The 68,212-nt window shown below is 45.0% G+C and overlaps 2 protein-coding genes and 1 non-coding gene across 10 annotated transcripts; all 3 read left to right on the forward strand.

Annotated features, from left to right (window-relative positions):
- Nucleotides 1–1,575: 1,575 nt before the first annotated feature.
- On the forward strand, nt 1,576–4,426 carry LOC136472925 (probable RNA methyltransferase At5g51130). The gene is made up of 8 exons (XM_066470626.1): nt 1,576–1,981; nt 2,499–2,613; nt 2,770–2,817; nt 2,923–3,163; nt 3,270–3,357; nt 3,448–3,513; nt 3,853–3,921; nt 4,009–4,426. Exons 1-8 carry the CDS (start codon nt 1,679–1,681, stop codon nt 4,096–4,098), a joined length of 1,020 nt encoding a protein of 339 aa, XP_066326723.1. The 5' UTR covers nt 1,576–1,678; the 3' UTR covers nt 4,099–4,426.
- Nucleotides 4,427–4,927: 501 nt separating this feature from the next.
- LOC136476968 (uncharacterized) lies at nt 4,928–46,734 on the forward strand. 8 transcript variants are annotated; one of them, XM_066474947.1, is made up of 7 exons: nt 4,928–8,331; nt 8,707–9,352; nt 9,446–10,444; nt 10,756–10,876; nt 11,026–11,235; nt 35,051–35,502; nt 45,910–46,734. In XM_066474947.1, exons 2-4 carry the CDS (start codon nt 9,008–9,010, stop codon nt 10,858–10,860), a joined length of 1,449 nt encoding a protein of 482 aa, XP_066331044.1. In that variant the 5' UTR covers nt 4,928–8,331; nt 8,707–9,007; the 3' UTR covers nt 10,861–10,876; nt 11,026–11,235; nt 35,051–35,502; nt 45,910–46,734. The 8 variants fall into 8 exon arrangements, with proteins under 8 accessions (XP_066331044.1, XP_066331051.1, XP_066331047.1 ...); XM_066474954.1 differs by lacking the exon at nt 35,051–35,502 and having other exon boundaries at nt 9,446–9,618; nt 9,697–10,444; XM_066474950.1 differs by lacking the exon at nt 35,051–35,502 and having other exon boundaries at nt 4,928–6,967; nt 7,362–8,331.
- Nucleotides 46,735–67,867: 21,133 nt separating this feature from the next.
- TRNAT-UGU (transfer RNA threonine (anticodon UGU)) lies at nt 67,868–67,939 on the forward strand. Its single transcript has one exon. It is a non-coding gene; the product is annotated as a tRNA-Thr (tRNA).
- Nucleotides 67,940–68,212: the final 273 nt, after the last annotated feature.

Consider the following 68,212-nt stretch of genomic DNA (forward strand, 5'->3'; position numbering starts at 1 on the left):
TTGGACATTTGGGACTTGGTTCAGGAAACATTACTCCTGCTAGAGGTTGAGGATGTTCATAAGTGGAAATTGGACATTTCAGGGCAATTCTCTACTAAGTCAGCATATGAGGCTTTGTTCCTTGGAGCAGTCCAATTTGAGCCGAGCACTCTAATTTGGAAGAATTGGGGTCCCAGGAAGTGCAAATTCTTCTTTTGGTTAGTTGCACATAATCGATGTTGGATAGCTGATAGACTTGCTAGAAGAGGTCTTCCTCATCCTGAGCACTGCCCCTTCTGTGACCAAGAGGATGAAACCATTCAGCACCTCCTCTGTTCCTGTGTCTTCTCTCAGCAATTCTGGTTTCAATTATTTCGCACCTTTGCACTCCCGGATATTGCACCTCAGCCATCTGCCACTGGGTTCTTTGACTGGTGGCAACAAGCCGGTAGCACTCTTGACAAAAGAACCAAGAGAGGATTCAATTCATTGGTCATGCTAGGAGCCTGGATGCTTTGGAAGGAGAGAAATGATATTGTGTTCAATAGTGCCTCGCCTAGGATAGAGCGGGTGCTTCTCCTTACACAAGAAGAAGCCGCTCTCTGGAGGTTGGCAGGCGCTAAAGGCATTAGTGAACTGGTCGCTGCTCGACCTGGGGTTTAGTAGTGCCTGTTGAGGGAGGTCGTCTTTTTACAGTTTTAACAAGCGCGTATGTAATCTAGAGACGGTGTGTGTGTGCTGTTGTATGGCTATATAAGCCTTTTATCCCATTTCTTAATGCAATGATACGCAGCTCTCCTACGTATTCCAGAACTGCATGAGGATGAGATGGAACTTACAGCACCACAGGTACCACAGTAAAAAAACTTTCTGTTCCGATTAAGCCGCTGACCATTGCCAATTTGCTCCCACCATGTCAATCTGCTGTAGATGCCTTGGTCATCAGCAGCAAAAGGGGTTTCTTTCTTCCAATGGAAGAAGTGGTAAGTGATCTGAAAATAGAACATTTCAAGTGTGTCAACTGAAATTCAACAGGCAAGGAACATGAATAGCAAGGAGTTGAGTTCTTTCACTTAAGTCCTACCCATTCACAACCCATGTGTTTCTTAACTGTGTGTAGCTTAGGAACGAGTCCAGGAACGACTCCTGTTTGGACTGGTTCACTAATCATATCATATTAAGGTCATGTTCGCTTCTCTTATAATCCATCTTTTTCAGCTTGTTTTTTTCAGTCAGAACAGTGTTTTTCTCTCAGGTGCTATCTAGTTTATATAATGTTGATAAGATAGAATAGTTTCTACCTCTGTTCCAAGCTAACCGAAAGGACCCTATCAGTTTTTTTAACTAAAAAAAATCAAACTTTCATAAAAATCACATCTAACCTGGATATAGAGGTAATTTAATCGATTTTGGGAGCTGAAGGTTAAAATGTCAAATTTTAAAGTTCAAAGAGGAACAATTCATGAGGAAGATAAAAATAGTATTTCGATGTCGGCCAGGCCCGCCACGACCCAAACCACCCTGCACCGCCATTGACCTGGCTCCTGGCCCAACCTGGCGCCGCAACGCAAAACCCCGCGAGGGTTTCCACCGCCGTCGCGCCGCTCCCCAACAGAGCAAAACCCCTTTGCAGTCGCGAAACTCTCGCAACCGGCCAGAGCGCGGGTGCGGCGGCGAGGGAACACATCCCTTCTGGAGCATGGCCACCTCTACGGAGCCGGGGACTAAAGGAGAGGCCAATAGGAAGCGGAGCAGCGAACAGGGAGAGGGAGGCCAGGGAGGCGCTGGTAGCAACATCCCTTCTCGGAGCATGGCCACCTCTACGGAGCCGGAGGGCGCGCCGCCTGCGGCTAAGGGGACTAAAGGAGAGGCCAATAGGAAGCGGAGCAGCGAACAGGGAGAGGGAGGCCAGGGAGGCGCAGGTAGCAGCGGCGGCGGCTGGCAGAAGCGGAAGAAGGAGGTCTTCATCTACGGCAACTACAAGAACTACTACGGCTACCGGGTGAGCGCGAAACCGCTTCCGTTTATGCTTTTCCCTCGAACTGCTACTCTCCAATCAGTGTTCACGCGCGGTCGCCAGCTGTTCGACGATATGCCTCACAGTAGGTTCAGGTGTTCGTGGGGTTTGGGTATTTCGGTTCAATTGGGTTGTTTTGGATTGACCCATGACCCAGAGAAAGTTAAACTTACATCCCTAAGTGCGTGACTAGAGATGGTTCACGGGGATGAAAGCACTGGTACTGGCCTGTGGACTGAGTGTTGTTGGCCGGACTGAGTAGATGAGCTCTTTTACATGTACCTCCTGACCTCAGATTTTCCAATATTTATTCCGTATAATAGCATTAGCATGCCTAATGACTAGTGGGCAGGGATGAGTAGATGGAGCTCTTTTACATGTAACTCCTAACCTCGGATTTTCCAATATTTTATTCCGTAATAGCATGCCTAAATGCTATTAGGGTGGGAGGGGATTTAACATTTTCCAGCTGATATAAATTATAACTTCAATAATTCTACAGATTGACCGTAATGTTGGTGAAGATCCTCGCCTCGAGGCGTTCAAGAAGCAGTGGTTTGAAAACAAGGATTGTCTCGATATTGGATGCAACCAGGGTTTGGTAACGATTGGCTTAGGTAACCTTTTGATTTTGGGGTATAAACTCTTGATTTCATTCGCTACATTCTTATATAGCATGCTTATAGGTGCTATGTAGTTCTTGTAGACAAATGTCTCAATCCCCAAGATGAGGTCATTAGGCTTCTCACGTTTGTTTTCTTAATCTTGTGCAGCCATGAAATTTAATTGTCGAAGCATTCTTGGAGTTGATATTGATTCAGGTTTTTAATCCCCCCTAATAAACTCCTGTTGCGTGTCGAATCTCCTCTCATGTTCTGTCGTTGAATATTACTTGAATCGAATTCATTTTTATCTTTCCCTGTTAGGTTTGATCGAGACTGCTAAGTGGAACCTACGAAGGATAATGCGGCAGGATAAGGTGGCTACAAAAAACGTGAAAGCTCAGGAATTGTCAGGTTCTCCTTCTCAGAGCTCTCCAGGAGAAGTGGCATCTGAGTTATCAAATGGGAACAGGCACCAAGATCTTTTTAAAATTGTCTCTTTTCGACGTGAAAATTTTGTAGAGAGTATGGATGGATGTTCAGAACAGTATGACACCATACTCTGGTAAGTTACAGATTAACGATAGCGATCTCTCAAGAATTGAAGTTTTCTTTGTACTGTTCTTTCCCACAGTGCCACTAGCTTATTTTTTAATTTTTTTATGATGTAGTTTGAGTGTGACAAAATGGATCCACCTGAACTGGGGTGATGATGGCCTAGTTACTTTGTTTGTGAAGATCTGGAGGCTTCTTAGACCGGTATCTATGCCTCTCTATTTGCTGGTCTTCTAAATTGCACATAGACGGTAAGAGGAAAATTACATATTTTTCCCATATGTAATTTTGCAGGGAGGTGTTTTTATCATGGAGCCTCAACCATGGAGTTCATATAAGAATAACAGATTAGTTTCAGAGGTTGGTTCTTTTTGTTCAGATTATGTGACCAGCTAACCCTTCTTGATATTTTTCTTTACACTGCCTTGAAATGGGTAATGTTAGTTGTTTCTTAGAAGGAAGTTGTTTGTGAAAATCTTGCTGCACTTTCCATTAATTAGGCTAAATGTGACTCTTGACAAGCCTATGTTCTTAGCTGCTGCACTCTTGATCCTAAGCTCAAGTGAACATACCATAAATGATCAAAATCCTCTGCCAAATTTAATACAAATTCTTGATTCTTTCATGTTGTAGACCTTTAAATTTCCCTGAGCGTGATAAACCTGCAATTCTTACTACCTTTTCCCCACCTGTTTTCAGGTTGCCAAAGAGAACTTCAACACCATCTGTATATACCCAGAGACATTTCGGGAGATTCTTCTAGACAAGGTATTTTATTTTGGCTGCCAACTCAAAGTTTTGCTCTTGACCCTTTCAGCAGAATTTCAGTAAACAGTGTGGTGTTTGTGCTGCCAGATTGGATTTAGGTCGGTAGAGTTGATTGCAGACAGATTGGTGGGTACCGTCAGTGGTTTCAACCGCCCAATAGAAGTTTACCACAAATGATGAAACTGGGTCAAGGATTGTGGCATCCCTGCCCAAGAGCACACTCCCTGACCAAATGATCGTGTCGAGCTTTGAAATGCTCGCTGACGGACTGGGTGCAAGTACAACAATGAAGGCCTTGCATGGTTCTGGACTTGCATTTGCAAAAGAGAGTATCAGATGGATCGGAAGTGTGGTGGTAGGATGTTTTCTTCTCTAGATGAAGTGTTGGGAAATTTGTATGGTTTTGTGCTTGTATAAAATGGATGATGGACACAGGATACCTTACCCTGAAAGGGAAAAAAGAGGCTTCCACTAATATCAATTTTGTCTGCTATGAACATCATGATTTCTCATGCTTATTGTTTAATTTAGAATGGTGGAACAGAGCGAGTAATGAGAAATCTGTATCAAAGCGTGTGTCCCTAATTTTAGAATGAGATCATCCCACCTCTGGGTCTATCCAAATTTCGAATTTCCTGTTGACAATTTTTGCTACAGGACCTATCGAGAGAAGACAGGACACCGTCGAGATAAGATTCAGTGTTATCGGCACCGTCGAGGTATCAGATGACTTGTCCTATGAGTTGAGTGGAGTATTTGCTATGCCTATTCCTAGATCTTGGTTTCGAAATGGATAAGGTTGTATTTTCAGGCAGCCGTTTGAAAAAAAGGGCCCAATTCACATTCCTACCAAATGGACATACAAAGAACAGTGACGAGAAGCCCGACCCAGGCCCGTTTGCCTTCCTTGTAGGAAGACAGCTGGAAATGAAATACTACCCATCAGCAACTCTTTTTAAAAGACGAAATCTGCACCAATGAATCTGGCGTATTATTTTGCCACGTGTCCTGCAACAAAAAACGCTCGTCCCCTCCGCCTCCTCCGCCGACCCCACCCCCCGCTGGCCCGCTCTCCGCTCCACCCTCCGCTTGCTGGGCCACCGGAGCGGGCTTGAATCACGGTCGCCACTGAGCTGGCGCGGCGCACTGGCACGACGATGAGCTGGCCCCTCGCGACAGGCTGGCGAGGCAGGGATCTGGCGGCGGCTCCCGGCCCGTGGGTGCGGTTGGCCGCGCGTCGCCGGCGCAAGCCACCGGCGCGGGTCCCTGCCATCGACGAGCTGGCGAGGCAGCGGGCTCCAGACGCCGCGGGGGCTCCAGGCGCGGCGAGACCGAGCTCGCGACGGCAGAGTCACGTGCGTCCGGGGGCCGGCCGCGCACGCGCCGTGGAACCGGCCGCATCCTGCGTCGAGGAGCCGACCGCGCCCGCGCTGGGGAGCAGCCGCGTCGGTGCCACCTCGCCTCCGTGCTGGTGGCTGAGGCCGCCTCTCCCTGACAGCCTGACATGTGCAGCCTTGGGCAGCAGCTGCGGCCTGCAGGAATCCATGTGTAGCGGCGGTACCTCCCCTCGTCCTCAGCCCTCTACACAGCACCAGGCAGCAGCCACGAGCGCCCTGCCGCGCGCGCGTGTGCACTGTTCGACGGAATGCCGCAACAGCCTAAGCACAGTCCAGGCCCCGACGAGGAACTGCTGTCGTAGTGGTAGAGTCTGCTACTTCAACCTCCTGCGGCAAGCTGCCTGAGCAGTCAGCAAGGAGCCAAAAACACGTTCATACCAAAAAGGTAAATGTTTTCAACCTTCGTATTTTTTTTTCAAGTCATAGACCCAGCGTCGAAGGCTCCCACATGAGTGGGGTCTGGGCAAGAGAAAAACCGAGACAAGTCTCTCCGCAAAATCTACGGAGAGGCGGCTTTGAACCCGTGACCTGATGACTCTGTGAGACAGCTCTCACCAGTCACCACTGCACCAAGCCTGCCCTTCTTTCCAAGTCCTACTTGGCGTACCCAGTGCAGAGAGCTCCCGCTCTGTGCGGGGTATGGGGAATGGTGTCAGTGGCAAGCCTTACCCTCGCCTGTGCAATGCGAGGAGACCACGACTCGAACCCGGAACCTTCCGGTCACAGGCGGTAAGACTCTACCGCTTCCAAGTCCTACTTGACTGAACAGAATACATTTCAATCCACTTTTTTTAGATAACGATGCAACTTAATTGCAAGCTTTGTGATGAAACGGCCCATGCTCCTCAACTAGAAAACTCTTGGTGTGGTACTAGAAAACTCTTGGTGTGGTTTTGCTGGGCCTTTGTATAGTTTTCAGTGACCTTGAGCTTGGCTTTCAGAGAGCATTTGGAACTTTGGAGATGTGTCATGTCATGAGGCCATGATAGAATATTGGAGGGAAGATTTGTTAACTAAAACGGAGCTATCAAATGTTACCAAGTATATATATTTTTTAATCTTCTTCTTAATGAAAAGGAAAACCACCATAGTTGTCTGGGTTAAGTAGAGTATAACCAACTAACTCATGTCGACTGAATCCTGAATAATATTATATCATGTAACTTCCTCAGGGTATGAGCTTGTTGTGAAGTATCAGCAAGTTTAGAATCAAAATTAAATTTAAAAGAATACTTGCACCTTCCCACGAAAGGGCTCCAAACTTTTACAACAGCATGGATACACGCCGACTTGAGCATTATGTTTTCGACATTGGAGTTCACGAACTTGTCTCTTCATCATTCTACTACGGGGTGCTTGTCGCCTTGTCTTAAAACAGATAGTAGTACATGTAGATTAACATTTTAAAGTGGATTATCTTACACAGCTTCATTTGATTTAGACATCTGGAATGGTGGGGCCAGTGCCACCTCGCCCCACTGCGCCCTGCCATTGCTGCCTCGCATCTGTGCGCGTCTGAGACAGCCCTGGCCAGTGGCCGCACCAGGCGCGAGGCGCCGCAGGCTGCCCTGCCTCTCGCCCGCACGGCTCCCACGTGCTTGCAACTGCCACCTCCTGCTTCCAGTGATCTTACGGCTGTAAATCTTGCAGTTAAGGATAAAAATTCTGTTCCTATCTTATGCTTCTGAGGATCATACAGCACGCTATATATCCATTACTAAGAACCTTACTATTCCCTTTTCTTTGTGTGCTGTAATCTAATATAGTCAGCACACAAAGATGAGATGCACTAGCTAATTTTCACTCGTTGTACAAGTAGACTTTCTTCCTGCTGAATTTATCCTATTTTTTAGCAGGCTAGAAATTGTACAGTCAAATTGTTTTCATATTACAAATTCAAAGAGCTGTACAAGTACAGAGAATCAAATTGTTTCATGTACTATTAAACGAACTAATAATTTACTGCATTTTTACATTCTTACGTCTCCGATTACTATATTTCATCCTGCAAAAAATGTTGATTAGTCATACGTTTGTTTCCAGATAGCTTACGAGTCATGACAGACTTTTTTAGTCCAAAATAGTTCCATATCTCTTTAGGTGCAAGCTACTGTCGAAGTTAAGGCATCAGATACCATTCACTTCACCTCTCCTGGACGACCTACAAGATAAGATAAGAAATATATATATCCATGCCTGTGTTTCTCTGTTATTGTAATCAATACTGTATAGCTCCAATGATGTTAGAATCAAAGCTACCATACCTGTTGTTATAGTTATGTATGCATACCTATTTGGTAAGCTTACAATGGCTCACAATTTATGTAATGACTATAAATTTTAATTGAGCTATGACATTTGAGAATATGTAGTGATGATTATCATGCATTGTCTATTTTTTTCCGAATTAATGTATATGTGAATATGCAATGATGATCATCACTCCTTTATGATCCTTCTATTGTACTTTTTTTTTGAATTGAGGCATTTGGCACATGCAGTGATGAGAATTATTAGATGTATATGGTCATTTTTTCTATTCTTAATGAATTGAGACCATTTGGCATATGCAATAATAACCATTGCACTTCCGTTGTTACTTTTATATGTAAGTTTCATTTAAAATAGTTATTAATTACTAAATCTATTTCAAATTATAAGACGTTTTGGCTTTTCTAGATATATTGCTTTTTACTATGTATCTAGATATAATGTATATCTATGTGCATAACAAATACAACGTATCTAGAAAAGACAAAACGTCTTATAATTTGGAATGGATGGAGTACGTTGGATATTAACAACATCACTATGGCTAACGTTGTAAACAACATACTCATAGACATATTCATTCAATTTATTTTTTTTGGTTGCTATTTCAGCTCAGAATTATAAAGTGCCGCTGCCTCGATTCAGTTTGAAGGAAGGAGGGAAGTGCTTATTCAGAAATACACATGATCCTTATCTCCCGTAGTGATCTGTGTTCCTGTAGCTATTTTTTTTTGCAAGATCGGTGCGTATTTCAGCAACTCATCTAATTCAAAATAGAAAATATCAATTCAGATTGTGCCCTGACCTGAGCAGATCACTTATTAGCCATTATCAATTCCAGTTCAACAAGTAATCTGAAAAAGAACAAAACCACATGAATAAGTACATTCTAGGTGCAAGCGTTAACATATTCACTAAAAGTTCTTTTTTTTTTTTAAAAACTCACTAAGGGCACGTTCGGTTTTCACGTAATCAAGCCCCGGAACAGATCCGGCCAGGAATACTACTGTATTTTATATGGTCATGCATCGCCGAGATACGTTCCGGCCAGAAATGGCCCCAACCCAATGGGCCCTAAAAGTTCTTTGGTAAACAGGAACTATTGATCTCTTTGCAGCGTGATCGGCGATCCGCCCTTTCAATCGGCATTTACCTCCTGAACGGCGATCTATCAACCGCAGATAAGGCCACCACCAATAATTCCTATTTTCCACCACGATACATCCACCGCCATTACTGCTCGTAGGTTCTCTACTGCAACAGCCCTAGCTGGCGCGGCCCATGGTTTTCTAGCCGAAGTCGAACCCACCGCCGCTCTTCGTCGTCTTCCCCGAGCGGACCAAACCGAATCAACAGCAGGTCGGCGGTTGACCGGCGTCAGCGGCAACCAAATTGCCCGCTCGATTTCGGTTTTTGCAATGGGGGTGGAGGAGGAGCAGGACCCGCGCGAAGTTCGCGATCTTGTCCTCTTACATCTGCCCGCAGGACCAGACACGACCAAGAACTTCTTCCGCCGCGCCGCTGCGGCCGCTTCTTCACCTTCCTGCGGCTCCGTGGGCTCCGTACCAAGCGCGGAAACCTTCCTTCCAGGCTACGTCTCCTCTTCGGGCTCCGTACCAAGCGCGGAAACCCTCCTTCGAGGCTACGTATCCTCTTCGGCACCCTCCGTCTCGTCGGGCTCGGGACGGGTTCCCACCGGCACCGACATCGACTGCTCTACTTCTCCCCTCGACGCGGACGCGGACGAGGACACGTGGGATGAGGTTCGCTCCCCTTCGAATACGGTGGTACTTCATGCTTTCATCCCACTGACGCCTGCTTCAGCTCTCTCCTCTATCTTCCCCGGTGCTCGACAGATCCTTCACGGCGACATCTCTCGCGGCGCCACTGGTGTCGTCTCCGAGGGGGATGCCGGGTCCACTGTCACCGTCAGCGGAGCCTACGCGTTGGGGCCGGCCTGCGTCTCTGTCGCTCTCTCTTCAGACGCTGCAGCTGCGGAATCGAGCGGCATGGCTTTTGCTGAATTCAGGTCACGGGAGCCCAAAGCTCTGCCCGAAGAGGCTATTTCTCTGGTTTTCAGGCACTTACCTTTCAGGGATATTTTCAGACTGGGTTACTTGTTCTCGAGGAGGTGGCTGGAAATCTGCCAAGGAATACCTCTTGTAGTGCATGATGTGCAACTGGGATCTGACAATGATAGAGAAATTATGCAGACTGGAGAGAGGATCACCATGAATTTGGCAGAGAAAATTTCAAGAGTTCTCTATCTTCACCCTGGGCCAGTTGAAGTCTTCCGTGTTGATTCCAGTTCATGGAAAGAGGTGAATAGCCTTCAGTGGCGTGTATGGATTCATAAGCTGATCAGCAAGAATACAAAAGAAATCATCATCTGTGGGAGATGGCCCAGGTCACTGATGGAATTCTTGCCTAATAACCTAGCTCACTGCAGATCACTTCAGAAAATTCACCTATGCTTCTTCTCAGTTCCAAGAATCACAGATAACCTTGCATTCCCACATCTGAGAGAGCTGGGGCTGTCCCATTGCGTGTTTGAGAATTCTGATCTAGATTCTATACTATGCAACTGCAAGCTATTGACGCTGACCCTTGGATGTGTTAACCTTGCTATTCTGAGTATTCGGTCAGAGACCTTAAGAAATTTGACTATGTGGAATTGCAGCTTTGACATCCTTTGTCTGAGTGGGATGCCAAATCTATTATTCTTTGTCCAAGAACCTGGCAGGAATTTCGACCACAGATCCCTCCTTCAACTTCGTGGGATTCCAGAGCTGCGGGTGATTAGTACAATATTTCTGAACCAGCAGACGGTTGAACTCTGTGGATTTCGTATTAAGGTATTGATAATATCATGCCCTAAAGACTTCCATCCTGTTGTCCTTTCTATGTGCTGACTTAATGTAGCAACTTATTGCACCATAGTGGGCATTAAATCAGAAAACTGGTGGAAACCAAGGGCTTTTATTTGCCTAGAGATTGAAAATGTAGGTCTGGGATAGCTTTCGCAATAGTTTAGGGGATAAAATTAAGATGGATCTTTTTCTTTTAATATGAAAACTTCAGGGTTTTTTCTCTGAAATTTATGAAAACTTGGAGCTACAGTAGCATAATATACAAATTATTTAATAATACTGGATATTTTTTGTAGGCTGATATGCTTGACTATCCCTTGTGTTGGAGCGTTACTAGACTTGAGCTGGTTGTCACATTTTGCACTGATCCCTTCCCTTCTGAATTGTTTCCCCAAGCTTGAAAACCTGAAGATATCTGTAAGATTTCTTGCCCAATAGATTATAGAACCTCTGGTCACATTTACTTGACATTTAGACATAAGTTTTGACATTAAACATGAGAGGAAGTTTATTTCTTGATTAATTACGTTCATAAAAAAACATAATGGTTTTCTTTTTGCTTTCAGCGGTTGGATTCCCATGAGAGCTATACAGGTCCCCCTATTGATTGGCAGAGAATGCTTTCAACACTTCCATGCATCAAAACAAGTCTTATTAAGTTTGCGCTATGCAATTGTCATGGTGATGATGTTGAGAATGACTTGGCTAATGTTGTTTTAGCATGTGCAACGAAGCTCAAGGATTTCCAGATCGAGCTCCGCCCTGCATTATTGTAGGTATGAAGTATGAAATTGAACTTTGTTGTTCTTCTTTTTTGGGTGTTGTTCAATCCTTTTACCTAGATTTGAAAAGCTATATGGATTCGTGGATAAGGATCATAAAATTGATTACAGGATATGATTGAATATTATTCAGTTCAGTTAGTATACAAGATCTCTTCCCTACCAGTTTTATTATTCTTTGGAAGATTAGGTTTGTTTGATAATTTTTTCAGCAGATAGAACTAGTTGCTTGATATGAGTATCTAAAGCGTGTGTCCTATATGTGAGGTCTTATTATTTTGTACAATTGACCCTACCGTCTCATTTTGCTTTCTCTATATTCCATCTAGGGATGAAAACGGTACGGATATTTTTTGACCGTATTCGAAACCGAATCCGTTTAGAGGGGTTGAGATCTGTCCGTATCCGAGTCCAGATATCCAACATCCGATACCGTATCCGTATCCGAATACTCAAATCGCATATTTATGATGTCGATATCCAATCGTATCCTATCCGACATAGTTGACACTATCCGTATTCGAATCCGAATCCGGACAGAAATATGAAAACAAATGTAATATCGGTGATATCCGTCCGTATCCGATCCGTTTTCATCCCTCCATCCAATCATTTCGGGTATGTCCAATTTTTATAGTTATTTTGATCATGTTAGTAACTACTATATAGGAGCCAATTCTACCAGTGCGGTCATTTTAAGCCTCTATTTTATGTAGTAGAACTGTGGATATGGTTCGCATTTGACGTGCTGTTCAGTTTTCTAAAAAAGTGATGACAAGAAACCTACTGAAACATAATGGAGAGGCTAAGCTCAGATGTTGGATGGGTAGTTACTCCCTATTGGATAGTCCTTTTGAGGCCTAGCTTAAGCAATCCTCAGTTTGCATGTTATCTTTCTATATAAGTTAGTTGTGGGGTTCAGTGTTTGTACATTAGAGTCAGGGCAGATTTCGGGTGATTAATGTGAATGCCATGAGTTTAAGTCCCCTAGGAAAGTTTCTTTTTTTTTGGGAAATTCTAGAAAATGTATCTTCAATTTTTTTTATCCGTTTTCTTTTGAAACCTGTTGCTTGAAAAGCAGCACACAACATTTCCTACAGACCTTACAAATTCTTGTGAAAGAGGATGAGCATGTGCACAAGTAGGTCACCCAGCTGGTTGAAGAGAATGCGCAGATGAAGCAGCTGGCTCGTGCTTTCACGATCTGAAACCGTCGGCACGAAAATGTGTCAACACATAACAAGCCGGAAGGGTCTGCTCGATGGAGCTAGAGATCCGCCTGACTTTAACGCAGGGATAATCAATCCTGCGTATTCCTCTCGAGACGTGCCAGTCAATTTGACCCTGTAATTGACAAGGAGAGAAAGTTTATCAGTAATTTAAGGGGGAACATGCCGGTCTATGCCCAGACAGTTCTAAGTGTGCTGCTTCGAGAGCAGCCATACGGAAAGAACGATTAAATAGTCGATACGCACAGAAATCGGATGTTACGGACTGTAAATCTCGTGGGTAGCGATTGATTTTATGTTGACAGGTACAATACACGTATATGTAAAAGAGATCATCAGCTAGGTGGATATTACCAGTATAAATAATTGAGCCGATGAATCTAACGAGAAAACATATAGCATGCGAACGAATCGACTATCTAACATAAATAGATCTACAGACGCTCTGAATCTAATATGTTACCACCAATAGTGAGGTTCGACCGGATTGATGACAACTATGATGATAGTAACAAACTAAAACCGAAGAATCCGTAAATACATGCATACTTCGATAGGCTTTCTGAAAGACATGCTATTTGTGAAGGCTCGGATGAATTGACTAAAATAGCCGATTCAGGTGAAGAGAATTACAACGTGTGAACAATCGACTATTTCACATGGATAAACGGACTCATCAGACCTAACCTGCTATCTCTAACAGTGGGGTTTGACCGGACGATGCAGCCGTGAAAAAGACAACGAATCAAACATTTAAAATACACAGATCTATTTACGCTTAACAGAATCATGGACGCATACTGTAGGCGTTAACGCACAGGCGATCGGCTATTTAGTCGATGTAGGCATAACAAACAGCTAAGGTCACGCCTAATCAGGAACAAATCTACTAACTAGCATCCTTCAATCTACAGTGCCATCAGTGGAGATCGATCGGATTGTTACAACCATAATGGTGAACTATAAACTAGATTTAACTAGCCAACAAACCTCTTCAAGATTATTCATGTCTTAACCACGTACTATGCGCGATCAAGATCGAAGTAAAAACAACCGATGAAACATAAATCGTCATTCAAGGTAAACAATATCGTGTTGTGACGAAGCAAACGACGGACCTAAAGGATATGAGGCCGATCTAAATCGATCTTGATCGGGCAGGTTGATGTTGCTGTAAACTAATGACGATAAGAACATCAGCAAGATCGATAACTTAATGAATCTACCAAAGATTGCCACTCTTAGGTAGAGCCGATAACTTGACCTTAATCTAATTCGAGCAGTGGAGGTTGATTGGATCGATGCAGCCGTACTTGAACTAGACAAGAGTCGATAACTAGTTTATACCAGAGTCGCAGTGGAGGTTGACCAGATCGATGCAGCCGTACAAACAGAAGTATAAGTCATGACGGTACTTACAGACAAGCCGAAGGTCGGTCGGACAGATGCAACCCTGCTCGCTGAAGAATTCGCCGAGATCTACTCTACTCCTACTCCTAAGGGGTGGCCGGAGCCGAAAAAGTAACTTGTATTTTATTGATTGTGTGTCCTTTACAATAGGCGGGGTCCAATATTTATACCCGGAACTTACGCATAAATCCTATTTAAGCACGACTCATTATAATCTTTGGCATAAGAGAAAACATTCCTAATTTAAGATAACTTAGACCCTAATTTTTCCCTTTTTGTAGAGTCTAATATGTTTTTCCTAACGCTAACCGTAGCTTTTATCGTTTTCTGCTGGCGCTATCTGAAGATAGCCGATTCCAGTACTGCATTCGAATCAGCTGATACCGACCTTTATGCAATCGATTTCTCGATGACACGATATTGGGAGCTTTCGAATTCCTGCAATTCTTCTTCTTAAATTTTGGTGTAAACACATGCCCCTCAATTTTGGAATAAAAGTAATTTTATTCCAAAATTATCATGCCTGTACCCCCGATAGATCCGTGGTCACGGGTAGAGAATCTTGATCTGGGGTCTACTGTCTGTCACTGTCTTTGCCAGCTTATGAGCCCATGCTTCAAAACTTTACGAGAGCATCATTGCTTCATGGGCGCTTGAATCCATCTTTCAGGCCGACTATAAAATATCTATCCGACTCTAGCGAGAGCAATTCAATAACTCAGTTATGTTTCTCTTCTGCCTGCTTTCTCGAGTGCCTCTGGCTCCATCGGACCCTCCATGGTCTAATTCATTGCTACGAGGATCTTGAGTGGTTAGAAGAATTCTTGTGCATAGGGTGATTGTGTCGCTCATCTTAGCGCCTTGTCGAGCAAGAGGATCAGCTACTGCGGTTAGAAGAATTCTTGTGATATCACCTGAGTCTTCTATCCATGATCGCAGAACTGTTCTAGTGTTTGCAAGAGCTAAAATGTGTGGACACCTCCTTGTTCGCTTCATCAAATGTCTATCGGGAAAACCATACTTCTTTCCCATAGTTTCCCAATAACCGAGAAATCGGTTGGGCATCTTTTAAGCAGGCGGCCTTTCCCCTTCTCCTGATGCAATTTTATCAATGGACCGATGTGACTCGATTCATGATGACCTTCAGCCTTGTGGGGATCCGGACTCCCTTCAATCCAAAGAAGCCTTGGCGGGTGATCGCTGGTCAATGTAAACCTTTCATATCCATCCCACGATATTTTATGATTATGGGAAGCAATAAGTCCGAATCTGTTATCTCTTTGTGATCCGTACCCTGAATTTCTAGAGTGTCTATCCGTTTTCATATCTGACTTTAGTTTCATAACCCCGACGAAGTCTATCCTTTCACCTTCCCAGGCTATATATACGGGCCACGACTGTGGATCGAAAAACAACCTGCTTCGTCCCAAACTTTTCGTGTCTTTGGTGCGATTTCTACTTTCCCATATGTTTGAGATCATGGAGAACACTAAGAGGTCTGCTGAGGAGGCCCTCAATGGATCTGCGTCATCACGCCAGCGCCTTCATCATTAGGAGGGTGCAACTCGGGATGCCCCCACCGTCTCGGAGCATAGGGCCGACTCCGCTCAGCCTTCGAGGTCATTCTTATCAATAGCTCGCCGCCAGCTCCCCTGCTATCCGAGGAGATAGATCGACAACGACGATCTGCTCGCCTCCATTGATCGGTAGTGAAGTAATCCGTTGATCGGTAGTGATAGTTTGAGGAATCCTAAAATGATACACAATATGCTCCTTGACAAAATCAACCATGTTCTTTGAGGTTACCGTCTACAAAGAAATTGCCTCAACCCACTTAGTAAAGTAATCCGTTGCTACCAATATGAACTTATGTCCTTTACTTGAGGGCGGAAAAATCTGGCCAATTAAATCAATTCTCCAGCCTCGAAACGACCATGGTTTGATTATTGGATTCATAGCTGATGCAGGCGATTTCTGGACATTATCAAAACGTTGACAGTCCTGGCACCCCTTATAATATTTAAAACAGTCTTCCAATATTGTTGGCCAAAAATATCCAGTTCTGTGAATAATCCATTTCATCTTATAAGCCAATTGATGAGCTCCACATATCCCTTCATGCACTTCGCCCGTCAACACCTTAGCTTCCTCTTGATTTAAGCATTTAAGCAACACCCCATCGACTATTTTGTAATATAGCTAATCATCCACTAAAACATACTTAGTCGATTTATACCTTAGCTTTCTGGTAACTTTCTGTGATAGATTTCTAAGGTAATCAGCTATTTCAACTCTTCAATCATTATTCAAGGTTTCACTACTCAAGACTTCTTGAAACATTTGATAACCTGACACACTTTGAGATAAACGATTAGCCTCTTGATTTTGTGCTGTCGTAATATGTTGAAAAGAGACATGAGGAAATTCCTTGAGCAACCTTTGGCACTCATCATAATATCCCCTCAGAGTATCTTCTTTGCACTCTTATAGAATGATCAACTGATTAATAATTAACTATGACTCTTCAAATATTTCAATTGCCTCGGCCTTTACTTTATGAAGAAGTTGAAGCCTCTTAAGAATAGCCTCATATTCCACTTGGTTGTTGGTAACCATTGGTTCAGTTGGAAGAGCAAACTCGAAACTTGTCTCCTGAGGTGAAATAATAACAATACCAATGCCATCACCTTGCTTGCATGATGACCCATCAAAGAACAACATCCAGGGTACTGGCTCCACATAGCCAACAATTGGCTTATGATGCTGGGTGACAAAATCGGCTATTATTTGCCCTTTGACTGCTTTAGTCAATTTGTACCTCAAGTCAAATTCTGACAACGCAAGAATCCATTTTCCCATTCTTCCATTTAATATTGGCATCGATAGCATGTGCTTGATCACATCAGTCTTGGAGAAAACTGTACACTCAGCCGACAACAAGTAATATTATAACTTAGTGCAAGAGAAATATAAGCATAAGCATAACTTCTCGACGAGAGAATATCTTGTCTCTGGATCTAGGTGCCTCCTACCGAGATAGAAAACAACTCGTTCTTTCCCTTCGAACTCTTGCATCAGGGTCGATCCAACTGTCTGGTTATCGGCCGATATGTACAACTTAAAAGGCTTACCTTGCTGAGGAGGGACCAGCACGGGCGGACATTTGATATATTCTTTTATCTCAAACGTCTTTTGTTGTACATCACCCCATTTAAATTCTTGATCATTTTTCAATTTCAACAAGGGACAAAACGACAGAACTCTCTCTGATAAATTTGAAATAAACCTCCTGATAAAATTAATTTTGTAAGCAAAGATTGTAACTCTGTTTTAGTAGTCGGGGGCACTGCCTCATCAATTGCTTTTATGCTTTTTTGACCAACTTGAATTCCTCTCTCGTGGACCATGAAACCCAAGAATTGTCCAGCTGATACTCCGAAGGCACACTTATTAGGATTCATTTTTAGACCATGTTTTCTTATGCATTCCAGAGTTTCCCGCAAATCAACTAGATGCTCCTTGTATCCCTTGGATTTTATCATCACATTATCAATATAGATTTCAACAATCCTACCGATCAACTTATGAAAAATATAATTCATTGCCATCTGATAAGTTGCACCGGCATTCTTCAGACCAAAGGTCATCACACCCCACTCAAATAAACCGATTGCGCTAGGGCATCTAAAAGCGGTCTTTGCTATGTCTTCCTCAGCCATGAAAATTTGGTTATATCCTGCATTGTCGTCCATGAAGCAAATAACCTTGTGTCCGGCTGCTGCGTCTATCAACATATCGGCTATCGGCATCGGATAACCATCTATGGGTGTGGCCTTGTTCAGATCTCTGAAATCGATGCAAACTCTTAACTTTCCATTCTTCTAATACACAGGAACAACATTCGATATCCACTCTGCATATCGGCATGGTCGGATAAACTTTGCTTCCAGTAACCTTTCAGTCTCCTTTTTGATATCATCAAGTACGTTTGGGTTGAATCTTATCGGAGCTTGTTTAAACGGTCGATATCTAGGTTTGATTGTCAATTGATGTTCAACAATCGATCGGTCTAGACTAGGCATCTCATAGTATTCTCAAGCAAAACAGTCTTTAAATTCCTTTAATAAATCGACTAACTCTTGCTTATACTCAAGATCCAACTTGACACTTACATATGTCGGCCTAGGCCTATCTCTAGAACCAATATCTACCTCTTCTAATTCATCAGCCGACGTGAAGTCATGTCCTAGTTTGCCATTTGTATCATCTATTGAATTATCCATTAAAATAAAATTTCAAAGTCGACTGCTTGGATCGGCTGTTGGCTTTCATTATTAATTCTAATAAAGCCTCCTTCCCACAGCTTGCCAAAAAAGCATTTGAAGTCTTCTAACTCCTAAAATACTGGATCGGCTGTTGCGATACTCATAGATTCATCAGCGCGAACTAGCTCGACATCATCTCCATGCCATTGAATCTAACACTGATGCATGGTTGATGGCACACAACAGTTTGCATGAATCCAATCATGACCAAGAAGTAAACTGTATAACCCTTTTTCATCGATGACGAAGAATGTGGTGAGCAGAGTCTTACTCCCGATTGTCAGTTTGACGTTTATTGCCCCTCGGGTCTTAGACGCATTACCCCAAAATCCTTAAGCATCATGTCGGTCTCAATCAAATCTCCTGGTCCTTTGCCAAGCTTACGAAAAGTGATGTAAGACATAAGATTGACAAAAGCACCTTCATCCACCAACATCTTGTTCATTGGCTTTCCATCAACAAAACCTTTTACATATAAAGCCTTCAAGTACCGATGCTTGACTGGCTTATCGAATATAGCCTGCTGTATAACTGTGAACTTGAGAACTATCTCTTCATACTTCGATTTATCAAAATCTGAATAAACTTCTTGATCTATTGGAGCTTTGAATTTTGATGGCAATAGAAAAACCATTTGAATATTAGCCGATGGTTGCCCTCTATTGGCAGTTTGTTTAGCACACCACACTTGAGGTTTTCCAGATGCCTGAGCCTGTTCTAGTTCTCTGTTCCTTAGCCGTTGCACTCTTCTTTTCTAGCTTCTTATCAGACCTCCTGAACACCATTGGCCATCTTGCCAAATATATTCTTCCTCATACTTTCTTCTTCATAATCAGCCCAGTTTTGATCAACAACTCGTTTTCTAAGCCGATCATGAACACTCATATTTTTTAAGCGCCAATCAATGTTATTATGATGGTACGCATCTTGAGCATGGATAGACCGACGGTTGGCTTGAGATTGCCTAAACTCCCAATATTGTTCGCTACACTCTGGACAGTTATTTATGGTCGACAATTTCAAACCTTCGTTCCAGCAATATCTGAAGAAAGGACAATTCCAATGTGATTCATCTTATTTTCTTTCGTACCTCTTTTTTCTATTGACGCTGGTATTCTTGCTTTTCTAACCAACGTTGATAATCCTTTTCCTTTTGTCGTTGCCATTTATTCAACAAAATTCAAGATGTAATACGTGGCCTTGTCGTCCCATCCTTTGATGTCTCTCCGTGCTCATATCGGTTCTTTTGCTCGTCACGACGCCTTCTAATCTTTCTATATTCATCAGCCGATATTTGCATCTCAGGATTGACTGTTCTAGTTTCTCTTGATCTAACTGATGTTAGGACTTTAGTCTTCTCCTTGAGCAGCCTAGCATCGACCATGTTTTGATCTCCTGGGAAAGGATTATCATCAACTTTCATCTTCCGAGGTGTATCAAATTTGAGCCTTTCTTACTGAATAGCCCTCTGTATATGCTGTCGGAAAACTCTACATTCATTAGAAAAATGAGATGTAGCATTATGAAACTTGTAGAACTTATTCTTCAACTGATCAGGAGACAACATAACATGATTGTCGGGTAACTTGATCTATCCTTTCTCGAGCAAGAAATCGAAGAGCTTGTCCGATTTTGTGACGTCAAAGTCATAGCTCTCTTCGATTCCTCTTCCCTAAGGATTTGGCACCAATACTGTCTTCTTACCCTAATTCCATTCGGCCGCAGCAACCTCTTCTTCTTCATCGTCCTCGTAGTAGTCATCGACTAAATATGGATTATAGGCTTCGACCATTGTGGTACTTTTCTAGAATCCGGTATCTCTGCGTATATTCTAAAATTGGCTATTGAGCGCCGCCACTCGTTGAGCCAATTGACCCTAGTTGTCAAATTCTTGTCCCAGCAGTTTCTCTCTCCATGTTGGCAACATTCCTTGAACGGCTAAAGCAGCTAGTTGATCATCAGTCAAGTTCAGTAAGAAGCATAGATTTCTAGTTTCTCGAAATTTCTGAAGAAACTTGATGTCCGATTCATTAGTTCTCTGCCTTATAGTTGTCAAATTGGTAATCTTCTTTTCTCCAGTCCAAGTATAAAAATATGTATGAAACTTGATCTCTATGCCTCTAGGTTTGCCCAATTGGTAATGGAGTTAACTAGCAGTGATGAAAACCAAGTGAAGGCTGGCCCTGACAGAGACAAGGAGAAGAAACGAACTCGATGTGCCTCTTCAATGGATGCTTCGCCCAACTATGTAAGATACCGACTGACATGTTCTATTGTGCCTGTGCTATCTTGGCCAGTGAACTTAGCCAACTCTCGGAGCCTGTAATTCGCTGGGAGAGCGACCAAATCATACCATTTGGATATGGATGTTTGTACGAGAAGGTCTGCCCTTTTGGCTTCAAACTGAACTGATTCTTCATCATCTCTGTCACTCTCAGCAACAACTCATCATCATTTGAATTTGAATCTCTCTGCAATTGCTGACTCATCTGTGGATTAAAATTTTGGGTACCTTGGTACCCCAGATTTAGAATCATATGAAGGGTGTTGTAATCTGTGCCATAATGATACCCTTGTGAAATATCCATCTGTTGGGTCCTTTGCTGGTTTGTTGCTTGAAGTCTCTGGTTGTAGATGTTAGGATCTATATCTCTACGAATCCTTTGAACTGATGGCGCTATTTTTTGAGCCGGCGATGGTATCTGGCCTGATGTGCCAAAATTGCCCTGTCGGCTGTTGCACATGCTGTTCTGACAATCTAGGATTATACTGTATTTGATTAGCATCAGCACCCTAAACTTGCTCAGATGAGCTCTGAACCACCTGGACATCATCATTACCAGCGGGTGCTATTTCTTGATGGCTAGTACCGGCTTGATTAGTCCCCTAAGTTGATAGATGTGGAATGTTGTAATAAGCCGGCCCAACCTGATCAACTAGAAACCCATGAAACACCCATTTCATGGTGTTGTGGAATGTGTTCAAGAAAACTTCATTATAATTCGACATGGCATCATGAACGAACTTGTTTACAACTTCTATGAAGAAACACCTGTCTTCAACTTCATCTGCATCTGTCTGGCCATACAACAGAACTCTTGGTAGTGGATATTTCTGAACAATTGTATTGTCACGTGTATTGGTATAGGATAACAAACACCTGTTCTAAAATTCTTCTATATCTTTGCTGATAACATCTTTATCTCCATCAGGTAAGTCTTCATAAGGCACCATAAGGATGTCATTGTTGTAGTAAGCCGCCATGACGATTGTGGGGTCCCCCCAGGCGTGTCAGAACGTGTGTCGGCACGAAAATTTGTCAACACACAGCAAGCCAGAAGGGTCTGCTCGATGGAGCTAGAGATCCGCCTGGCGTTGAATCGATCCTGTGTATTTCTTCCGAGATGTGCCAATTAATTTGACACTGCAATTGACAAGGAGAGAAAGTTTATCAGTAATTTAAGGGGAACATGTCGGTCTGTGCCCAGACAGTTCCAAGTGTGTCGCTTCAGGAGCAGCCATACGGGAAAAACGATTAAATAGCCGATACGCACAGAAATCGGCTGTTACGGACTGTAAAGCTCGTGGGTAGCGATTGATTTTATGTTGACAGATACAATGCACGTATATGTAAAAGAGATCATCAGCTAGGTGGAAATTACTAGTATAAATCATTGAGTCAATGAATCTAACGAGAAAAGATATAGCATGCGAACAAATCGACTATCTAACACAAACAGATCTACAGACGCTCTGAATCTAATCTGTTACCTCCAACAGTGAGGTTCGACCGGATCGATGACAGCTGTGATGATAGTAACAAACTAAAACCAAAGAATCCGTAAATACATCCATACTTAGACAGGCTTTCCGAAAGACATGCTATTCGTGAAGGCACGGATGAATCGACTAAAATAGCCGATTCAGGTGAAAAGAACTATAGCATGCGAAGAATCGACTATTTCACATGGATAAACCTATGGACTCATCAGACCTAACCTGCTATCTCTAATAGTGGGGTTCGACCAGATCGATGCAGCCGTGAAATACACAGATCTATTCAAGCTTAACAGAATTATGGACGCACACTATAGGCATTAACGCACAGGCGATCAGCTATTTAGCCGATGCAGACATAACAAACAGCTAAGGTTACGCCTAATCAGGAACAAATCTACTAACTAGCATCCTCCATTCTATAGTGCCATCAGTGGGGATCGATCGAATCGTTACAACTATAATGGTGAACTATAAACTACATTTAACTAGCCAGCAAACCTCTTCAAGACTATGCATGCATTAAACGCGTACTATGCGCGATCAAGATCAAAGTAAAAACAGCCGATGAAACATAAACCGTCGCTCAAGGTAAACAGTATCGTGTTGTGATGAAGCAAATGACGGACCTAAAGGATATGAGGCTGATCTAAATCGATCTTGACATTTATGAACCGTCGCTCAAGGTAAACAATATCACATTTATTTATGAGCACAGGGTTTGCAGATCGGCACAACATACCTCTTTTGGCTATACCATATGCTTATAGAATCCGTACTCTGAGTGCGCAGATGTGCATCAATACTCGGACGGACACAATAAACTTGGTATTAGCCACTCATACTTACCGTCTCTAGTTCATGGTACTGTCTGGGTAAGGCATTGGTGCTATTCTTGGATATAAAGCGGAGAAGTGTGGAGTTATGGCTTCCTTCTTCTAAGGATAGGATGTCTCTTCTTGTACCCCTAGATCCAGTCTTACCTGTTGCTGCCCATGTTGAAGCCTATCCTAATCTTACCTCCATTCCCATGGTATGCGAGTTCCTAGATGTATTTCCTAAAGATCTACCTGGATTGCCATCAGACAGAGAGGTGGAATTCTCCATTAAGCTAGAGTCTGGTACTGCTCCTATCTCTAGACGCCTATATCGCATGGCTTCAAAGAAATTGGCTGAGATGAAGAAGTAGCTGGAAGAGTTGATGGAAAAAGGCTTCATCCATCCTAGCTCTTCACCATGAAGTTGTCCAGCCATTTTTTTGAAGAAGGATGGTACTCTGCGGATGTATGTGGATTACCGCCCTCTTAATGCGGTAACAATTAAGAACAAGTATCCTTTGCCCCGCATAGATACTTTGTTCGATCAGCTAGCTGGTGCCAAGGTGTTCTCGAAGATTGACCTCCGTTCAGGCTATCATCAGATCAAGATCAGATCACATGATATACTAAAGACAGCTTTTTCTACTAGGTATGGGCTGTATGAGTACCTAGTGATGTCTTTTGGTCTCACCAACGCTCCTGCATTCTTCATGTACCTGATGAATTCAGTCTTTATGCCGGAGCTGGACAAGTTTGTGGTAGTATTCATTGATGATATCCTGATATATTCCAAGAATGATGAAGAGCATGCCCAACACCTTCGGATAGTACTGGCTCGACTAAGGGAGCACAAACTATATGCTAAATTTAGCAAGTGTGAATTTTAGTTAGATCGAGTGTAGTTTTTGGGGCATGTGTTGACACCTGACGGCATTTCAGTAGATCCCAGCAAGGTGCAAGATGTGTTGAATTGGAAGTCTCATAAGTCTGTGCACTAGATTTATTAGTTCCTTGGTCTAGCTTGGTACTATCGGTGTTTTATCCTAGATTTCTCTAAGATAGCTCAGCCAATGTCCAAGCTGCTCTAAAAAGAAGCTAAGTTTAATTGGAGCCCAACCTGTGAAGAAGCCTTCTAAGCTTTGAAGACATTTCTGACCACTACTCCTGTGTTGGCCTAGCCATATATTGACAGACCCTTTGATGTATATTGTGATGTCTCAGACGGGGTTGGGATGTATGCTTATGCAAGATGGGCGTGTGATAGCTTATGCTTCGCGTCAACTGAAAAAGCACGAAGTAAATTACCCCACCCATGATTTAGAGCTAGGTGCTGTGGTCCACGCTCTAAAAATTTGGAGGCATTATTTGTTGGGCAACAATACACATCTTTACAAATCATAAGGGCCTCAAGTATATTTTCACTCAGTCTGAGCTGAATATGAGGCAAAGGAGGTGGTTAGAATTGATAAAGGATTACAACTTGGAAGTCCATTACCACTCAGGAAAGGCTAATGTGGTACCTGATGCCTTGAGCCGAAAGTCACATCAGGTTGAGGAAACACCTTTGTCTCTCAACCATGTAAAGGTGTTAGCTCACATTGCCTTAACTTCAGAATTGCTAGAGCAGATCATTCTGGAGCAAAGGGAAGACCCTAAAGAAATTCCTCACATCAAGAAATTGATTGCCGAGGGGCGTGGTCCTCACTTTATCATTGATGAGCAAGGAGTAGTGAGATACAAGGATAGATTGGTGGTTCAATCCAATGAGAAGCTAAAAAGGAAGATTTTAAATGGAGCTCACCATTCAAAGTTGTCTATCCATTCTGGCAGCAACAAGATTTATCATGATCTGTGCCACTTGTGCTGGTGGTCCAACATGAAGCAGGACATCACCCAGTATGTTGCGGAGTGCGACACCTATGGGAGAGTTAATGCAGATCATATGCGTACTACAGGATATTTATAGCCCTTGCCTGTTCCTGTTTGGAAGTGGGAAGATATCTCCATAGACTGTGGTGGGTTTGCCCCGCACATCTCTGGGCTATGATTCTATTTGGGTCATTGTGGACCGTCTCACGAAGACTACTCATTTTATCCCAATGGACATTAAATATATAACCAAGAAGTATGCTGAGATATATTTTGATCGGATTGTGACCCTACATAGAGTTCCCCCACTAGCTTCTCTGATAGAGGCTTAGTTTTTGTCTCGTTTCTAGGAGCTACTACAACACTGTCTTGGTACTCACCTCCTCAGAAGCTCAGCCTATCATCCACAAACTGATGGTCAAACTGAAAGGGTGAACTAGGTGCTCGAGGATATATTGAGAGCTTGTGCCATTTTTTTTTCTGAGAAGTGGGATGGATGCCTAAAGTTAGCTGAATTTTCTTACAATAATAGTTACCACGAGAGCATCCGCAAGGCACAATTTGAAGCTCTATATGGGAAAAAATATAGGACACCACTAAACTAGGTTGAAGTAGGAGACCGTGGATACTTTAGGCTAGAATTCGTCAAAAAGGCTCGAGAGCAAGTCACCATTATTCGGAGTCACTTGAAGGTAGCTTAGAGCAGACAAAAAGCCTATACGGACAAGCGAAGAAGACCCTTGCAGTTTGAAGTTGGGGATTATGTGTACCTCAAAGTATCGCCTATGCGAGGGGTGCATCGGTTTGGTATCCATGGCAAGCTAGCTCCCCGATATGTGGGTCCTTACCAAATTTTAAAGCAGTGTGGCCCAGTTGCTTATCGTCTCTAGCTCCTGCTAGTTTATCTGCGGTACATAATGCGTTTCATGTATCGCAATTGAAGAAATGTGAGGGTTCCTGATGAAGCTATAGAAATTGAAGGACTTCCCCTTCAGTCTGATTTGACTTATGTTGAGCACCCTGTCAAAATCCTGGATGAAAAGAAAGAGGGACAAAAAATAATATGGTAAAGTTCTACAAGGTGCAGTGACAAAACCACTCTGAGGATGAGGCCACGTGGGAACAAGAGAGATATATATTGAAGCATTACCCCCACCTTCTCTCTGGTTCTGATGAGTAGTTGTTACGTTGAAATGTACTTCCTATCTCCTTCTCACACTAGGCACATGAAAAATCTTAGGTCGAGATTTTATTTTAGGGGGGGTAGATTTGTAACACCCTCGGTGTTACACTGTATATCTTTTTGCTAAAACACTGCATGAGCATCATACTTGTGTGTAAATGTGTGTAATATAGGGTATAAAGCAATATACGGAACTTGAAACGTTCATTTGAAACATGAAACGCATGTTACATTTCATGTCGCGTTGTATTACTTAGGGTTCTAAATGAATTTTTATGAAATGAAAATGCTATAGAACGCATATGCAAAGCTTTAGTAAAGTTTGTCGCATGAACTTCGTAGGTGATGGTGAAATACGTACGGTCGAGAACGGGATTTGCTAGCTAGTATATCGACTAGCATGGAAATCGCATTCGACGCAAAACCGTTGAGGACTTAGCCGAAATATTCCTAAGTCGGACAACGCGTTGACGAAGCTAAGTTCGGCAATTTTTGTAGAACAATCGAGTTGAAAGCATCTAGGCCCCTAGTTGGGTTTCGGTGATTAATGACAGTACGTAATTACTATGACTAACGTGTGTTTTGTAGGGGCAATTAAGTTAGGTCATGGTAATAGAGATTGATTGGGCAATCATGGTTGTCATGCCCCTACGATGAAAATTGTTTCGGTTTTCAAAGGATGGACGACAAGGTTAAGGATGAACTAGTTCTAAGTGTCATTTGGAGTTGGAGAGACACTTAGAGTACTTTAGGATTTTGTTTTTCCTTTGGCCGTACTATTAAGGGGGGTATGGACGGGTAGCTTGACCTAGGTGAGTCTAGTGGGTTAGGTGTGGTGCACACATGCTAAATCTAGCACTAGGTAACTCCTAAAAAGCCCTTAGATCTATTGGAGCTAACTTCATTCACGTATGATTGTGAGTTGGAAGTGAATGGACGGTCAAATACTGACTGGACGCAGGTTTCGGTGTGACCAGATATTGGCGCAGAGTCCGGTTAGTTCATTTGATCAAGGTGAAATCGTTTGGTGCGACCGAACGCTAAGAGGTGAGCGACCGGATGCTAGGTGTCAGCGTTCGGTCAACTCCAGTAAGGTTTTAGAGAGGGAAAATCGTGACCGGACGTGTCCGGTCAGTGCTGACCGGACGCTGTTCAGCGTCCGATCACAACTTAAACACTGAGTTTCGGGGTGAACTGACTGGAGCGTCCGGTCACCCCGCAGAAGCACATAATGGTTCGTTTTGAACACAGGTGTATAAATACTTCCACCATTCATGTGAGGGAGCACTTTTGCTCATTCCAACAGCTGAGAAACACCCTTGAGAGTGTCAAGAAAAGCAAGGTCCTAGTGAGGTGATTGAGATTTGAGAATCCAAAAGTGAGACCTCATTAGTGAAAACAAGAGTAGCAAAGTGTGCATCCACCCTTCTCATTAGGCTTGCCGTGGTCAAGTGAGAGTTCGTATTTGTTACTCTTGGTGATCGCCATCACCTATACGGTTTGGTGGTGATTGAGAGCTTGGTGATCATCCGGCGGAGCTTGTGGATGACCCAACTCAAGTTGTGAGCGGTTGTGGGCGATTCAACGCGATGGAGTGTCAAAGAATCAACCCGTAGAGAGCACTTGATCCTTGCGCGGATCAAGGAGGAGCTACACCCTTGCGCGGGTGCTCCAACAAGGACTAGTGGGGAGTGATGACTCTCCGATATCTTGGCAAAACATCATCGCGTTCCTCCTTCTCTCTTTACTTTAAGCATTTACTTTGAGCAATTCAATTCTTGTCTTTACATTCATAGAATTGCCATGCTAGAGTAGGATTGGAACTTACGTTGCAAGACTTTTTATGCGGTAGAACTTTAGAAACACTTTCTAGGCACAAGGGGTGAAGTTGGGCTAACCATAGGGTTTAATTATTGCAAAGAAATTTAGAATTAGCCCAATTCACCTCCCTCTTGGATATCTTGATCCTTTCAATTGGTATCAGAGCCTCGTGCTCACGAAATTAGACTTAACCGTCTAGAGAAAGATGTCTCACGGGGATGAATCTCCTCCTATCTTTGAGGGGGATGATTTTTCTTATTAGAAAATCCACATGGAGGCGTATTTAGAAGCTCTAGATGTTGGTATACTTAGAGCCGCCTTACAAGGATTTCCAAAATCTCGGGATCCCACGCATCTACATGGCGATGAGGTCAATTACGAAAAATAGAATACAAATGCTAGAAACACCATCTTTAGAGGTCTTTGCGATGATGTTTTTAATCGGGTGAGGAACCATAAAGACACCCATGCACTATGGCCGGACATTTGTGCGCTCCATGAGGGAACAAAGAGCGAGCGTAAGGAACGCTATCATCTTGTCATGAAAAAGCTAAATTCATTTGAGATGCTTCCTAAAGAGAGTGCTAATGAAATATACTCACGTTTGAATGTTCTTATAGAGAAAGTCAATGGGCTTGGACTTACTCAAATGCAACCATCCGACGTTGTAATAAAAATCTTGAGTGTCCTCTCCATTGACAAATATGGGCATATTGTGACCGTGTTTCATCGAGGTGATCTTTCCACCGCTACACCAACATAAATCTTAGAAAAGATCAATGCTCATGAGATGTACATGCACATCACACCACAAGATGACTCATCCTCTACTAAGAAGAAAGACAAGGACTTAGCATTCAAAGCTAGCCAAGAGAAGGGCAAATCAAAGCTTGAGTATGTGAGCTCAAGTGATGATAAAATTGATGATGCAAGTCTTGCTCTCATGGTGAGAAGAACCGCCAAGATGCTAAAGAAGCTTAACAAGAGTGGCATCAAATTTGATGGCAAGAAAAAGTTCTTCACTCGCTGTCGATAGAGTATGCTCGGTAGTCCACCGAGGGATATCCCGTGATGGTAGATTTGTCGGTGGGGGTGCGCGTGATTAGGAACCGGATGGTGACACAAGGCGTAGAGACAACGATTTAGACAGGTTCGGGCCGTCTGATCGACGTAATACCCTACGTCCTGTGTCTTTGGTGTATTGTATTGATATGTATGTAGATCTGATCTGATAGGTCCTATTCGCTAGGGGCCCCTGCCTCTCCTTATATAGTCTGAAGGTATAGGGTTACAAGGCAAGTATCCTATTTGGTACTATACAATGTCTTGCGGTGCACGTCGAGCAGCGCTGTGCACGCCTTGATCTTGTGGGCTAGGCCACCTCCAATGGTGTGGCCCATATCTTGGGGGCCATACCCCCACAGCTAGTCCCCGAGCCTGACAATAGGTGACGTAGTCATGTGGTGCCAGGGTTAGAAAGTAGAAGACCAGCCAAGCAGGTAGCTAGTCTCCGGGCATAGCCTCGAGATGAGAACAAGCACATTCACCGTAAGGTGAAGTATGCCCACTTAGTCCCTGAGCCTACTGGAAGATAAAGAATGAATCTTGTAGCGGGGTCAAAGAAGTCTGAAAGCTTGTCGACGTCGTCTGATATGCGCGTATCAAAACCCTAGACGTGCTGCCCAAGATCAGCACCCTGATCCGAACAGCATGGAGCAGCTTGATAGCACACCGACGAGACGTAGCAAGATCTGAGCAACAAGGAGTCCCCAGTGTAGCCGGCGATATCCGAGCACCCAGGGAGTTCTCGGCGTAGCTGGCGATGATCGAGAACCAAGGAGCGAGGAGTCCTCGGCGTAGACGGCGATGACCGAGCACCGAGGAGTGAGGAGTCTCTGGCGTAGACGGCGATGACCGAGCACCGAGGAGCGAGGAGTCCCTAGCGTAGGCGGCGATGACCGAGCGCCGAGGAGCGAGGAGTCCCCGGCGTAGGCGGCGATGACCGAGCATCGAGGAGCGAGGAGTCCCCGGTGTCGACGGCGATGACCGAGCACCTAGGAGCGAGGAGCGAGGAGTCCCCGGCGTCGGCGGCGATGACCGAGCACCGAGGAGCGAGGAGTCCCCGGTGTAGGCGGCGATGTCCGAGCACCGAGGAGCGAGGAGTCCCTGGCGTCGCTGGCGATGACCGAACACCGAGGAGCGAGGAGTCCCCGGCGTAGGCGGCGATGTCCGAGCGCCGAGGAGCGAGGAGTCCCCGACGTAGGCGGCGATGTCCGAGCACCGAGGAGTCATTGGTGTAGGCGGCGAGGTCCGAGCACCAAGGAGTCCTCGACGTAGGCGGCGATGTCTGAGCACCGACGTAGCTGACGACGTCCGTGCAGTGAAGTGTGCCCACTTAGTCCTCGAGCATGAAGAATCCGTGGGCGGAGGAGTAACCGACGTAGCTGGCGATGAAGCACTAGCGGCGAACAGTCCGATCAACTGGTCGGCGACGGAGTCCTTGAACCGAGCGGTCCGACCAGTTGATCGGTGGGGAAGCCCGAGCACCAGGTGATTCGATCACCTGGACGATGATCCTGCAATACAAACATGTAGAACGGGTAGTACATGATGTAAAAATAAATGAGCTCTAGAGAAAAATAAGCAATGGTGATGAAACGGCGTATACAGTTGGGCGATCAGTTGGCGTGAAAATATATTTATGTTTAATATAAACCGCCCGAACAGTTAGTGTGTAGCTGAGTCTCCAGCCTTAGTTAGCCCATAGTCCATAACGTCGAGCGCGGAGCCCGTGCACGTGTAGGAGGAACAGGCGTGACCAAGGAGCCGCTGCCAACCACCCATAACACAGAGGGCAGACGCTCGTGCTCGTGTAGGGAGGAGCCAGAGACAGGGCCGTCTCTGGAGGCGTCCGAGCTTCAACAGGACTGTTCGGGGGTTCGAAAAATCGTTTGGAGAGCAAATATGGAGAAAATAGTTCGGAGAAATATTATGGCGATATACGGAGATTAGAGAATATTTAGGAAAATATTAAAGTGTGACTTAGCTTTGGACAGAGCGTCTGGTCGGCGGCGTATGGTGCTATCTGGTTGGCATTGACGGCGAACACCTGGCGTGTGGTGAGTTGTTGGTGAAGACGACCTCGAAGGTGGTTCTGAGATCGGATCTACTGTCGCGGGGGCTGGTGTAGTAGCGATGAATCGTCGTCGTGGACCGACATGGATCTCCACGAGATTGATGACGAGAATGCGTTGTTGATTTGAGGTCCATCTGGCTCGCCATGGATCAAGCGCATACCCCTAACTGACGCGTCAACTGTCGACAGAATATGCTCGACAGTCCACCGAGGGGTATCCCACGATGGTAGATTTGTCAGTGGGGGTACACGTGATCATGAATCGGATGGTGACACAAGGCACAGAGACAACAATTTAGACAGGTTCGGGCCGTCTGATCGACGTAATACCCTATGTCCTGTGTCTTTGGTGTATTGTATTGATCTGTATGTAGATCCGATCTGATAGATTCTATCCGCTAGGGGACCCCTGCCTCTCCTTATATAGTCTGGAGGAGCAGGCTTACAAGGTAAGTATCCTATTTGGTACTATACAATGTCTTGCGGTGCACGCCGAGCAGTGCCGTGCACGCCTTGATCTTGTGGGCTGGGCCACCTCCGATGGTGCGGCCCATATCTTGAGGGCCATACCCCCACACTAGCACAAGAAGAAAGCCAATCTCGGAGATGGATTGCAATAATTATGGAGAACTTGGTCATCTAGCACATCAATGCACTAAGTCCAAAATAGACAAGTACAAGAACAAATATAAGGGCAAGAAAGATGACTCAAGCAATGAAGATAAAGATGGGAAGAAGAAGAATAAGCCATACAAGAAGAAAGATGGCAAGAAGGACTTCTACAAGAAGAAGAAGAATGGGAAGGCATACATCGTCGGTGATTGGCTCATAGCCATTGATTCATCAAGTTGCTCATCCAATGATAATAGTGACAATGAGAAGGTGGCCGCCATTGTGATTGACTCTTCATCATCTTCACCAAGACCACCTTCATCATCCTCTACACACCTATGCCTTATGGCCAAAGGTGAACGCAAAGTATTAAATGATGATGATAGTAGTGGTGATGATCATGCTAATAATGATAATAGTGATAGTGATGATGAATATGAAACACCTTCCTATGATAATCTTGTTAAATTGCTAAATCAATATACTAAGATTATTGGAAAGACTAGAGCTAAGAATGACAAGCTAGAAGCTAAGAATGATTTTCTTTTAGCTAAATGTGATATAGCCGAAAAGGCTAGTGTTGAGCTTAGAGAAGCAAAAGATGCTATGTCATCCAAACTCAAGTAGCTCAAATCTTCTAAGAAAGAGCTTAAAGATAAACATGATAAACTTGAGGGGATACACAATGAGCTCATCACTAGCCATAATATGCTAAAAGATGAATATACTAATCTTAAAATTAATCATGATAATCTTATCATTGCTCAAGAATTTCTATCTAATGAGCCATATGATGCTACTAACGATGTTGTTAAGATTGATATAGCTACATCATATGATGATTTGATCATTGAGAGCATTAAGCAAAGTTCTAGTAGCAAGGGCAAGCAAGTGGTTGAGACCGATAATTATGATGAGTTTGTCAAGCTCAAGAATGACAATAAAAAGCTCAAGAAAGATCTTAAAGAGCTCAAAACCACCAACACTACAGTACTAGAAACTCTTGATCATGATGGTGATTTGATTCTTGAGAATGAGAAGCACAAAGAAGAGAACAAGAAGCTCAAGGAAGAGAAAAAAATAATGATGCACTCAAGGAAGAGAACAAAAAGCTCAAGTTGAAGAAAGAACATCTAAAGATTGGATTGATCAAGTTCACAAGAGACAAGCATCTTCAAAGTGAGGTACTAATGAACACCGTCATGAAGATGGATAAAAGTGACATTGGGTACATGGCAAATAAAGAGAAGAAGGCTCAATCTCAACAACAACAACAACAAAAGCCAAAGAAGTGTTTTGAGTGTGGACAAGAAGGTCACTTTGCCCATGAGTGCCAAACTCCACCACAACCCTTGCCCAAGCATGCTAGACCTTTTACTTTCAATGCTCACTACATGCTTAGAAAGGATTCTAGTGGAAAGATAAAAGTTACGTTCTTAGGACCTCCCAACAAGAATAGGCCTAAGAAAATTTGGGTAGCAAAGTCACTTGTTGAGAAGGTGAAGGGCCTTTAACAAGTTTGGGTTCCTAAAGCTTGATCTCTTGTGTATAGATAAACTACAAGACCGGTGGAAGTCATTGGATAATTGATAGTGGTTGCACACAACATATGACCGGTGATCCTCGTATGTTCACCTCACTAGATGAAGAAGTGGATGGATAAGAAAGAATCACATTTGGAGATAATTCAAATGGCATGGTTAAAGGATTGGGCAAAGTGGCAACATCAAATAATCATTCTATCTCAAATGTGCTCTATGTTTCTTCATTGAGCTTTAACTTGCTATCCGTTGGACAATTATGTGATCTTGGCTTCCAATGCTTGTTTACCGAGAAGGAAGTTGTTGTATCTAAGAAGGATGATGATCAAAAGATATTCAAAGGATTTAGATAGAACAACCTATATTTACTGGATTTCACTTCCGAAGATGCTCACTTGAAGACTTGCCTATTCACCAAAACAACACTTGAGTGGCTATGTCATAGAAGACTTGCTCATGTTGGGATGAGCTCACTCAAGAAGCTAATGAAGAATGATTTGGTGAGAGGATTGAAGGATGTGAAGTTTGAGAAGGAAAAGCTTTGTTGTGCATGTCAAGCCGGCAAGCAAGTTGCAAATACTCATCCAACAAAAGCTTTTATGTTAATCACAAGAGTGCTAGAACTCCTTCACATGGACTTATTTGGACCAACAACGTACAAGAGTTTAGGAGAAAATCTTTATTGTCTTGTGATTGTTGATGACTATTCAAGATACACATGGGTATTCTTCTTTTATGACAAATCCAAAGTTGCATCATGCTTCAAGAAGTTTGCCAAGAGAGCACAAAATGAGTTTGAAGTGAAGCTCAAAAAGATTAGAAGCGACAACGGTAAAGAATTTAACAACACAAACATAGAAGCCTATTGTTATAAAGTTGGGATCAAGCATGAGGTCTTCGCAACTTATACTCTTCAACAAAATGTTGTAGTTGAGAGAAAGAACCGGACATTGATCACACTAGCAAGAACAATGCTTGATGAGTACAACACTCCCGAAGCTCTATGGGCGGAAGCTATCAACACCGCATGCTATGTATTCAACCGCCTATTCCTTTAAAAGTTTCTTGGCAAGACATCTTATGAGTTGCTCAATGAGAAGAAGCCAGACGTCTCCTTCTTTAGGATGTTTGGTTGCAAATGCTACATCTACAAGAAGTGGTAACACCTAGGGAAGTTTCAAAAATATTGTGATATTGGTTTTCTTGTTGGTTACTCATCAAAGTCCAAATCATATAGAATATTTAATCATGCCACCGGATTGGTTGAAGAAAGATATGATATGGAATTTGATTAATCTAACGGCTCCCAAGGAGCACATGAGAATCTTGATGATGTAGGTGATGAACCATTGAGGGAGGCAATGAAGAACATTTCGGTTGAAGACATCAAGCCTAAAGATGATGAAGATGATGTACAAGTAATTGATCCATCTTCTTCATCAAATGTGCCACAAGATGGTGATAAAGATGAGAGAGTAGAAAATAAAGACACTCATGTCTCCCATAATCAAATGGTGGTACAAGCACAAGATGTTGATGCTCCACAACCTTCTCCTCAAGTGGTCAATAGAAGGAACACACCTCTACTACAAGATCATCCACAAGATCTCATCATAGGGAGTCCATCAAAGGGTGTAATGACTCGCTCACAAAAATTTGCTTCATTTATTGCACATCACTCTTTTGTCTCTTGTTTTGAGCCTACTAAGGTAGAAGAAGCTCTTCAAGATTCAGATTGGATAAATGTCATGCATGAAGAGTTGAACAACTTCACCCGCAATGAAGTTTAGACTCTTGAAGGGCGACCAAAAGGTGCAAGAGTCATTGGAATAAAGTGGGTGTTTCGCAACAAACAAGATGATCAAGGCGTTATTGTAAGGAACAAGGCAAGACTAGTTGCAAAGGGTTTCTCTCAAGTTGAAGGTTTTATTTTGTAGAGACCTTTGCACCGGTTGCAAGACTAGAAGCCATTTGTATCCTCCTTACATATGCATCACATCATGACATGAAACTATATCAAATAGATGTAAAAAGTACATTTTTAAATAGCTTTATTAATGAACTAGTCTATGTTGATCAACCTTTCAGGTTTGAAGACCCTAGATATCCTAATCATGTTTATAGGTTGTCCAAGACGCTATATGGGTTTAAGCAAGCCCCAAGAGCTTGGTATGAGCGTCTTTGGGACTTCCTCATTGAGAAGGGCTTCACCATTAAGAAGGTTGACATCACACTATTCACCAAGAAGCTTGATGGGTATATCTTCATTTGTCAAGTGTATGTTGATGATATCTTCTTTGGATCATCAAATGAAGATTCTTGCAAATAGTTTGGTGAATTGATGTCGAAGGAGTTTGAGATGTCAATGATTGAAGAGCTTACATTCTTTATTGGTTTTCAAGTCAAGCAAATGAGAGAAGGGATTTTCATCTCTCAAGAGAAATATACAAATGATCTTCTCAAGAGATTCAAGATGGATGAATGTAAGCCAATCAAGACACCAATACCAACTAATGGACATCTCGACCTAGATGAGAGAGGTAACACGGTTGATCAAACTCTCTACCGCTCTATGATTGGTAGCTTTTTATATTTAACCGCATCTAGGTCCGACATCATGTTTAGTGTGTGTATGTGTGCTAGATTTCAAGCTAATCCTAAGGAAACTCATTTGATTGCCATTAAAAGAATCCTTAGGTATCTTAGACACACACCAAGTATTGTCCTTTGGTATCCCAAATGAGCTATATTTGAATTAGTTGGCTATTCTGATTCGGATTATGCTGGTTGCAAAGTGGATAGAAAAAGCACATCTGGAGGGTGCCATTTGCTTGGTAGATCACTTGTGTCTTGGTCCTCCAAGAAATAAAATAGTGTGGCTTTGTCAACCGCCGAAGCGGAATACATTGCCGTGGGTACTTGTTGTGCACAAATTCTTTATATGAAACAAACTTTACTAGACTATGGTGTAGTTCTAGAAAAAGTACCTCTTTTGTGCGACAATGAAAGTGCGGTAAAATTTGCAAATAATCCGGTTCAACACTCTCGCACCAAGCACATAGATATCTGCCATCACTTTCTTAGAGATCATGTTGCAAAAAATGATATTTCATTAGAAGGTGTAAGGATCGAGGATCAATTGGCGGATATCTTTACTAAACCGCTAGATGAGGCGACTTTTTGTCGATTACGGATTGAGCTCATTATTCTTGATTTTAGTAACTTCACTAAAAAATGAGCTTGTGTTGTCCCTTGCATTGCATTATAATATACAACATGTTTACTTTCTATGGTAATGCATATAGGGCTTGTCTAACATGGTTAAGATAACCGCCGAAAAACGTGTGAAGAAGCTTAACCTTAGATTAAACTTGACAAGCAACTAGATTTACTTTCAAGTATTGCATTGCATATGCATGAATGTTGCTTTGTCGTTTATCTTAAATTGCCCTCTTATTGCCTATTTTATTAAAAAGAATTATAGCCTAAGGCAAAATATTTTGAAAAATTTGAGAGTTTGAGAGAGGTCACTCACATCAGTCCTAATTGGTGTTTATTTGGATCTTATTGAAGTTGGGACTTGATTGGGAACAGACAGCACGAAGGATTTTGAAGATTTGCTGGAAAAAGGGTGACCGAGCGCTGCATCGGACTCTGATTTCCAGCGTCCGATCAGTTCACAGGAGGTGAATTGCTGCCAAGGAGTGACCGGACGCTGAAACAGTGCTTTCCCAGCATCCGGTCAGATGGCGATCCAGCATCCGATTGAGCGAAGAAGACGAAGTTAGGATCGACCAAACTCTCGCTGCATTCGATCAGTGGTAATCGGACGTGTCCAGTCATGATTCTAGGGGTTTCTGACCTCTCTAGAATGGACCGGACGCTGGGTGGCAGCGTCCGGTCGCTGCCACCGGAGCGTCTGGTCATTAGAAATCATGCGGCATCCGGATTCTTCTCTGTTTCCTTATCTCTTCCATCGGGGGACTCCTTATAACTGCCCTAGCCGCCGTATCCGCCCACATTGAGCCCTAGCCTCCGCCTCCTAAGCTGCCATGTGCCTGCGCCCTAGATCCACGCTAGCGCCGCCGTCCGCTACACCGCTTCCCACACCGTCGTGCTACGCAACCTGCCTGCGTCGCTGTGCTCCTGCGCCGCCGCCCGTGCGCCACCACGTCGCACCACGCCATCTTGAGCCTACGCGCCGCTGTCTGCTCCACGCCGCCGCAGCTGCGCTGCCTTGCTCCCACTGCCCACGCCACCTGCAAGCACCGCTAGCCCACGCTGCTCCGCATGCCGCTGAGCTCCCTCAGCAGCAGTGCCGCTTCACCAGCACCGCCTCCGTGCACCAGCGCTGATGCCGTGTTTTCTGCTCCCGTGCCCTAACTCTAGCGCCGCCGCCCACGCTCGTGCCCTCATTGTATTGCTCGGCCATCGAATCTCGCCACAACCCTAACCCTAGCCTTGCATTGCCAATCCAGTGGTTCCTCGATTCGTTCCTCTTCTTGTTGTTTCGCCGGTTCGTAAGGTAGCAAACCCTCATTTTCAATTTCGCATCTAATTGCTTGCTTCTTAGGGTTTCGTATCTCTAGATATATCGTAATTATTCATATATCCTATCTATTCTATCGTGCAGCGAGTCAGTGCCATTGTGGTCCCATTGGTAGTTGTTAGTTAACTCGGGGCCAAGCTCGCGAGTATGGATCGAGGCTAAGCCTCGAAAGTGACAGTTGGTTGTTGATCTTTGTCAGCGGTAGTTATTCTTTTCAGATCCATCAGATGGCTCGTGTCAAGAATGTCAGAGGTGGCCCCCGTCTCGCTAGCCTACAGATGCGAAAGGCAAGGCGACAAAGAAGCTAGCAACGAGGAAGCGCATGTATCCTAATGTAGATATAGCGAGAGCAGCCACAGTTGTAGAGGCCGCAGAGCACGTAGAGAGAGGAGGTGCTCAGAGTGGTGTTGTTATTGTAGATCAGCTTTCTCCATCTACGAGAGCTGCACTTGAGTAGGTTGAGCGCCGTCATGGTGGTCCAGCTAGGACTCTCATGGTTGGAGGACGACGTGTCACTATTGATGAGAGTCAGTCTCAGGGGGAGCCTCAGCAGTAGCCACAGCTAGCAGAGCAGACTTAGGAGGGAGAGCAGGCCAAGAAGACAGAGTAGGCACCTCAGCCACAACTTTGCCGCTCTAGTCATACCCGTGCTCCAGTCACACCGAGGTCAGAGACACAGCGAAGGGGTTCTCGCCCACCACCTAGACCACAGGGTCCGCCTCTAGTGACTCACTTGGATTTGAGGGCCGCCACGGCCAAGCAGGTTCAACAGCTCAAATTTATGGACTTTGAGCAGTGGTTCCCGCCGAGGCGGGATGAGCGTGCTTTAGAGGGTTTCTACACTCTCTGCAGGAAGATTTTTATAATGCATATCTTAATAGTGAGGCAGTATTCAGATCTCAAAGGGTGTGCAATATTGAGACCATTATAGCAGTAGCTGGAGAGCATATTCGCCCTTACCTAGCTTACCTGCCAGGACTGACAGATTTACTTGGACAGACAGGCTTATATGTTCCATCTTGGGTCCGTCAGTTCTATGCTACACTTTAGATTAACCCGTAGCACATATTTATACACTTTACATTCAGAGGCAGAGATTATAGGCGGACAAGCACTAGGGTTAGAGAGATACTCAGACTTCAGGAGCAGCCCATCCGGCTACATAAGGTTTGCTATGGACAGACAACACCTCCTAGACGCCCTCACGGCGGTCTTGTGCCCCCTATAGATCTAGTCCGCCATTATTTTACAGAGCCATTCGGTGAGGGATCGAGCAGGACACCTAGTGATCTCACTCCTACAGCTAGAGTGTTGGATGATATTATGAGGAGGACACTGCTTCTGAGGATGGGGTTTCGCGAGGCTTGACTCGCATACAGTTATGGTTACTGAACTCTCTGATGCAGCAGACAACGTTTGACATTTGGGATCTCTTTCTATAAGAGATGGAGGATACTATTGCAAAGGGGTTCAAGGGTCACAGGCAGCTGCCATATGCTCACTGGGTTACATTCTTGATCCATAGGGCAGTTACTGTGAGGCCACCAGAGATGCTGGCAGAGTATAATAGTGCTACTATAGAGTTCCCTGCATACAACATGACTTAGATGATCCGTCATAGTGCAGTGAGGACACCTAGCCAGCCGAGCAGACATCCAGAGGTGCCAGAGACTGTAGTTCAGCAGGATAAGACCATTAGGAGCATAGCAGCTATAGAGGAGGAGCAGCTTGATACTCAGTAGGAGGGGATTGTTGCGAGCGACCCCAGTGACAGCTTAGATGATGACTACCAGCCTATTCCTCAGATGCCTCCACGTCGACATGACCATGAGGCTGGTAGTTCCAGTTTAACTCCACCTGCACCGCAGATAGACCCTGCTCTACTTGCCATCCTTGAGCGGATGAGGTAGGATTAGACTCGCTAGGCATAGGAGACCGCCGCTACTTTCGCATAGTTCCAGACTAGGCAAGATGAGTTTCAGCGACAGGAGCAGGCGATCCAGCAGCAGCAGCAGGCTATACAACAGCAGTAGCAGGCCATGCATCAGCAGTAGCATCTCATGCAGCAGCAGCTACTTGGGTTTATGCAGCATGTTGTGACAGCTATTGGGGCTCTACCGCCACAGCCTTCACCCTAGCTTGGTCAGCTTGCCACCACGACTCCAGCATTACAGCCTAGTGGGCTTCAAAGTCAGTTTGCTTCACCTACAGAGCAGGTGTCTCAGTGGTTTGCCTCACCAGTGCTAGCCCCGTAGTTCACACCTTTTCAGATGGGCTTCACACCGGCTCAGACTTCTTCGTTGCTAGTGCCAGATACTTTAGTCTCTAGGAGCCTTGGAGCGACTTTTAGTGAGTTGATAGGGCAGCCTACTCCGCCATATTTATATGTCCTAGGTCCTTCTATAGTTGCACATATTACTGGGACTACAGAGACGCTCCCTTCTTCTGTTGCATCATTAGAGCCGCCTGCTTCAGTGACACCTACACAGTCTACGGCCGCTCCAGTCCATAATCCGACCCAGACCGCATCAGCATTGCTTCCAGCTACAGAGGGTCAGACAGCTTAGAGCTCAGGGTCAGATGATGATGGCACACAGTTCCAGCTCACTCCTCGTATCTCAGCGCCCGACTCGTCCGCTGAGCCTTGCCGACCGACTCTTATGTTTTGGTGTTTGACGGCAAAGGGGGAGAGTGATCAAGTATGTTAGACTCAGGGGGAGCGACTACTTATCTAGGGGGTGCTTAGTAGTCTATTATATTTGGTTTTTATGTGTGATACATTATTATGCATTCGTGTGTTTACTTTTATGCATCAAACTATATTTATGTGGTAGTGATATCTACGTGATCGTGATATGTGACATGTGTGCTCTCTACTTTGAATCTTTTATGTGTCATATCACTTGTGTTATGCTCATTTGCTTTGCTTCCGCGTTTTAGTCCGATGCAAATGAGTTTTATTACTTGTACTCATGCTTATTTCATATCTTTTGAGTACATCATGTTGGCTTGGGTCATATAAGCTTGTCTAACTCCTTTGTTCTTATTGTCAAAAACTTATATGAACCAAGCATGTTAAAAACCTTAATTCTTTCATATACTCAAGGTGGTATTGTCATCAATCACCAAAAAGGGAGAGATTGAAAGCATCTAGACCCCTAGTTGGGTTTCGGTAATTAATGACAATACGTGATTACTATGACTAACGTGTGTTTTGTAGAGGTAATTAAGTTAGGTCATGGTAATGGAGATCGATTGGGCTATCATTATGGTCATGTCCCTACGATGAAAATCATTTCGGTTTTCAAAGGATGAATGACAAGGTTAAGGATGTACTAGTTCTAAGTGTCGATTGGAGTGGAAGAGACACTTAGAGTAGTTTAGGACTTTGTTTTTTTCCTTTGGCCGTACTATTAAGGGAGTATGAACGGGTAGGTTGACCTATGTGAGTCTAGTGAGTTAGGTGTGGTGCACACTTGCTAAATCTAGCACTAGATAGCTCCTAAGAAGCCCTTAGATCCATTGGAGCAAACTTCATTCACATATGATCGAAAGTTGGAAGTGAATGGAGGGTCAAATACTGACCGGATGTTGGCTCCGGGGTGACTGGATACTGGCGCAGAGTCCGGTCAGTTTATTTGATCAAGGTGAAATCATCTGGTGCGACCAGACGCTGAGAGGTGAAGTGACTGGACGCTGAGTCCCAGCATCCGGTCGACTCCAGTAAGGTTCCAGAGAGGGAAAATCACGTCTGGACGCGTCCGGTCACATTTTAAACACTGGAGTTCGGGGAGCACTGACCGTAGCTTCCGGACAACATGACCGGAGCGTCCGGTCACCCCGTAGAAGCACATAACGGTTCGTTTTTCAGCCATAGTTATAAATACTTCATTTGTGTGTGGGGGCACTTTTACTCATTCCAATAGCTGAGAAACACCTTTGAGAGTGTCAAGAAGAGCAAGGTTCTAGTGAGGTGATTCAGATTTGAGAATCTCAAAGAGAGCCCTCATTAGTGAGATCAAGAGTAGCAAAGTGTGCATCCACCCTTCTCATTAGGCTTATCGTGGTTAAGTGAGAGTTCGTACTTGTTACTCTTAGTGATCGCCATCATCTAGACGGCTTGGTGGTGATTGGGAGTTTGGTAATCATCCAGCGGAGCTTATGGATGATCCAACTCAAGTTGTGAGTGGTTGTGGGTGATTCACCACGATGGAGTGCCAAAAAATCAACCCGTAGAGAGCACTTGATCCTTGCGTGGATCAAGGGGAGCTACACCCTTGCGTGGGTGCTCCAACGAGGACTAGTGGGGAGTGACGACTCTCTGATACCTCGGCAAAACATCGTCGCGTTCCTCCTTCTCTATTTACTTTGAGCATTTACTTTGAGCAATTCAATTCTTGTCATTTACATTCATAAAATTGCCATGCTAGAGTAAGATTGGAACATAGGTTGCTAAACTTTTGTGCGGTAGATCAATAAAAACACTTTCTAGGTACAAGGGGTTAATTGGGCTAACCATATGACTTAATTATTGCAAAGAAGTTTAGAATTAGCCCAATTCACCCCCCCTCTTGAGCATCTTGATCCTTTCACTCCCCTTTGTTGGAGCCTCTGGACAAGAACCGATTCAAAAGGATGCAGTCCTTGTATAGGTGCTCGACGGGGAAAGCATTGTTTGGGCATGGCCCTTCGAGCAGCTTCTCAAAATGGTTCGGGGTACCCTCGGTGGGCTTCCGAACCTCCTTGCGGTCGGCGGTGGCCACGAGCGAGCCCTCGCGTCGCTGCTTGTTCTTCTTCTTGTTGGGACGGTTGGAGGCGCCTTCGTCGGCGTCCTCATCTTGCTTTGCCTTGCCTTTGAGGCGGTTGAAAATCGCCCCGACCGCCTCTTCGCCCGAGGCGTGCCTAGTGGCGATGTCGAGGAGCTCCTTGGTGGTTCGTGGGCCCTTACGTCCTAGCTTGTGAAATAGGGACTCATAGGTGTTCCTAGACAAGAAGTCTCCTATGACGTTGGCGTCGACAATGTTGCGCAGCTCGTTGCACTGCCGGGAGAAGCGCCGGATGTACCCACGAAGAGTTTTCTCAGACCTCTGTCGGCAGTTTTTGAGGTCCCATGGGTTCCCAGGACGTGCGTATATGCCCTGAAAGTTTCCCACGAAGATCTCTTTTAGGTCGGCTCAACTTTGGATTCGGTTGGGTGGAAGGTGTTCCAACCACGTTCGCGCCGAATCGGCCAGGAACAATGGAAGGTTGCGGATAATGAAATCGTCATTATCCGCTCCACCAGCTTGGCAAGCAAGTCGATAATCCTCGAGCCACAGTTCGGGGTTCGTTTCCCTAGATTATTTCGGGATGTTGGTCGGCGGTCGGTACCACGGTGGGAAGACAGCGTTGAGGATGTGTCGGCCGAAGGCCTGAGGTCCTGGCAAGTCGGGGCTTGGGCTTCGGTCCTTGCCGCTATCGTAGCATCCGCCACGATGAGGGTGGTAGCTGTGGCTAGCCCCCACCCTCGCATCACTGTGGGTGCGCCTGCAGGCGTCGAGGGTGTCGCGTGTGTCACGGGCGGCCGAGACGCTCATGCACCAGGACCGCGGCGCGCGGCTTGCCGCCTTGCCACGCCTGGTGGACTGATACGTCCTTGTCGGGTCACTCTGAGGGCGCGCGCTGGCTGGGGTCGAGCTCGCGTCGTTGGGACAGTGAGCTCTCGGCCTGCTGCACCGCCGCACGATCGAGTAGCGTGCGAATCTCATGATGGGCCTGATGATCCTCAGGCGTCGTGGGCCCCGAAAGCCCCTGGAGCAAGGCCATTGAAGCAGCGATGTTCTGGCTAGCCCGGGTGAAGTGTGGGAGGGCTTCATCGTCCTCGATGATCCTCCGGTTCACGTCATGGGCCACGGCACGCGCTCGCCCGCTGTCTCCGTGGTGCTCGATCTCTCGCTCGAGCTACATGCGTTCCTACTCAAGTTTGAGTCGTGCTTCCTCAAGCTCTTGGTGCCGGGCCTTCAGCTGCTCCACCTGCAGACGAGGTGGGGCCCCTGCATCCCCCTCGACCTCGTCATCGAGGTCGTTCGTTGGGGTAGCCTCTCCCTCGTGGATGCTTTCGACGTGTTCCTCGGGGGTACCTGTCATGAAACATTCACGATAGGGGTGATGGCTCCCCCTACCGGGGTTAGAGCTGGAGGGCGACTCCGATTCTCCCACGAGGAGGTCGTGGAAAGATTCCGTGACATATTCGGTCATCCCCACGAACTCGTCATTCGCGGGGGATGGAGGCGTGTGTTGCGCCGTAAGGTGGCCAACGGCCTCTGCGGCGTTGCGGAGACCGGACGGAAGCGCTGTCGGGGCGCTCCGAATGAGTTATTCCGGGGAGACCGGCTCTCCTCCGGCAAGCTGCGTCATGACGTTGGTAAACGAGAACGTGAGGCGGCCCAGGTCCTCCTAGGACGGTCGGGGTCCCAGGAAGGCGTCGACCTGGCACTCTAGCCTCCCATATTCGAAGCCGAGGAGCTGGCCGCTCCCGAGGGTGCGGGCCTCCGGTGCATGCAGTTGTAGCTTCTCAAGCGCCTCAGCGATCGCGTCGAGGCCGGCGTAGTGGAGAGGTTGGATGGCGATGGGAGCCTGCACTAACTCTCCCTCCGTTGTGACGATGAAGTCTAGGTTCCCGAAGCGCACGTGCGCACCCGGGACCCAGCTAACGCCGTGACTAGCCATCCGAGGCCTGATGTGGACGTCGAGACGCGCAAAAGGCCCCTACCTAGTACGGCAACTGTTGGTGTTTCGAGTTACCACCGAAGAGTAAATTTCTAGTATTGCACGTCTGGCTCGGATGGTGTGCTTAGAGGACACGAGGTTTATACTTGTTCGGGCAGAAAGTCTCTACGTCCAATTCGTCGCTGCTGCTCGTGTTACTAGCATTGAAAGTTTATAGTATGGGTTATAAACGGGCAAGAGAGGGAAATGATCCCAAGTCTCTGGTGGAAAGAGTGAACGGGTGCTGAGAGCTCGATCACTGCTCAGCCGTGTGTTCATGTCGTGCTCTTGTGTTTTTACCTCGTGATTCGGTTTCCTCTGGATCGATCGGGTCGATGGGTCGATCTGATCCCCCTCATGGGACGCCCTGCTTCCCCTTTTATAGGCAAAGGGAAAGCGCGGGTTACAGCGGAGGAAAAGAGAAGAACGAGAGAGAGAAGAAGACCTTCAGGATCGCCGGGTCCTTCTTCTTCATGTGGGTCCCGCTGATCCTGTAGATGTCAACAGGGACGGCTCCGTGTCGCGGCCCTGTTCATCACTGACGCCATGCATAGGCGTCACCTATCGGTCATGGCGGTCCATTCCGTCCCGGCGGACGTCGTGGTGAACTAACGCGCCTGTTAGCTTTCGTACGATGGTTAGGCAGAACAACACCGGCACGCCCGACGCTATTCTTGATGTGAACCCTCAAGTATGGCCCGTCATGACCACGGTTATATCGGGGCGTGCCGGTCTCTTCCTTGGTGTTAGAGTTTTGACCCAGGCCCATACGCTTGGACCTGGAGTGGTTGGCGGCGGTATGGGTCCCCGTCGGGCGAGACGGAGACCAAACCCAAGGGTCGGGCGAGGCGGAGATCGTGGCCTTGGAGTCAGATGAGGTGGAGCCCGCACCCAAGGGGGTCGCTTGGAGCTGTAGTCGCGCTCTTGACTGCTTGGATGAATCAATGTTGATTATCATTAGCTCATCCTTTTCGGGTACCCTAGTATTGGTTCCCGATAATTTGGAAGGCTTAAAATTTATCTATGCACCCATGGTTCAGGCATGAATAGTTCTTGGCAAGTTTAACTGTTGGCCTCATCCAGCCTCTGCTAGCTCTTTCTCCAAGGTTTTGTTTCCCATTTCTGTAGGTTGATTTAACTTTATCTTTTGTATGATCTCTTCTTTGTGATTTTACATGCTTATTTGTCCATTGGACCATCTGTTGCGGCTCAATGACGAATCAAATCGTGCAAGCAAGAACTTGGTCTGATTACAAAGTAGTAGCTTTTTTATTTGATTCAGAAGCAGCTGTTGAATTTGAAAAAACGTTAGACTTCCTGCTATTATATAGTTATATATTTCCTTACCCACGGCTCCATAGCTCCAAAAATGCATATAATTTGATAAGTGCTGTTAATTATAAATGCATGCATGTTTGTCTCGGAACTTTCCTATTATTGCATCATAATCAAGCTCATATTAGCTACTCCATGCATATATATAGCATGCCAGTTTACAGAAAGGGCCATGGTAATTTTGAAGAATAGTGCACTTTTTGTTTGATTTCTTTAGTTGAAGTCAACTCTGTCTCTATGTTTGCTTCAGTTCAAGCTGGAGTTGTGTCTACCCACATCCTTACTGTACTTTTGATTTGTGTCTTAATTTTGGCAGAGTTGCATCAACCTGATTGTTGCTGGTATGGACAAGGCAGAGGAAATTGATGCTTCCACGCCCAGCAGCCCCATTCCCAAACCAACGGAGAGTTGACTAGGATATGTTGTCACTGAAAGATAACGGAGAAAGATAACGGAGAAGAGTTTACAGACAGTATGTCGACGCCGAAAGATGTTACGGTTACATGCGCCTGCGCAATACTAATATACTAGCTGTAGTACGTATGTGATAGTATTCTGATAACTGATCAAAGTTTGCTTCAGAGATGTGACCATGTAAGATGCATATAAGCAGTTACAATGTTTCATGCAAAATTACAGAGTTATTATGCATACAGAGGCGCAATGCGCGATGCGAATTTCTGATGATTCATAGTAAATAAATGCAAGGAAAGAAACAGTGATGATTAGGCATTGCCCTGGAGCAATGATCAGGCATCCCAAGTTGGGACTGAGACGACGCGAATGCTGCAGCCATCTGTGGAGGAGGCGGAGTCGGCTTCTCGTCCGTCTTTTTCCTCCTCTCCGATCTGGGCGGCGGCGGTGGCATCCGGCGCTTCCTTTTCTCTCCCCACGCACTTGATTGGCCGCTGCGCCATCTCCTCTGCAGCCTTCTCCTCTTTTACCTTGTCGGAACGGAGGACTATGAGGGACGGCGGCCCGGCCTGGCGCTTCTGCGGCCCGGCAGTTGCCAGGACCGCCGCCCAGCAGCACGCCGTGGTTCCGGTGGTGACGCGGCCAGCCAAGCGCTCGGTGACGATCCACTCCAGCGCCTTCTGGGTGCGCTGAGAAGCGAGGTTGCACATCTCCTCCGCCTCCATTTTAAATAGAGCCGATGGCTAAATTCAGCATCTTGATAGTCCCTCCGTTTTAAATAGTAAGTTGTTTTAGCTTTTTTTACATAGCTGAACCTAAATAATTTGGAATGGAAGGAGTATTTGAGATTTTAGCAGAACCTTTAGTATTTAAGCTAAATTAATTTTCTGTAAAATATTTGTTGAGCTTGAAATTTATGTATGCACCCATGGTTCAGGCATGAGTAGTTCTCGGTAAGTTTAGTTGATTTAATTGTTGGCCTCATCCAGCCTCTGATAGCTCTTTCTCCAATTTTTCCCCCAATTTCGTACTTTGAGTTAACTTTAGCTTTTGTATGTATGTTCTCTTCTTTGGGTTCCAACATGCTAATTTGTCCATTAGACCGTCTGTTGCAGCACAATGATGAATCAGAGATTGTGCAATCAAGAACTTGTTGGTTCACTTCACGACCAATATTCTGAATTAAGATGACTCACATCCTTACTGTACATTTGATTTGTGTGACTTAATTTTGGCAGGGTTGTTTCAACTTGATTGTTGCTTCGATTCTCGTCCGTCTTCCTCCTCTCCGATCTGGGCGGCGGCGGTGGCATCCGTCTCTTCCTCTTCCCTCCCCACGCACTTGACTGGCGGCTGCGCCATCTCCTCTACAACCTTCTCTTTTACCTTGTCGAAACGGAGGACTCTCAGGGACGGCGGCGGCCCGGCCTGGCGCTTCTGCGGCCCGGCAGTTGCCAGGACCGCCGCCCAGCAGCACGCCGTGGTTCCGGTGGTGACGCGGCCAGCCAAGCGCTCGGTGACGATCCACTCCAGCGCCTTCTGGGTGCGCTGAGAAGCGAGGTTGCACATCTCCTCTGCCTCCATGTCCACCTCCATGTCCACCTCCTCCTCCTCGACGACCGACTGCGGCAGCGAATCCAGTCTCTTCGCCATACCCCTGTCGCCCGTCGCCGTCGGCCCTCCCCACCTTTCTTTTATTTTATTTTCTTCGGTCTCTGAAACCTGATTTTATATTTATAATATAGTGGTGGGCTGGGCCGTATCTCCGGAACTCATCCAAATCGAACACGTCTATGCTCCTCCGACTCGGAGTTTACCCTGCTGGTGGGCTGTTTTCTCTCTTTCTTTTTTTCTCAACAGCAACCTGTTTTCATTTTATTACACTACTAGTATAATGTTCCCTTTGTCCTAAAATACCCCCCATCCGTCCCAAAACAAGTGATGTTTTAGGTTCATACTAAGTCAAATAATTTTAACTTTTACCAAATTTAGTTAAACTTGAAATAGTTAGACTAAAGACAATCCTAAAACATCACTTGTTTTGGGACGAAGAGAGTATAAGGCATTGAAATGCTTAATTCCCCCCCCCCCTAAATTACAAAGTATTCTAGGTCAACTAAATCTCTCAAACCACCAATCATATGCGTACCTACCACCATACTCAAAATATGGTAAGCACAAGATCTCTATAGTCAGGAGAGAGTTACATTGTGTTAAGGTACCTTTTATTTCAGAGTTAAGCGAGTATCTGAAGGGTCAAGATGACGACTAGAGGGGGGGTGAATAGTCCTTTTTAAAACTTAATCACGTTGGCTAACCGAAATAAGTGCGGAATTAAAACTATCGGTCTAGCCAAGACTATACCCCACTATATATGTTCACTAGCACCTTACAAAGATAACAATTATGCAACAAAGGTGCCGGGCTAGTTAGAGCTCTCCTAAACAATTCTAAGAGCAAGGTTACACAAACCTATGCCACTAGTATGTTAAGTAACAAGAGAGCTCCTACACATGCCAGTAAGCAAAAGCACAAAGCTAACGATGCTCACTAGCAATGCTCAATAACAAGGCAACCAATGCCTAATTAGAGAGCGCAAATACTTAGCTACACAAACTAAGCAATGTGACTAACAAGGTTACTAAAACCAAATTAGCCACGCAAGGGAGCTACTTCTATGCTACACAAGCTAGAAGGTAACTAGTGAGCTACACAAGCTAACGAATTACAAGAGCAACTACACAAGCACAATGTAAGTGAAAGTAATTGCAAGCTTGTGTAAGGGGGTTGCAAACCAACGGGAAGAACAAAGTTGATACGATGATTTTTCTCCCGAGGTTCACGTGTTTGCCAACACGCTAGTCCCCGTTGAGACAAGCTTCAAGGTTGCCGCCGGTCCTCTTGCTAGTGGTGACTCGCAAGTCACACTCTCCCACGTGGAGTGCTTACCACAAGCTCTAGCACTTGACCCGGCCGGACCACTTGTCGCCCTTCGCGTCTCGCTTTACTAGAGTTGCTCTTCGCGGCTCCCGCAGGGCGAGCACAATGCCCCTCATAAAGCTCTTCTCCGGAGCACCGCACAAGCTTCTTGCGGGCTTCAACGGAGACCACCACCAAGCCGTCTAGGAGGTGGCAACCTCCAAGAGTAACAAGCACCACTGGCTCGCAACTCGATCACCTAGTGCCACTCGATGCAACCTCACGATGCAATCGCACTAGAATCGCTCACTCACATAATCGAATGATCACTATCAAGTATATGTGTGATGGAGGGCTCCCAAGCACTCACAAGCATAGACACTAAGTCCCTTGAGGTGCTCAGCTCCAGCCATGGCCGAGGGCCACTTCTATTTATAGCCCCAAGGGCTAAACTAGCCGTTACCCCTTCACTGGGCAACGGTCGGGCCGACCGGACGCTCCGGTCGTGTTGACCGGATGCTGGACCTCAGCGTCCGGTCGCCCGCAGATGACCACGTGTCCCGATTCCAACGGTCACTTGACCTGACCGGACGCAGCAGCTTCAACTGACCGGACGCTGGACCCTCAGCGTCCGGTCGTTTCCAGTAAGGTACCGACCTCGACCGGACGCGTCCGGTCACACTTGATCGGACGCAGCCAGCGTCCGGTCACACTCCAGCTTCTGCGTCACCGTACGTCAGCCTGACCGGACGCAGCCTGCCAGCGTCCGGTGCATTCAGATCCAGCGTCCGATCAGTTGACCGACGCCAGCATCTTCGCGACTAACTCGTTCTCACTTCTAACTTCTTCATCCTTGCTCCAATGAGCTAACCACCAAGAATTTGCATCCGACGCAGTAGAAAATAGGCATTCCATTTTCCCGAAAGCGCCGAATCCCTGCAAACCCATCTCAACTGTAACACCTCGGGTGTTAGCCTTGCATAACTTGACTTGCATAACATGAGCATGAGCATCAAGCATTCATAAATCATCATTTACCAATTGAAACATCTGATCGAAACATATGGAACATTGCTTGTTATTTCATGTTTCTTGTAACATATGCATATGATCATGTGCAACTAAATGCTAGTGTGTAATGTTGGTCACTATAACACCTTAGCTACACTTAGGTTAACAAAAGGAACCTTGTTCACGAAGTCCGCATTTCATGACCAAGCACTTGAGTGATATTTCATGTGATTACTTTCAAAAGCTATATGAGTGACTACTACATGAAATGCTTAAATGACCTTGCAAATTGTTTTAACATGCTTAGGATATCATTAGGAACAACTTTGGTATTTAGTGCTAAGGCTAGTTTGGTCATTTAGCCATAGTTTGAATGTGTATCTTGATTTCAAAGTGACATGTTTGACTAAAGTTGAACTAGGTGTTAGGGACCTTGCATGGAGGAGTTCACTAAAGCAAAGTTGTAGTGTTTGACATAAGGAACAACTTTTATTTTTATGATATGGACTGATTTAGCTTCTAACATGCTGGAATGGGTCCCACAAAAACCAGCAAAATCCAGTTTTCAACACTTAACAAATTTTCCTAAGTAGTTGATCGACTGACCGACTGACAGCCAAGGTTGGGCACGACATTACTCCGTATCTATTGCAAATTAGAGCTCGATCATTGAACAGAAATTGAAGCTGGTACATAGGGCTATAAATTTTGTTTAGACGTCTTATGCTTTGGAGCGACGGATTAGCGGGAAAATCAGCGGCAAATCTCGTCGTCAGGCTCGGCCATCACGTTCTGACGAAACTGAATCGCGGCGTCATGGCCGACCGGCTTCAGACACCGCGCGCCGCGTGTCCACGGCGACGGCCGCGCGTCGCCGTTGCCCTGACCGCGCAGGCCACGCCGCGCCCGAGAGCGGCCTTAACGTCTCCAGCGCCCGCCCGAGCCACCCCGCGCTCCCATTTCGCTCCCGGTGCCTTTTCTTCCTCGCAGCAGCAGCCGCCGAGCTCTCAGAGCCCCGCCGTCGCCATAGCCGCGCGCAGCCCGCGCCTAGCCACTCCAGCACCACCACCCTAGCTCCTCCGCCTCCCCAGCGAACCACTGCTCCCTCCTGTGCTCGCTGACCCAGCTTGGTAAGCCATCGCCGCGCGTTTAAGCTCGCCGGAGTTCCACCGTGAGCCCCGTCGTCGTGGCCACGCCGCCACAGTCCTCCTCCCGCTCCGTTAGCTAGCGCGCTAGGTCCGCCGTAGTACCCTAGTGCTCGTCCGAGCCTTGGATCGAGCCACCGAGGTCGTCACCGGCGTTTTGCCGTGGTTCAGCTCCGCCGTTCCGCCATGGTCGCCGCCGGCAGCTCTAGAGTCGACCATAGGCCCGGCCAAGTATACCAATCAACGCGCTAGGTCATGTAGGTCGTATGGTGATGATGTCACCGCCGGCGAACTCACCGTCGTCGAGTTCTCGCCGCGCCGTGACGAAGCAGCGCCGCTGCTCTGCTCTGTGTCGATGACGTGTGGGGTCCCCTGACCAGCGGGTCCCACCTGTCAGCGACAGCAGTAGTGTAGGCCAACTCATTTTGAATCCAGTTTTTGATTTGTTTTGTTATTTTTGTATCTTTAGTTTGGTAGCTCCTAAAATGGTGAAATAAATATGATTGTGTTGCTTAGGAAGTGTAGTATTTAGGAAAAATATGTTCTTGGTTTCAACAGTAGAAATTTCTGGAGATTTAAATTGGGATTTCAAATGTGCTTTTGAATGCATTCAAATTTGTTTATTTTATATCTAGAGTTCCTGTGCTCCAAAAATTATGAAATTTTTGTGGTAGGCTATTCTTGTTATACATGAGCTTGGATAAAAATTTGAGGACCCGTGCATGTGTAGATCTATAGTTATAGATTTTTCTTTTATAAATAGTTAATCCTTGCATGAATTTTTATAAATTAATTATGAGTCCAAAATTCATGAAATTTGTTGGAGGTGATACTAGTACCATATGGATGTTAGGAAAAATAAGAAATCTATTGCTTGACACTTTTCAATAGGATTTTCCATTTATGCTATTTCAAGCCTTGCTTCCTTATCATTTTTGCATAGGATGTTCTACTTAGTAAAATGACATGAAATTTTTATAGTAGCCCTTTGATAGCATTAGTAAGGCTCTGTAAATTTTTGAGAATTTATTAAGCACATCTGATATGTATTTATTATTTAACCTAGGTATCTAAATAAAATAATAAAGGCAATTTAATAAATAGTTTGGACTTTGCCATCATATTATCTTAACTATATTTGGTATGCTGAAACTGTTGGTAGGTTCTAAGTTGTCAAATTGTGAATGATTACATAAAGTAGAAGTAATCTTACTTTATATTGCATGTGAAATCATTTCCGGACTGATTCTAGAGTATGAGGAGTTACATGTTGAAACTGATGTGGACTGTAAAAATGGTTAATAACAAAGTTGTAGAAAATTTGATAAGCTTTCCAGAAAGTCCAGGATCACTAGATTTGGAATTGTAGAACTCCAGTTATGAGTGAAACAAGTAGATACTGTTTATGGCATAGTCGATGCTTTGTAGAAGTAGTTAAGTAGTAAGCGAGAAGAGATATGCACCTACTCAAACAACGTGATGCACTTGTAAACATATATGCATTCGTAATACTTATACCATACTCATGCATCTAGGATCGGAGGAAGAAATCACGTTGCTGGAATTCGAAGAAGCAGAGGAAGGGAACCCGCAGGAGGATCCGCAAGCCGCAGCTCCCGAAGGCGTGGAGCAGAACCCTGAAGAGCTTCCGGAGTGCCCTGACCACCGTCCTACTTCCTTTCTGCGAGGCAAGCCCCGGAGCATTATAAGTCTCCCAGTAATTTACAAATGTTTACTTACGTATTTATGATTGATGCATTAGGTTATAAGAGTTGAATGAAACCACTTGATGCATGTACATTCCTTGTCCAGATATTACACCTTTAACCGGTATAGGTCCAGGATCGAATATATGCTTAGCCATGCTTAGACCGGTAGAAGTCGGGTGATTTCCTGTCACCTGCGAGATATAGGTGGATACCGGAGCACGTTTGGTTATAATGGCTATCGTGGAAAAGAACCATGGTTAATGTAAATGGAGACCGGGCGGGATGTCGATAGAAAAGCAACAAGGCATGGAGGTCTTGGGTGTGGATCTATCCCCGTCTGTGTCGATCAAGGACCGTACCGTTGTTGGAACTTCTAACAAGATTGAACGCATGCCTCTCACTTAGCTGGCCGGATAATTCGTTCCGACCGCGAAGCCGAGTAATTCAACTCAGGCCGGGAACCGTTCTGTTGTGCGCTCCTTCCGGGGAACGATCAGACTGAGCCCAAGGGCAGGCTTGGCCTGAGCATCCTGACATCTGGTGTTCCAGATTGTGCGGCGCGGTACGTACCCGCGAAATGTGTACCTGAGTTGTACCAAAGGTAACCTAAGACTATCGTGGCTGGTAGATCTGGGTTTGTGTTAGGAATAAATTCCCAGCTGGTAGAAATCGATTCGAATCGCCGTCTCTCCCGGATAGTGAGAAACTTGGCTAGCTCCAACATCGTAGTAACTGTGTTATGAAACATGATGGTTCAGATGAATATGGAATTACAATACCTGCTATGGTTACTATTGGATACTTCTAAATGATATACCACATGTTTGGCATAGGATAGTTGCTAATCTAGAAATGGTTAGTTATAATTAACTTGATAAAGGAATCATAATTGTACAACGGGTAATTGCCTTTTTCGCAAAATGTTGTCCAGTTACGTCCACTTATACAGCCTTGCATGATCCTTGGAGTCATTTTATTTCTGGTTCATGACGGGTAAGTCTAGCTGAGTACCTTCTCGTACTCAGGGTTTATTTTCCCATTGTTGCAGATGGCACTGTGTATCATGGTTATTGCAAGAGTTGCTTCTATCCCGCTGTGGATGAGGAGTAAGCCTTGGGCAGGCTTCCTTAGTAATTCCTATCTTTGCTTTTGTGGATCGTGATCTGGCATGGCACTGTATCAAACTACGTTGGAAACTTATCTTCGAACTTATTTGCTTCCGCTTTAATTAACAAACTCGGTTTGTAATAACTTTCTATTCGCACTCTGATGATGAAAAGTATCTGTGAACTTTATGTAATATGTGGCATGTATGTTGAATCCTGTACGATCTTGGTTGTTGTAAATCGTTTATCGAGACCCGTCGTGGTATTCGACGGACTACCGGGTTTATATGGGTTCAAGTATGATAGTGCAACCGCTTGCGGATTGCCATTATACTTGTATTCTTATAAATTGGTCGGTTCTGCGACAGCTGGCATCAGAGCAAGATTCAACGTTAATTGTTACAAGTGTATTTAAAAACAAAAGTTTTTGTTTTCCAAAAACCCTTCTCTAGCAACTATTAGTTATATAATAGGTAGTTGAAATCTAAAGTGTGCCAATGATCACTTTCCTTATGCCCAAATTAAGGACTATTAGGTGGCTATTTAAGTCCTAACATGGGGGTTTTTACTTCGTCGTCCATACGGCGTGCTATAGTATGGATGCCATTCACTTGAGTGGTAATGTATGGATCAAATGCCTCTACGCCAAGGTAAGATGAGTGTATGACTGCAATATGTGAGCGTGCGGTCAGGAAGAGTTAGTTTTGGTACGGCTGTGTATGCATGCTTGCATGTGTATATGGTACGTATTTAATTGTGGGTTTAAATTCTTATCGGGTAGATTGATATGGAAGTATATGTATGGGTATGCATATATGAAAGTATTTACAATTCCATTCTGCATATTTCATTATGGGTTTAGGGCTGAAATGAAATTTTATGCAGGTACACTAACAACGAAACGTGTAGCTCGACTAGTTACGCTATTTATGAGAGAACGTATGTATGACACCGTGTCTACCGTTAGAAGCAAATTTTTCCTAAGTTGTGAGGACGTACGGAACGAGCATGCATCATGTTAAATTACCATTCACATAACTACATTGTTCCTCCCCTTATAAAGAATCTTACTCGGTTATGTAACTCTTATCCATTATGGCATTATCTCACCAAGGGTACATGTTAATGGTACAGATGGCATGCACCAAGCAGACTGCTCGCAAGTCCACCAGAGGAAGAGCTCCTAGCCGTCAGCTTGCTCCACGTACCCGTCAACGTCACACGTTCCTTGGAGAGTTTGGGATGCCTACACTCTTATGGAGAGTGCTCAGCTATGTAGGTTATCCTGATGGAATGGAACCCCGCTACTTCTGGGCGAATGAGCGATTGGGAGAAGGTCTCTTAGTTACTGTGGAGGCCATTGTTCGTCCCCGAGGTGACGATTCAGAGTGGACAGGCTGGTGTTATGAGTCGACTGGCAGGACTGCTGAAGAAGCAGCTGGCAGGGCAGCCTTTGGAATCTTGAGGGATATCATGGATCGTTTTCCTCAGGAGCTGGCAGCCGCTTTGGTTGGAGTCTTTCCAAGAGGTAATCCCTCTACTGACTCATGGCAGCAGGCAAGAGGAAGATCTTTGGAAATTGGTGCAGCAGAAGGGCAGAACAGTGATAACCCTACAATGAGCGCCATGTTCGCAATGATGAGAGTGTTGGATGGAGTTGAAGGTAGCCTTAGACGTGTGTCTAGTGCTCTTGGTCATGCCCGCGAAGACCGACGTCAGCTTCAGAGGGAGCACGACATCGAGATTGAGAGGCTCACCGAAGAGATGACTCGGTTAACTCACCAACGGAATGCAGCCTGGTCCAGGGAAGATGTCCTGAGAGCTCGACAGTTTGAGCTGGAACAGCAGCTGGCAAATGCGGAAGAATACAACGATAATCTGCATGAAGAGGTTCATCTACTGCACAATCAGCTCCACCCTTATGTACCACCTGGAGCCGCAGAAATGGATCTAGAGGGGTACGAGGAAGAAGAAGAAGTGGCACCTGAAGAAGAAGTAGAACCTGAGGAAGGAAATGATTCTGCGTCTGACCTCGATAGTGACCATGATGAGGATTAGATCGCTTCGCATTTAGTGGAAGGACTAATGTATCACCTCTATTTATGTAATGGACATGTAGTTGAAGTTGGCATTAGTAACCAGACTATCATGTAATGTTAATCGCATGTTTGGATGAACGTCAATGCAATTTCCATTCTTTGTTGGTAATCACGCTTTAAAATTTCATGCGTTATGAGCACGATAAGTGGTCAAATTGGTGATGTCATGTTGCGAGAAAGAATTATTATGCCTCTGTTTTTATTGTGATTTTGAGAATTTTCTCCAGTAATTTCAGTTTGGCATGAGTATCTAATTCATCTGCAATCTCTTGGCATCAACCAATAATCACTTATTGTTGCAACTTCGCAGATGACGCGCACCCGTGCAGGAGCTAGTAGCAGCCAGGATGGCAACCACGATGACTTGCCACCCCCACCCCCGTCGTCTGCTCAGGAATTCTTTGCCCAGTTCCTAGGGAGCCAGAGAACAATGGAAGAAGCTTTGCGCCTTATCGCGCAGAACACTGCTCGTGGCCACCCACAGCAACCAGGGGCTGAGCCAAATCAGCACAGTTCATTCAAGGAGTTTCTGGATACAAAGCCGCCCATCTTCAAGGTGGCTGAGGAACCACTGCAGGCCGATGAGTGGCTGAATACCATCGAGCAGAAATTTCGTCTGCTAAGAGTCACAGAACACCTGAAAGCAGAATATGCTTCTCATCAATTGCAAGGACCAGCAGGAATCTGGTGGACGCACTTTCTGTCGTCTCTGCCTGCTAATGCGAGAGTGACCTAGGATCAATTCAAGTTGGCTTTTAGAGGACACCATATTCCCCCGGGCCTGACGCGCATGAAAGCATCAGAATTTATGAGGCTCACTCAGGGAACAAAGTCACTCACAGAATATATGCACGCATTCAACAACTTGTCAAGATATGCTCCCAGTTTTGTGGATACTGAAGAGAAAAAGATTAAGAGTTTCAAGCGAGGTCTGGGTACCAAATTAATGAAGACTATGGCAAACTCCCGATGTGCCACGTACAATGAATTCATTAGTGATGCCTTGACCCAAGAAAATCACAACAACATGCATGCAGTTGCTAAAGGTCGCAAGAGGGCCTATAAGGCCGGTGCATCCGGATCTTTTCAGTCGAAAGCGCCTATCACAGCTAGGCCACAATTCCGTCCACCTGCACCCAAGTTCAGGCCTCCACCACCGAAAGCTCAGAATAATAGGCCACAGAAACCATTTCGTAAGGCGTTCACTATTGCCTTACCAAAAGGAAATGGCAATCAGGACAGTTCCGCCGGATTCAGAAGTAATCAACCCTGTTTCAACTGCAACCAACTGGGTCATTGGTCCAAGGAGTGCCCCCACCCCAAGAGGAATGGCAACCCAAATCAGAATAATCAGAGGCAGGTGAATGCCAGGGCACGTCAGGGACAAGTACACTATACCGCTGTGGAGGAAGTGCCCGCCGGAGAAGTTGTCACGGCTGGTATGTTTCTTGTCAACAAGCATCCCGCTGTTGTTTTATTTGATTCGGGAGCTTCTCATTCATTTATGAGTCAAGCATTTGCATCTAGACATGATCAAGAAATAATAGAAGTAAGTAAAGGGGGTTTTAACATAAGTTCAGCAGGGGGTACTGTTACTACCAAAAAGATAGTAAAAAATGTACTCATTTTGATACAAGGGAGGGAGTACACAACAGATTTGATAATATTGCCGGGATTGTCGATAAGTGTAATCTTAGGCATGAATTGGATGAAGGATCATGGTGTTCTTATCGACGCTAGCACCCGTACTATCATGTTGAGAGAACCCATGGGAGGGAATGCTTTTCTAGTTCCACTCTCCCGCGATTTCGAACCCCAACATTTAGCCTGTGCTATCCAAGCCACCACCATATGTGATATTCCCGTGGTTTGTGAGTTTCCGGATGTATTTCCAAAGGAATTACCAGGTCTACCACCGGATAGGGACGTGGAATTTAAGATCGAATTAGTGCCAGGTACCGCACCCATATCCAGAAGGCCATATAGAATGCCACCCAATGAGTTAGCAGAACTTAAGGTTCAATTGCAAGATCTATTGGACAAGGGTCTTATCCAACCTAGCTCCTCTCCGTGGGGATGTCCAGCACTGTTTGTGAAAAAGAAGGATAAGTCACTGAGGATGTGTGTAGATTACAGGCCACTCAATGCTGTAACCATCAAGAACAAATATCCGTTACCCCGCATCGACATCTTGTTCGATCAGCTAGCGAAGGCAAAGGTATTCTCCAAAATTGACTTGAGGTCAGGTTACCATCAGATAAAGATCAGACCGGAGGATATACCCAAAACTGCTTTCTCTACTAGGTACGGCTTATACGAGTATTTGGTTATGTCTTTCGGACTAACAAATGCTCCAGCCTATTTCATGTACCTGATGAACTCGGTATTCATGCCCGAACTTGACAAGTTCGTGGTCGTGTTTATCGATGACATACTGATTTATTCAGAAAGTGAGTCAGATCACGAAGAGCATCTAAGGATTGTCCTATCCAGACTGAGAGAGCATAAGCTATATGCTAAGTTTAGCAAATGTGAATTTTGGATGAGCAAAGTGCCTTTCTTAGGTCACATTTTATCCAGAGATGGAATCTCAGTAGACCCATCAAAAGTACAAGAGGTCATGGATTGGAAAGCCCCAACTTCGGTGCATGAAGTTCGGAGTTTTCTAGGGTTAGCAGGATATTATCGTCGGTTTATTCCAGACTTCTCAAAGATAGCTAAGCCTATGACTAGACTACTTCAGAAAGATGAGAAGTACAAATGGACACCAGAATGTGAAACAGCTTTTCACACTCTCAGAACTTTGTTGACTACAGCGCCAGTGCTAGCACAACCAGACATTGAAAAGCCTTTTGATGTATTTTGTGATGCATCAGGAATAGGTTTGGGATGTGTACTTATGCAAGAAGGGAGAGTAATTGCATATGCCTCTCGGCAACTGAGAAAACATGAAGTCAACTACCCTACATATGATTTGGAACTTGCAGCCGTTGTCCATGCATTGAAGATATGGAGACATTACTTGTTGGGCAATGTATGTCATATCTATACTGACCACAAAAGCCTCAAGTATATCTTTACCCAGCCAGAATTGAACATGAGACAACGAAGGTGGTTAGAATTGATTAAGGACTATAATTTAGAAGTGCATTACCATCCGGGTAAAGCTAATGTAGTAGCCGATGCACTTAGTCGGAAGTCCCATTGCAACACTATGGAAGCGCTATTGGAAGATGGATTCAACTTGCTACATCCTGCTGTACTACACAATATCACAATCAGTTGTTCGCTTGAGAGCAGAATCATAGAGCTACAGCAGACAGATGTAGGAATAAGTCACATCAAACAAAAAATGCAAGAGCAAGAAACCAAACATTTTAGATTGGACAAAAGAGGTGTATTATGGTTTGAGGACCGACTAGTGGTGCCGAAAGACCATGAGCTAAGGAATCAAATTTTAGAATAAGCTCACTCGTCCAAATTGTCTATCCACCCGGGTAGTAGTAAAATGTATCAGGATCTAAGAAACCGTTTTTGGTGGACTAAGATGAAGAAAGAGATCGCAGCCTATGTTGCTAGGTGTGATAACTGCAGTAGATTGAAAGCCGTCAATATGAAAACCGCTGGATTACTTCAGCCACTGCCTATTCCAGGATGGAAATGGGAGGAGATCAGTATGGACTTTATCACAGGCCTTCCAACAACGCCCCAAGGTCACGATTCAATCTGGGTCATTGTTGATCGTCTCACCAAGTCAGCACATTTTGTACCAGTTCACACAACATATCACGCGGGCAAATACTCTGAGTTATATGTTTCCCAGATCGTGAAATTGCATGGAGTACCCAGGACCATAATCTCAGATAGAGGACCACAGTTCATAGCTCGTTTCTGGGAGCACTTACACCAAGCTTTGGGAACCAAGCTAATCAGAAGTTCAGCTTATCATCCGCAAACTTCAGGACAGACAGAGCGAGTGAACCAAATCCTAGAAGATTTACTTAGGGCTTGTGTAATATCTTCAAAAGGTTCATGGGAGAAATGGTTACCTTTAGCTGAATTCTCCTATAACAACAGTTATCAAGCGAGTATCAAAATGGCTCCATTTGAAGCCTTGTATGGCAGAAAGTGCAGAACTCCATTGAATTGGATTGAGCCCGGTGAAAGGAGATATTTTGGTATTGATTTTGTCAATGAAGCCGAAGAACAAGTACGTATTATCCAACAACACATGAAGGCAGCTCAATCGAGACAGAAAAGTTATGCCGATAGAAGAAGAAGACCACTAACTTTTAAAGTAGGTGACTATGTGTACTTGAGAGTATCACCCATGAAAGGTGTGAAGAGATTTGGGATGAAAAAGAAGCTTTCATCAAGATATGTAGGGCCATACAAAATTTTGGAACGAAAAGGAAATGTTGCGTACAGGCTACAACTACCACCAGAGATGAGTGCAATCTTTGATGTGTTCCATGTTTCGCAGCTAAAGAAATGTCTTTGAGTACCGGAAGAAGCTATTGCACCCACCAACGTGCAGCTTCAATCGGATCTGACCTATGAAGAAAAGCCAATTCGAGTATTAGAAGTGATGGAGAGAGTAACAAGGAGTAAGATCATTAAGTTCTATAAGGTGGCATGGAACAATCACAGTGAACAAGATGCTACGTGGGAAAGAGAAGATTATCTGCAAGAAGTTTATCCCGCCTTTTTCCAAGAATGGTAGGTCTTGCAAATCTCGGGACGAGATTTTTATAAGGGGGAGGGGCTGTAACACCTCGGGTGTTAGCCTTGCATAACTTGACTTGCATAACATGAGCATGAGCATCAAGCATTCATAAATCATCATTTACCAATTGAAACATCTGATCGAAACATATGGAACATTGCTTGTTATTTCATGTTTCTTGTAACATATGCATATGATCATGTGCAACTAAATGCTAGTGTGTAATGTTGGTCACTATAACACCTTAGCTACACTTAGGTTAACAAAAGGAACCTTGTTCACGAAGTCCGCATTTCATGACCAAGCACTTGAGTGATATTTCATGTGATTACTTTCAAAAGCTATATGAGTGACTACTACATGAAATGCTTAAATGACCTTGCAAATTGTTTTAACATGCTTAGGATATCATTAGGAACAACTTTGGTATTTAGTGCTAAGGCTAGTTTGGTCATTTAGCCATAGTTTGAATGTGTATCTTGATTTCAAAGTGACATGTTTGACTAAAGTTGAACTAGGTGTTAGGGACCTTGCATGGAGGAGTTCACTAAAGCAAAGTTGTAGTGTTTGACATAAGGAACAACTTTTATTTTTATGACATGGACTGATTTAGCTTCTAACATGCTGGAATGGGTCCCACAAAAACCAGCAAAATCCAGTTTTCAACACTTAACAAATTTTCCTAAGTAGTTGATCGACTGACCGACTGACAGCCAAGGTTGGGCACGAGATTACTCCGTATCTATTGCGAATTAGAGCTCGATCATTGAATAGAAATTGAAGCTGGTACATAGGGCTATAAATTTTGTTTAGACGTCTTATGCTTTGGAGCGACGGATTAGCGGGAAAATCAGCGGCAAATCTCGTCGTCAGGCTCGGCCATCACGTTCTGACGAAACTGAATCGCGGCGTCATGGCCGACCGGCTTCAGACACCGCGCGCCGCGTGTCCACGGCGACGGCCGCGCGTCGCCGTTGCCCTGACCGCGCAGGCCACGCCGCGCCCGAGAGCGGCCTTAACGTCTCCAGCGCCCGCCCGAGCCACCCCGCGCTCCCATTTCGCTCCCGGTGCCTTTTCTTCCTCGCAGCAGCAGCCGCCGAGCTCTCGGAGCCCCGCCGTCGCCATAGCCGCGCGCAGCCCGCGCCTAGCCACTCCAGCACCACCACCCTAGCTCCTCCGCCTCCCCAGCGAACCACTGCTCCCTCCCATGCTCGCTGACCCAGCTTGGTAAGCCATCGCCGCGCGTTTAAGCTCGCCGGAGTTCCGCCGTGAGCCCCGTCGTCGTGGCCACGCCGCCACAGTCCTCCTCCCGCTCCGTTAGCTAGCGCGCTAAGTCCGCCGTAGTACCCTAGTGCTCGTCCGAGCCTTGGATCGAGCCACCGAGGTCGTCACCGGCGTTTTGCCGTGGTTCAGCTCCGCCGTTCCGCCATGGTCGCCGCCGGCAGCTCTAGAGTCGACCATAGGCCCGGCCAAGTATACCAATCAACGCGCTAGGTCATGTAGGTCGTATGGTGATGATGTCACCGCCGGCGAACTCACCGTCGTCGAGTTCTCGCCGCGCCGTGACGAAGCAGCGCCGCTGCTCTGCTCTGTGTCGATGACGTGTGGGGTCCCCTGACCAGCGGGTCCCACCTGTCAGTGAAAGCAGTAGTGTAGGCTAACTCATTTTGAATCCAGTTTTTGATTTGTTTTGTTATTTTTGTATCTTTAGTTTGGTAGCTCCTAAAATGGTGAAATAAATATGATTGTGTTGCTTAGGAAGTGTAGTATTTAGGAAAAATATGTTCTTGGTTTCAACAGTAGAAATTTCTGGAGATTTAAATTGGGATTTCAAATGTGCTTTTGAATGCATTCAAATTTGTTTATTTTATATCTAGAGTTCCTGTGCTCCAAAAATTATGAAATTTTTGTGGTAGACTATTCTTGTTATACATGAGCTTGGATAAAAATTTGAGGACCCGTGCATGTGTAGATCTATAGTTATAGATTTTTCTTTTATAAATAGTTAATCCTTGCATGAATTTTTATAAATTAATTATGAGTCCAAAATTCATGAAATTTGTTGGAGGTGATACTAGTACCATATGGATGTTAGGAAAAATAAGAAATCTATTGCTTGACACTTTTCAATAGGATTTTCCATTTATGCTATTTCAAGCCTTGCTTCCTTATCATTTTTGCATAGGATGTTCTACTTAGTAAAATGACATGAAATTTTTATAGTAGCCCTTTGATAGCATTAGTAAGGCTCTGTAAATTTTTGAGAATTTATTAAGCACATCTGATATGTATTTATTATTTAACCTAGGTATCTAAATAAAATAATAAAGGCAATTTAATAAATAGTTTGGACTTTGCCATCATATTATCTTAACTATATTTGGTATGCTGAAACTGTTGGTAGGTTCTAAGTTGTCAAATTGTGAATGATTACATAAAGTAGAAGTAATCTTACTTTATATTGCATGTGAAATCATTTCCGGACTGATTCTAGAGTATGAGGAGTTACATGTTGAAACTGATGTGGACTGTAAAAATGGTTAATAACAAAGTTGTAGAAAATTTGATAAGCTTTCCAGAAAGTCCAGGATCACTAGATTTGGAATTGTAGAACTCCAGTTATGAGTGAAACAAGTAGATACTGTTTATGGCATAGTCGATGCTTTGTAGAAGTAGTTAAGTAGTAAGCGAGAAGAGATATGCACCTACTCAAACAACGTGATGCACTTGTAAACATATATGCATTCGTAATACTTATACCATACTCATGCATCTAGGATCGGAGGAAGAAATCACGTTGCTGGAATTCGAAGAAGCAGAGGAAGGGAACCCGCAGGAGGATCCGCAAGCCGCAGCTCCCGAAGGCGTGGAGCAGAACCCTGAAGAGCTTCCGGAGTGCCCTGACCACCGTCCTACTTCCTTTCTGCGAGGCAAGCCCCGGAGCATTATAAGTCTCCCAGTAATTTACAAATGTTTACTTACGTATTTATGATTGATGCATTAGGTTATAAGAGTTGAATGAAACCACTTGATGCATGTACATTCCTTGTCTAGATATTACACCTTTAACCGGTATAGGTCCAGGATCGAATATATGCTTAGCCATGCTTAGACTGGTAGAAGTCGGGTGATTTCCTATCACCTGCGAGATATAGGTGGATACCGGAGCACGTTTGGTTATAATGGCTATCGTGGAAAAGAACCATGGTTAATGTAAATGGAGACCAGGCGGGATGTCGATAGAAAAGCAACAAGGCATGGAGGTCTTGGGTGTGGATCTATCCCCGTCTGTGTCGATCAAGGACCGTACCGTTGTTGGAACTTCTGACAAGATTGAACGCATGCCTCTCACTTAGCTGGCCGGATAATTCGTTCCGACCGCGAAGCCGAGTAATTCAACTCAGGCCGGGAACTGTTCTGTTGTGCGCTCCTTCCGGGGAACGATCAGACTGAGCCCAAGGGCAGGCTTGGCCTGAGCATCCTGGCATCTGGTGTTCCAGATTGTGCGGCACGGTACGTACCCGCAAAATGTGTACCTGAGTTGTACCAAAGGTGACCTAAGACTATCGTGGCTGGTAGATCTGGGTTTGTGTTAGGAATAAATTCCCAGCTGGTAGAAATCGATTCGAATCGCCGTCTCTCCCGGATAGTGAGAAACTTGGCTAGCTCCAACATCGTAGTAACTGTGTTATGAAACATGATGGTTCAGATGAATATGGAATTACAATACCTGCTATGGTTACTATTGGATACTTCTAAATGATATACCACATGTTTGGCACAGGATAGTTGCTAATCTAGAAATGGTTAGTTATAATTAACTTGATAAAGGAATCATAATTGTACAACGGGTAATTGCCTTTTTCGCAAAATGTTGTCCAGTTACGTCCACTTATACAGCCTTGCATGATCCTTGGAGTCATTTTATTTCTGGTTCATGACGGGTAAGTCTAGCTGAGTACCTTCTCGTACTCAGGGTTTATTTTCCCATTGTTGCAGATGGCACTGTGTATCATGGTTATTGCAAGAGTTGCTTCTATCCCGCTGTGGATGAGGAGTAAGCCTTGGGCAGGCTTCCTTAGTAATTCCTATCTTTGCTTTTGTGGATCGTGATCTGGCATGGCACTGTATCAAACTACGTTGGAAACTTATCTTCGAACTTATTTGCTTCCGCTTTAATTAACAAACTCGGTTTGTAATAACTTTCTATTCGCACTCTGATGATGAAAAGTATCTGTGAACTTTATGTAATATGTGGCATGTATGTTGAATCCTGTACGATCTTGGTTGTTGTAAATCATTTATCGAGACCCGTCGTGGTACTCGACGGACTACCGGGTTTATATGGGTTCAAGTATGACAGTGCAACCGCTTGCGGATTGCCATTATACTTGTATTCTTATAAATTGGTTGGTTCTGCGACATCAACCCTGCAAACACCACCTCCTTTGTAAATGTGCCAACACCACCAAGTGTACATCACCATGTGTATGTGTGTTAGCATTTCACAATCATTTCCCAAAGGATGTTAGCCACTCAACTTGCCACGCCACTCGATCCTAGCGACAATGCAAAGTTAGATCACTCGAGTGGCACTAGATGACCGATATGCAAACAAGTTTGCCCCTCTTGATAGTACGGCCATCTATCCTAAACCCGGTCATAAACTTCTCTACACACCTATGACCGGTGAAATAAAATGCCCTAGGTTATACCTTTGCCTTGCACATTCCATTCCATCTCCTTCAATGTCGATGCAACACATGCACCAACACGATCAACAATGATATGATCCACTTCATATCATCACATGATCATATTGGTTCATCGATCTTGACTCTACTTGCTCTTCACTGTTGCTATCGTCCATCGGCGCCAAGTCTTGCTCAAGCTTCACCGCCACGCGGTCCATCACTCCAAAGCCTTTGACTTGCCCTTCACGCTTGCAATCGGTCCATCAAGCCAAGTCTTGTCTTGATCTTCTCCACCTTGATCACATGACTCAATGTCATGTCTCATGTGCAATAAGCTCCTTCATCATCACATGTGTGAGCTTTGCAACATCTCCAAGCCATTTTCACCTCCATGGCATATGTTGCTCATACACATGTACCTGTGGACTAATCACCTGTGTATGTCACATAAACACAATTAGTCCACATAGGTTGTCACTCAATTACCAAAACCAACAAGGACCTTTCAGTATCTACCATACTTGTGAAACCGGCGAAGGAGAGAAGGTCTTCCAGCCGAAGGTGGAAGATGACTGCCGCGACTTTTCTTTTTTTAAACCATAGCCGCCGGACTTGAAGGAGAGAGAGTTGGAAGAAAACCTGTTAGATGATGAGTCATGGGCAAATCGTCATTTTTCCTACCTTCTCTCTCTCAAAACCAGCGAAAATTATATTTTAATAGGAGCGGTGTGTTATTGCAAATAAACCAGATTTCATAATGGTACTTAGCCAATATCGGTGCGGTGTGTCCTGGCCCATTACATGTTTTTCGAGTGTCCCACGGCCAAATTTGCCTTTTTATAGTTTGCCTCTTTGATATTGTATAAAGATTCTGGTTTGTTTCCATAAACTTAGATATGGATGCAGACTTTGTTCATATTATAAGGAACAACTTAATTCACTTATCTTTTGTGCTTATCTAACACGGTGACAGCAGCATCACATACATCAGCACTGTTGAATCATGTTTCATGCAGTATAATTGGTGTTGCAAAAGGCTGAAGAACAAAAAAGATTGATACTTCATTGGCGATGTTATTAAACCCTGTTTTAGGACAGTCTTAGGTGCCCACCTTTCCATGATCTTATTCAGTAGTAGAATTATCAAAGTTTTGACTATGAATTCAGGCAGATATATGCAATCTAGAGGACTTCTCCTCGGAGGTTGTTTACGGTGGCGGAGCATGATCAGATAAATAGAGAGGCAGACCAGTCTAAGTATTAGATCATTAAACACTCATGAACAATACTAAAATTACTGTTTAGAGAGTGGATATTTCATTGGCGGCCCAGCCTTGTCTTAACCCCCTGGTTTTGTTTGAACACTATGATCAAATTTGAATTAACATTTCTTCCAAGAGGAGCTTTCCAAGCAGCCAACACAAACATACTGTCGGCTCTGCATCTCAGGTGCTGAATGTTGTTGCTGCAATGCTGCACGTTCAGTACAGCTGAAGAGAATCCCCAGTTCATCACCAGCCGGTCACTTGTAGCTCAAGCTTAAGCTGATCCCATTCCCAAAGCCATTCAGAAAAAAGCCAGCGGTCATCAGTCGTTGTCTGAAGATGCAACGACATTCTCAGAGCTCCAAGGAAGGTACCCGTGCAGCTAGCACCAGTCTCTATCCTCTCCAGTACCAGAAGGCTCCGCGCCAAGGAACGAATCCATGCACTGCTGTATTCGCCACATCCCCAAACGTACATCAAAGGCAGCAGCGATGGCGCTGCAAAAATATATATAAACAAAACTACGAGCTCTCAGCTCTGCTGTGCTGTGCACCTCAGCACATTCAGGTGAGCCAACTAAGCCCTCTGCTCCGTGTGCCGAGTGCCGACAGCTTGAACCACGATGGTGTGCCTGAGCTTCAGCTCCAGCAGCTGCCAGGACGCCCACCCGTCGGCGCTGGACTACTTCCTGGCCGTGCTGGTCATGTTCACCGCCGTCGTCGCGGCGCGGCTGCTCGCCAGCGCCGTGGCGCGGTGCCTCTGCGGCGACGGACCCGACGCGCACCACCACCACCACCACCACGACCATCACCACCACAGTCCGGAGGCCACCACCGACGTGGACGAGGACGTGGTGGAGCTGCCGTGGGGCGGCGCCGGGCTGGCCATCTTCGGGCAGCCCGGCATGGACGTCCCGCCGCCGAGGAGGAACGACCAGGGGTGGCACTGGCACGGCATGCTGGCGCCGCCGGTCGTCGCCGGGACGACGGAGCGCGTGGGACACGTCGCTCACCCCAGCCCACCGCGTCTCGGCTGCTAAGCCGTTTGCTTTGTAGTAGCAGCAGCGATTGTCGTCGACGTCTATAATGATACTATTATTATTACTCTGTTCTGGTGCTTTTGTAATCGACCCCTGTAAACAGTTAATAAAAAATGATTAACAGTTTATTGCTATCCTTAAACAAAAGCCCCTATAGCTCAGTGGTAGAGCGTCAGTCTTGTAAACTGAAGGTCCGTAGTTCGATCCTGCGTGGGGGCATTTGTAATCTTTTTTTTTTGGTTTTCCGAGATTTACAATATACAATGAAATGCCTGCACAACTTTTCTAGCTTTTTTCACACAATCAATTTCGAAATAGAACTAAAACTGGCTTCCCTTCTGAAATGCTTTCCGAGATCTACCCTGAAATGCCTGCGTAACTTTTCTAGTTTTTTCACACAATCAATTTCGAAACAGAACTAAAACGGGCTTCAGAGCATTCCTGCGGAAATTGAATCTACTATAATCTTAAATTGCATCGACATACTTTTGA

This window comes from Miscanthus floridulus, chromosome 8 (genome assembly GCF_019320115.1).
Source record: "Miscanthus floridulus cultivar M001 chromosome 8, ASM1932011v1, whole genome shotgun sequence".
NCBI lineage: Eukaryota > Viridiplantae > Streptophyta > Magnoliopsida > Poales > Poaceae > Miscanthus > Miscanthus floridulus.

What these genes read in the sequence shown, in the direction of transcription:
- LOC136472925 (XM_066470626.1), top strand. Translation starts at nt 1,679, where the DNA reads ATGGCCACCTCTACGGAGCCGGGGACTAAAGGAGAGGCCAATAGGAAG. An exon ending in TCTGGAGGCTTCTTAGACCG is followed by an intron (nt 3,358 to 3,447) that starts GTATCTATGCCT and finishes GTAATTTTGCAG; the next exon opens with GGAGGTGTTTTTATCATGGA. An exon ending in ATAACAGATTAGTTTCAGAG is followed by an intron (nt 3,514 to 3,852) that starts GTTGGTTCTTTT and finishes ACCTGTTTTCAG; the next exon opens with GTTGCCAAAGAGAACTTCAA.
- LOC136476968 (XM_066474947.1), top strand. Translation starts at nt 9,008, where the DNA reads ATGGGGGTGGAGGAGGAGCAGGACCCGCGCGAAGTTCGCGATCTTGTC. An exon ending in ACGAGGACACGTGGGATGAG is followed by an intron (nt 9,353 to 9,445) that starts GTTCGCTCCCCT and finishes GGTGCTCGACAG; the next exon opens with ATCCTTCACGGCGACATCTC. An exon ending in TCTGTGGATTTCGTATTAAG is followed by an intron (nt 10,445 to 10,755) that starts GTATTGATAATA and finishes TATTTTTTGTAG; the next exon opens with GCTGATATGCTTGACTATCC.